Genomic DNA, 72,089 nt, shown 5'->3' on the forward strand with positions numbered 1-72,089 from the left:
CAATGGTGGCTATCTTCCACGACATGATTCATCAAATTATGAAAGTTTACATAGATGATGTGGTGGTAAAATCCGGAGCACGAGAAGATCATCTCGACCACCTCAGGCGTGTCTTCAACAGATGTAGAAAGTATCATTTAAAGATGTATCCTCTCAAATGCGCTTTTGGAGTCACTTCTGGAAAATTCTTAGGGTTCGTTGTTACAGACAAGGGGATACAAATTGATCCGGACAAGGTTGAAGCGATAACTACTATGAGGTCACCCACAAATGTAAAAGAGTTACAGACTTTTATAGGCAGAGTGTCTTACGTCCGGAGATTTATCCCTAGGCTGGCACAACTACTGTCTGTGTTCGCACCGCCATTGAAGAGAAATAGGAAATTCGAATGGGGATATGATCAAGAGCGAGCCTTTCAGAAGCTTAAAGAATGTCTAATCAACACACGGGTCCTACGCCCCCCTGTCAAAGGCGAACCCCTCTACCTATACACAACATTCACTAACATGGCGATCGGAGCACTGTTGGCTCAAGACCTCGGCAACGACCAGCTATGCCTGATTCACTATATCAACAGAGGGTTTAGGGATGCGGAGTTCAGATATTCGAAAGCAGCGCAAGCATGCTTGGCGCTCATATATTCCACACAAAAATTACGACCTTATATGCTCGCTCATGAAACCATAGTGGTAGCAACTGCTAATCCGATCGCTTATTTGGCAACAAAGCCAGTGTTATCCGGCAGGACTGCCCGCTGGCTACTGCAACTATCTGAATTTAAGCTAAAGTAATAGCGGTCTAAAGGAGTGCATGGACAAGCATTTTCATATTTATTGGCCTCATTCCCAGGTATGGATATGACGGAAATAAGTGATGAAATACCTGGAGAAGTTGCAGAAGTCGAGGAAGAAGAACGTTGGACAATTTTTTTTGACGGTTCATCATATGGCTCTTACGGAGGAGCGGGAATAGTATTTGAGATGCCCAAAAGAGAATTGTTATCATTCGCTTTCAAGTTGGACTTTGAACGTAGCAATAATATAGCAGAGTATGAAGCATTGATTCTTGGATACGAATGGCTGAAGAGCTCAATTTAGGGGCAATCGATATCAAGGGAGACTCGAAGCTAGTCATAAACCAAGTGTCGGGTGATTTCTAAGTAAAAGAGTTACACTTGGTACCATACCGAGCGGAAGCCCAAGAATTGATAGCACGGAGAGGAAGCATCGTCATTGAGCATACAGGAAGACCCACTAACAAACACGCGGACGCGTTAGCTACCTTAGCAACAAAGCTACAACTGAATGAAGCCGATGAAGGAACCGTAGTAGTTAAAAGAAGGGAATTACCCAGCACGTGGAAAGAAGATGCAGCGTTCGAATTGAAAGACGATTGGAGATCGACATATATCGAAGATTTAACTAGAGAAGCGTATGATCAGTTACTGCCCATTAAAGTGCTAAAACAATTTGTTGTAGTCCGAGGAGCGCTATACTTTCAAACATCCGGAGGTGCTTTAACACGGTGTGTGGGAAAGGTAGAAGCACAAGAAATATTGAATCACGTTCATGAAGAATCATGCAGACAGACAGGAGGAATCCCGTTATACTGCCGATTGCATAGGATGGGCGTATACTGGCCGAATATGGCAGTCCAAGCGGTAGTAGTCCAGGATGACTGTGAAGATTGTCAGGCGCCCCCACAACAAACATAAATGTGTGGTGTGGAAATAGAGGATTGGAGGAAACCTTACATAGATTTCCTCCAGCATAAACGCTTACCACTGAACAGACAAGATGCGTTAAAAATTCAAAGGAAATCCTGACGATTCTTTTTGAGTGAAGGAATCCTCTATAGAAAGAGTTTTGGGACAAGATATTGCGATGTTTATCACAAGAAGAGGCGGAGATAGTTATGTCTACGACTCACAATGCTGAACACCAAGGTATGAGAAAACTTTTCCTACAGTTGTATGAAGGGGGGTTTTACTGGCCTACGATGGAATTCGATACATCCGAGCATGTAAAGAAGTGCCAGCAATGTCAAAGCCACAGATCATTAATCCGCTCCCTGCATACCCTGCTGCATAGTATCATCACATCTTGGCCTTTCTATAGTTGGGGGCTTGATATTATTGGGCCAATAATCCCGACTTCATCCGGACGACATAAGTATATCATCACTGCGACCGAATATTCTTCCAAATGGGTTGAAGTCATTCCGCTCCTGGATTACTCAGGTGCCACGATCGCTGCATTCATCAAATAACATATCATATGTCGATTCGGCGCACCTATGATTATCCTCTCGGATAATGGTACTTCTTTTGTTAATCAAACAGTGAAAGAACTGTTGGATCAATATGGAATCAAGTTCCATACTTCGAATGTCTACTACCCTCAGGCAAATGGACAGGCAAAAGCGACTAATAAAACATTGCTAAGGATATTAAGCCGTACCGTACATGATCACCATAGGAGTTGGCAGGAGCAGCTACCCCTCGCACTTTGGGCATATCGCATTTCCAAGAGAAGTTCAACCGGCGCCTCTCCTTACTCCTTGGTGTATGGAGAAGACGCAACATTGCCAGCAGAGATTGCAATTCCTTCCGCACGAGTGGCCATGGCTAGCCTCACTACCCGGATCAGGTCAGTCGATTCGCTCACCTTGATACCCTAGAAGAACGACGAGCCAAAGCTGAGCGTTTCGCGGACAAGTATAGGGAAAGGACGGCGAGATATTATAACCAGAAAGTAAAGGAACGGACCTTCAGCATAAATGATGTAGTAATGAAGATCGCACCATATGTCCAGCGCAATGAAAAGGCAGGAAAATTTGCTGCAAATTGGCAAGGTCCCTACGTGATTAGCGAAGCTGCGAAAAGCGGATACTACTATCTCAAGCGGATGAATGGCTCACACATCAACACTCCTATCAATGGTAAATGGCTTAAAACTTATTACGCTTAAGTAACTAAATGTACGCCGGAAGGCTGAGAAATAATAAAACAATTATATTATGTTACACTTTGAGTCGCTCTAATTGCATAACTAAAGTCTCGCGTACGACCCAATGAAGTGCGCCAATAGTCCCAAAAAGGACTAGGCTCCGTGCATGGCTTAATGAAGTGCACCAATAGTCCCAGAACGGACTAGGCTCCGGGCATGGCTTAATGAAGTGCACCAATAGCCCCTAGAAGGGCTAGGTTTCGCGTACAACCCAATGAAGTGCGCCAATAGTCCCATAAAGGACTAAGCTTCGTGCATGGATTAATGAAGCGCACCAATAGTCCCAGAAAGGACTAGGCTCCGGGCATGGCTTAATGAAGTGCACCAATAGTGCCAGAAAGGACTAGGCTCAGTGAATGGCTTAATGAAGTGCACCAATAGTCCCAGAAAGGATTAGGCTCCGTGCATGGATTAAGGAAGTGCACCAATAGTCCCAGAAAAGACTAAGTCCTGTGTACGACACAACGAAGTACACCAATAATCCCAGAAAAGACTAGATTATGTGCACGGCTTAATGAAGTGCACCAATAGCCCCGAGTCTGGCTAAGGCCCTTACATGAATGATGAAGTGTATCAATAGCCCTAAGTATGGCTATATTTTGTGCATGACCAGTGAAGTACACTAAAACTTTAAAACCAACTAAGTTCTGCGCGAAAGGATGGATGATACCGTGAAAGATATCATAAGCACAATATAAGTGTAGGCTCCGACTAACCAAGTAATATATACATTTTATAGAAGGAGTACTCCTAAAGAAAGTTATGCGTGCATACAATACATAGAAAATAACATAAGTAACATATTCATCAACATCCGACATAATACACAGAACAGATAAAGTAATACACTTTGTGGCAAAATCCATTAAGTCAAAGAATCGAAGATAGGACTGAGTTCGCACGCCTCAATATGCCACGCGCAACAACCAAGTCGCTTTCTCTATGCTCCATCCGGACACGAGCATTAGCAAACGCCTCAGAAGCCTCATCCGAAGCCATCACGTTTTCTATTGAAGGGTTGATCTGACTAGAACTTAGCCGGTCCACATACAGATCCATTGCATGAAGGTATTTCATTTGGCTAACTTCAAATAACTCTTCACATTCACGAGCGAGTCGAGCATGTCCAGCAACAGTAGCTCGCAAAAATTGAACCTTTTGATTCTTAAGAGACAAACATAAAGCACTGACTGATTCTTCCATTATTATTAATCCTTTTTCGTTAACGAATACCTAGACTATATACAAAAAAAAAAAAAAAAAAAAAAAAAAAAAAGGAAGAACTTTTCAAGATGATTTAGTTATGAGCATGCGATAACGTGCAATTTCTTATTCTACATCTTGCATCATTACAAGCACTTCTTCACATTGAATAGTAGCCATAGTTAAGGAAGCCCGCATATCTCCTAGCACTTGGTTTATTTTATACAAAATCCTATCGGATGCATTGTTCTGGCGAGCCATGTTAGAGGTCTCATCTTGTTCCTCGAATGCTTTGCGCGCTTTTTCTTGCACAGTCAGCCTATGAGTCCATAAAGCTTTCACAGGATCAACAACCGTGCCAATTCCACCTGTTTATCCGAAGGATGCACCAGAGCGAGTATCATGCACAAAGATAATGCATAACCATGCATACGACGGCTTGGCGGAAGAGAAGCGGATACATAACAATCTGCGACAACCTGACCAATATCCACCATCATAAGGTTTACTTCTCGCAACAGCCGATCAACTTCATGGCGAGCGGAGATAACATCGTCTAGCGCATGCTGAATCCTGAAAGAAATTGGCCCGGACACCTGAGCTTTCCGAGCTGTTAAAAATACTTTGTATTGCTTTTCAAACTGGGCGCGCGCTTTAGTACGACTCGCCAATCTTCTCTCCCTAAGAAATTACATCCCGGCCTTCACGAGTCGTACGCAGTTTAACTCGGACCTTCTCCAATACGGGGATACTAACGTTGGCACAGAGACTAGAGATAACCCATAGTCGTGCAAATGTTCAGCCATATAGAGAATACTAGTATAAACAATGAACAAAGTACAGAAATAAAGACGTCACACTAGTACATATAGTCTATTTATAGGAAATATATACATCAAGGCATTTATTACTCCATAACTATTACCACAACTCCTACTTACCCCAAAAAAAGAAAAAATGAAAGAAAGGGTTATTATTATCAATTATTAATTATGGTAACATACTAAGTACCGTATGGCTATGGTCCTAATACTATGGTCCGCCTCTTAATGGACCTAATACTATGGTCCGCCTCAACACATCGAAAATGGGTAGTCAGGCGGTGCTCACGGCAATAACCACGATACTCTAGAAGGGTTATGTCAGGAAGACCGCCCTCACTTTGAATCTTCTTCACTAGATGATCCGCAGCGGATAGTTTTTCATGCCAACTCGAGTTCTCGATCTCAAAAGTATCCCGAGCAAGGCACATTACCCGGAAAAGGCGATTTAGATACTCCACTTCCATAACTAACCTCACACGATTAGCCATAGACAAAAAAAAGGGGGAGAAAGAAGAAGACTCCGGGAATATTCACTATGATTAACCAAAACAAATTCTCATATATATAATTAAAATATCACAATATCGAAGACAACGATTATTTTACAAATCCCAAAAAAAAAAAACTGGTAGTGATCTATCTAAGAACGCTCATCTATAAGCGAGCGGCAGTAGGAATTGTCTTCATCTAAGTCTTGCATCATCAATTGGGCCTCACCATACTGAGTAGTGGAATCGGTGTAAGCACTACGCACCTCTTCTAGCACTTGATGAATCTTGTGCATAACCTCACTGGAAGCACGGGCCTCTTGAGACATATCTAGTGTCTCCTTATGCTCTTCATAGGCTTTGCGGGCCTTATCTAGGGCAATCAATCGATGAGTTTGTAGCATCCCGACTTCATCCTTCATATCGGCAGGACGGATAAGAGCAGTTATAACACACAAAGTCAAAACACACCCACAGAGATTCGGACCCGCTTGTTGAGTAATAAATGAACAACAATCAACTATCGCTTGTTCAATATCAGTCGTCATAATTAACGCTTCTTGAAACAGCCACTCAGCTTTGTTCCGGGCAGCTATAATATCATCCAACGCGTGTTGTACAACCAGAGTCAGGCGCCAGGACGTCCGTGACCTCTGAGCCATTGAATATGTCTCATATTGATCATCATACTGCGCGCGGGTAGCCACCCTATTCGCCATTCTAACCTCTCTAAGCATCTCCACTTCAGCTTTTACCAACAATAAGCGAGTTAGCTCATGATCCTTCTCATAAGGGACAACCAGTATTGGCACAGGGGCCAAATCCAAAGTATAACCATGAACATGATGAGCCATCCTCTGCAAAATATAGCTAACAACTAGAAGGAAGATGAAATATTAAGAAAAGTATGAAAATACTAAGACAGTTCTACTTATCCCTATTTATAGAAACATGGAATAATACCACATTAATAACCATCCAATCATAATAATAAATGCAGATAAATCAAAATAGTAAATATGTTTTGCAAAAAAAAAAAAAAACCATCAAAGTTCTCAGCTCGATCAAATAAAAACAAGGAAATTATCGTTCAAAATATCACTATCAGAAGATATTCAAAGCAACCAACTTCGCCTTCTTCCTAGTTAAACGCCCGTTGACCTCCTCAGCAGCGTCCCGAGCGGTCTTCAAATCCTTGGTAGCTCGACCCACGTCCACCAATAGCTGGTCATATGCTTCCTTTTTAGCATTGACAACATCGAGTAGCTGCTTGTATTCCCACTCCAACTCCTCAATCTCGGGAGGTAACGTGGTCCGCGCGTTTTGGCTCGCCTTCGCCAGGTCCAATAGATCCTTCAGCCATTGAACGGGGAATCTAAGAACAGGAGATGTTTGGATGGTAGCGTCCCACTTCCTCAAGGTGACTGGATCAACTGGAGTTTCCTCCGCCAGGGAGAGACCCTCTGCTATGACGAGCAGATCCTCATTAGCCACGACCAAAGAATTGATAGGCATTTCCTCATGAACACACATGTGGCCAAACTTCTCCACTATGGGCCGATAGGTGTCCGCTTTAGACGAAGGGACCCAAAACCCATGTACCAACTCATAGATGTTATCCACAACAGCCTCCACCGCGGAAATAACACGAGGATATCAGAATTGAGGATCCTCTGGAGTAGCCATTAGCTCAACATCACCATTCACGCTACAAGAAACCTTAAGGGTCGGCTTGGAAGGTTTCTGTCGCTTGTCATTGGCACTCCTGGACCCGCTGCCTTTGACCTGTTGGTTCGAACCGCTCCCCTTACCATGAGCACCATCTCGTTTTCCCATATTCTAAAAAAAAAGGAGAGATAGAGGGAGAAAGATGGCCATAATCAAACTATTCTAACACATCAAGTAAATGAAACTCAAAATACATAATATATACCAGATCGGGAGAAGGGAGAGGATCAGTGGGAGAATGAACGGATCGGTGAGAAGAAGAAGAAGAACTTGACACAGCCGGCTCCGAATGATCTAATGAGAGATGAAAGCAAAAGAAAAGGGGGAAATAAAATAATTTTATCAGAAGAGTGTAATAAATGAAGATGTATATATAGATCACCAAATGCATTTAGTAATCACAACAGAAATATTTCCACTGGCATGTGTCGGTATTTGAAACTTAACAAATGAGAATATAGTACACTCACGGGATTTAGAAGGGGAAGAACTCTGATTCTGGGCGCTACCTTTAAGACCACTTCCCTCTTGGGAATAGTCATGCACAGAATGATCCGACTCAGACTCGTCATCTTCACCTAACATATCGGAAGAAGTATGAAGAGGATGATTGGGATCTTTAACTGGCTGCACAATCAAAGGATGAGTGGATTGAAGAATCATACGAGGAGATAGAATTTCAGGACCACTCTGACTAACGGATCGACCAAGTTTGCGTTCCACGTGCTCGATGAAGGTAATCGTGGACGATGACCCCATTTTTGGAGCCTGCGGGGAAAACGGAGGGGAAACATTAGCAGTGCGGATAGAAGGTAACCGCGGAACAGGTAGCACGCCAACATCTCGCTTCATCTTCTTAGCTAGCCGATCATCCCTCCACTCATTGAGGGGTAGGTTAATGTACTCTTCAAAGAAGAGTCCCCTAGGCTTGCATCCGATAGGCGGTTCTAAAAGAATATGGCAAAATAAAGAAGCTAAGCGTAGAAGCTGATTGAAAATAACAGAGAAAGAAAGGGAAGATACCTTAGCAGGAGGAGACGCGGTCGAAGGAATATTCAAGGGCTTTGTTGGTTGAACACGCCTTCTTTTCTTGGAGCCAGATGGAGGTAAAGCACTACCCTTCCCATCCTCTTGAGAAGGTTAGTCACCCGGAAGAGGATCCCAGCTGGTAACCAACGGACGAAGAGGACGACCCTTGTTGCTGGAAGATAGCTTATACTTCTTGGCGGTCTCGGCATTCAACTTCACACGACCTGATACGTGCATCTCTCGGAAATCCTCCTTGGTTAAAGCTAGAGGAGTGTATGGCTCCTAGATAAGCAGGTTCAGTATATTTCGGTTAGCACTATTTGGATACCCAAGCCACTCATTGGTGACGCTAACATGTCGACGGGACTGAGGTTGATAGAAGTCAAAATAGCATTGACGATCGCTGATCCGAAGACCGCTCTTAAAAACAAAGCGATTGAAACTCTTCCGAGTTTCCCTATCCTCTTCCACCGAGGAGGTAAGAGGAGGATCATAAGGCACTCCCTGATCAAAGCTTAGCTACCGAGCCACACGATTAGTTTTGTATGACTCGGAGGAAAACCTCCCACCATAGAAACCAAGAAGACATCCGATAATGTAGAAACAATGATATCAAAATCATCAGCGGAAGGCGTCTCTGCAGAAGTCATCATTGTTTGAGACTGAATAACAAAGTTGTAACGAAGAGAACCAGTAAGACCATCTTGATAGGTAACAAGGTTGAAATCAGCACCATTATCCATGTAATCCTTGAGCTTTTCCTTGGGCATGAAACCCTTCTTATGGTAAAGACCATCCGGGGGTGGGACTCGGGAACCTTCATAAGACGCTTAGAACCATCCTCTTGGACGACCTCCTCTTGACGTGAGAGAGCGAGAGGATTCAGATGTGAAGGCATGTATTTAGGAAAGCGCTCCCAAGCCCATGCTTGAATTAAATTGACAGGGAGGAAAGTCTCCACTTCATGGGATCCTTCCACACGACGAATGTCACGCACCAGCAAATCCAAATGATGATAGAGACCGCCCAAGAACATAGGAGCGAGCGGAAATGCCACGCCACAGGACATTAATACAGCTATAGGGATAAGCTTATTCTTAATAGTGTCGCGAGAACTGTGCTCGAATATGTCATGACATAGCCAAAAAATAAGAAAAGCTGCTAGCTCCGCTCTGTCCGTTTCCCCAAGGAAGACCCTTTCGAGGGCCTGAAAGCAAGGGAGCCCAATACTTAATCCAGCAAGATAAAGAGGCTCGACGTTGCCCGGACTTGGGTTTCTGGTCGCTTTTCACCTCCTTCACGTCGTCGGACTCTTCAACAGTAGATGGTTTTGGTCAAGCAGCTTTTATGGCTGATGCCATAAACTTTGAATAGGGTGAAACATTAGCGGGAGAATCACGAGAAGCAGACGCAGTAGCTTGACCCTTCCCCTTATCCACCGGTCCTTCTACCTTGCTCGGAGCCTCAGCCTTGATCTCTTCTAGTAGTTGGTACGTCATGGAATTCGCTTTAGCCTTAAATAAGCGATCACGAAGTTCCCTATCACTCTTGTTCAGAGACTTATTAAGGCAGCAGCTATCGAAAACCGTATCCCCATGAACGGGTAAGACAGTAAGTGCCACTACATCCTCTAAGATGGGGTCGCCTCGCCCCAAGAAAACAGAAATGTGTGTGGATTGATCCCTCAACGCGCACATAAACGAGTTATACTGTCGTGGTCCTGCTGGATACACCTAAACCTTGAAGCTTCTAAAGCTGCTTTTATACCTAAAGAACGAATAATCCTCGCGTTCTCCGGGTTGGAACAAATGTAATATGTCCATGTCTCCCAGTCAGCATGAGACTCAGAGGATGAACGCAGATTGATCGAAGGGAAAACATAATCACCCCGATGAACCGCCAGACGAGGCATATCTTCAAAGGAATGAATAATAGGGGACTCCGCTTGGGGACGGATAAGCTAGCCTTCGGATCCGGACGGAGAAAAAGGATGAGGATTTAGCATGCGCGCGACCCAGATATCGTCAGCCGGGAAAAGAACAATATCATCGTCTGCAGCGGGTGGTCGTATCTTAACCTTAAGTAGGGGACTATTCCTAAATTCTTCAAGTGTGTACGACTCTGGCCTAGGAGGCGAGTCGTGGATGGGTGATTCATTAGACATGATGAGCAAAAGAGAGAATGAGGAGAGAGAAAAAGGGATGGTGAAAAATGAGGATTCAAGAGCGAGGTCCCCTCTATTAATAGGGAGGTAAAAGAAGGAGCAGTTAATAGACAGACCAGTAATCGTAGCATTCCAAGGGTCGTGAACTTAAAACCGCCAATAACTCCCAATTGTAATCGGTGTATCAACGTGTGACTGTTGACATGATCTTCGACCAGTCAAACATTCAAGGGACTAATGTTGATACATGGAAATAACCAATCATAGATATATGACCCCTTAGCCCATAAAGGGTTCCCTTTATGGGAGGATGAACTAAGGGACTAGGACTAACCCACTAAGGTGAGATAGTTCTAGTCCATCCAAGGTTGCATAAAGGTTGGCTGGGCTTTGGTCCAAGAAGAAAGCCCTTTAGGGTTTAGTATTAACTTAACTTAAGGAAAGGGAAATGGTAGTTTAGTAATATGTTAATATTATGGGCATTTATCCATAAGAGGGTCATTATAAAAGGAAAAGAAGGCACACTTCTTGAGATCATCATTAATTCTCTGTTACTTCCCATAAACCCTTCTTCTCCTTGGGAGTACTTTCTGTGATTAGGGCTAGTTCCTCCTTCCCACGTTTTACCCATCAACAGTTTCCAAAATAAGAATTATTTTCAAAAAATAAATTGGCCTTTGCGTATATTCCAATTAACAGCTGGAGAGCGGGTTGAGGATCACTTTGAAATTCAACGTGGTGTCCACTCAGATTAATCACCTACTAGCTAAGGCGCACACGCGATGCGAATGCCGTCTTTTTCTTCAAAACGTTTCATTTTACTATTTATTGCTACAAAAAATGCACCATCATACCTGATCTTGACACTCAACATATTATATGCTTCAGCACTGACAGTTGAAGATGGAAACATCAAAAAATTACATTTGTAGACCGTACTAATACTTGCAGAATGTATGAACAGTTTCCACAGCATGATATATTTCTTCCATTTTCATCCATGTTTTCTATGTCCCACCTCTAACTTCCATAAGGGAGCAGAAGTGGATATCAAACAGAATCGTAATTACCTCTTGTATCAAAGACCTGTAAGATATTCCCAGTAGTTGTGTACACTATATTATCTCTCGTTCCGTATGTTCGTAATTTTCATCGCACCTATTGGCACAATAACCGCAACCTGTGAAGTAATTTAAAGAGTGTACTAACGACTGGTCTTTAGGTATCTCTTTGATAATCAACTGACAATCCAAAATATCTCCCTGTTATGCATCTTGATGAAAAACATGGACAAACCTATTATGTTTACTCAAGATTTATGTTAACTGATTCAACACATCTCTATCCAACACATCGTTAACTTTTTCATCCTCCATTCAATATTAATCTGCAGGTATCGCGGTCAACAAGCTCCATGTGCACGAAAAATACTACCAATTTTATGGTAAAGTTGGTCTTCTATACAAAAAGTATACCCTCCTATTGTACCATCAACAATATCCTTGTCAAAGTAAACCCCCATTAAAATAAACAAAAAACACATATTGTAAGATCTAATGTGGTTTCTATAATGTTTCCTCTTTCTCCCAGATCATCATATAACACCATAAGTTCTGAAGATGGATCGATAAATGGTAGAATTATCTTTCCATCGCTAAAACATATTCTTTGATTCACGATAGGAAATCTTTGCTTGAAAATTTGGACATGTTTTTGAGGCGCAAAATATTACTTTACAAATCCAACTTGGTAAGTAAGCCCCGTTGCACTATTATGGAATGAAGATCTTCCTACAACACTTATACATCGGCAACCTCTTTATGCCATGGTATCATTTTCTTGAGCAGTTCCTATACATAAAAAAAAAAAAATCAAGTCATCATTGAAAAATCGGGCGTCTAACAACCACACCCAATGTTTCGCTTAGCAATCTGTATAGACTAACTCCAATATACTTTTTTAAGAGAATCAACTAGAAATTCAGACTCAATCTTAAGAAAAGTATATCAAAGAGTTATATCTCAATATCCCAATTCAATCCTCAATCAAACAAATAGGAATTTGCGAGCCCGATTGAATTTAAGAAATAACTTGGATGGTATCAAAACTAATATCCAAGTGTCAATCAATTTAATCAGCAACCAAAGGTTGGATTCACAATTGATTGAACTTACGCACAACCTGTGATATTTCTATTATATAAACAAATATAATACGGAAAAGAAATAACACAGACACCAAAAGTTTTGTTAACGAGGAAACCGCAAATGCAGAAAAACCCCGGGACCTAGTCCCAGATTTGAACACCACACTCTATTAAGCCGCTACAGATACTAGCCTACTCCAAGTTTACTTCGGTATGGAATCTAGTTGAGCCCCAACCAATCTCACAGTGATCAAGGTACAGTTGAACTCCTTACGTCTCTGAATCCTAGCAGGACTCTACGCACTTGATTCCCTTAGCTGATCTCACCCACAACTAAGAGTTGATACGACCCAAAGTCGAAGACTTGATAAATCAATCTGTCTCACACAGAAAAGTATATTAAATAGATAAATATGTCTCCCACAGATATACCTATGAGTTTTGTCCCATCGTTTGATAAATCAAGGTGAACAGGAACCAATTGATATACCAGACTTATATTACCGAAGAACAACCTAGAAATATCAATCACTACACAATAATCTTAATCGTATGGTAGCGAAACAAGATATTTTGGAATCACAAATGATGAGACGAAGATGTTTGTGACTACTTTTTATCTTGCCTATCGGAGATTAAAGCTGGAGCAAATCTTAAAGAAGATAGTATTCAATCACGATATAAAACAGCAAGATCAGAATACGCAACTCCAGAGAAAATAGTTGGGTCTGGCTTCACAATCCCAATGAAGTCTTCAAGTCGCTAACCTACAGGGTTTTGGAAAAACCTAAGGTTAAAGGAGAATCGACTCTAGTCGCAACTAGTATCACACAGGAGGTGTGAGGATTAAGTTTCCCAGTTTTTAGAGTCCTCCTTTATATAGTCTTCAAATAAGGGTCTGCAATCAATGTTACCTTGGTAACAAAGCATTCAATATTCACCGCCAGATGAAAACCTGATTAGACTCAAGCTAATATCTTTCAAATGTTAGATCGAACTTAGCTTGTTACACACAAATGAAAAGTGAGTTCATTTAGATATGAGTATCCGTACCTAAACGTGTGCACCTTTGTTGGCTCAAAAATAGTTAACCGAAGTTATCCATATGAACACTTTCATATCAACCATATTCATCTTAACGATAACTAGTTCAAATGAATCAAATGAAACTAGTTCTAGAGTTGTTCAATTGTTTATATTCTCATAGAAGTATATGAGACACAATTGAAGAAAAATCGATTTTGATTCACTCGAATCAATTCATGAACAATATTTCCACGGTTTGCAAAAGATTGCATTCCGTATTGTATAAATTGTATTAGTTCATGAACAAACCGATTTTAGAACATAACCCACTCAAGTATGCAAACGGGTACGCATACCTAGGTGGACGGACTAAGTTTGGGTTCGCCAGTATGCGAACGGGTATGCATACCACCAAACTCAGTAAATTACCGGAACTTGAACCTCACGTCAGTACGCTTACTGGTATGCGTACTTAGTTCCCGGGCATCTACTCAACCAATCGTACGCATAAGGGTATGCATACCATGGTTCCCGGACTTTGAATAACTTGCAACAGTTAGCATACAAGTACGCATATTGTTCTATATCCAATCATGGTTATTTGTTTAAACTCCCATTTCAATTATTGAAAGATTCTCGAAAGACGATAATAACTGTCTCACACAAACTATTAGCTTCAAAGCAATTTTCAAGTGATCGAATGATCAATACGAAGCATTCCGAGTCTACATCAAATGACTGTCTCACACAAATCATGTAAGATGTTACCAGGTGAATTTCACATGATCATATTTTAACTTCCGTAAAGAATATAAGATGAACTTGGTTAAAGTGAAATCTTACCAACACATATTTCGAGAAATATGTAAGCGAGTTAAATTCAACTCGAAATATCAAATGTGTATAATTGAAGTCTATATTGCTATAAGACTTTTGTCTTAAATAGGAGATAGAGTAGATATACTTTTGAGTGATAGATGAGTTCAAGTCTCCACATACCTTTTGTTGATGAAGTTCCACAATCTCCCCTCAGTAGTTCTCTGTCTTCAATCGATGAACGCCGTGAAGTCTAAAGATCAACTACACTTTTTATCCTAATCCGAGACTTAGCTATAAGTAGACTAGAAATCAAGACTTATAGTTTTGGAAACTAAACTTGATAACAAGCTTGAGATAGCAACGCTTGCGAATTCGACCGAGCAGTGCTCTAACAATCTCCCCCTTTGTCTATTTTAGTGACAAAACTATCAATACATATGTAATACAAAATAAATAAACTTTGTATCTCTCAATCCAAATGCTTGATTTCCTTGGTTCTTCAACATTACTCGAAATCTTCATCACTTCTAAGTACTCCAGTGATTCTGAATGTGTTCAACTCAACATCATAGTTGTTGAAGATCCATAGCTATAGCAATGAGAAAACAGTAACTCTCAATCATTGTTATGAAGTGTCATAGTATTATTACACGACATCAAAGTCCAATTGTATCACAACTTTGACAACAATACTATGGTGATATGTATCACTCCCCCTTAGTCAATACTTCATCTCACATGAAAATCACTCCCCCTTACATAATGATCCGTAAACCATATGTATTTGTAGTGTGAAATACACATTAATTCTCCCCTTTTTTATCAATATAAATTGGCAAAGGTACGAAAACTAGTGGGATCCTAATAAAATTTCCATAGAGATACTTCATGGCCAAAAGAGAACATATCAACTTTGTTTCGATGATTTCACATAGTCTAAACTAGTGCATTCATCAAGGAGTTTATAAAGATACAAGAAAATTCCTACAATATTCCACCGCCGCACTCCCCACAAATGTTTGGCAATTAAGCAAAAGTTCAATTAAGAACTCCCCCCCCCCCCCCCCATAAAATGTCATTCCTGAATGAACAACAAGAGCGACCTTACTTTCACAAGAAAAGAAGGATTTCTTTGGACATTAACAAATCACATGAAACATGAATTTGTATCTAAAATACCCAATTAAATTAACCACAAGAGAACCCATGATTAATTTAATCGTAAATGCTCAACATAAGAGAACTTATGGAGCTGCACAGTACTTACACAAAGATTGGATCAAGGATAGACAAATACTGCGGAATATTCAAAGATTCATTCTATTTTTCATCAATATTTTCAGAGACACATGTAATAGACTTAATCTTTGTAGACGAAAGTTCATCCTATCTTCATCAATATTTGCATAATGACAAAATAGGCTTAACTTTTGTTGTCAAAAGTTCTTTCTATCTTTTATCAATATTTGCATAAAGACATATGATAGACTTAACTTTTGAGCATATAGTGGGACAATCATAGTTCACGGACGCAAACACACATATCCCATAACAAGTTGTAATATATAAAACCATAAAGATTAATACTGCAAAATCATCTTCCAAATAAACCTTAGAATTTAAATAAATAAATCTAAAAACATTGCAAGATGAAAATCGTTGGAAATACCTATGTGTACTCATAATAATGGCTATTCCAAACCCTAGTTGTCCTTCTTAAAACACAAGAAAATTCTCATAAGAAGTTTCCTAGACATTAAGGCCTCTAAAAAATTCTTTATCGTCCCCGAACTCCTTGTCGTCAACAGCCATAGGAACAAAAGGTTCATGAAGAAAGGAGTCAATTCAAACAAATATTCTAGACTGATGCCGAACTAGGGCCTTCTGGATTTCGAGAGTCCTAAAAACAATAGCCTTTATTTCCTGAATCTCCTTTCGTGTTTCCTTCAACTCTTCAAGAACCCCAGAAACTTCTATAGATTAGAAGGAACAACTCTTGGTTTTCTCACATTCATCATTTTTCTTTTCAAAGTTGAAGGTACATGAGATTTATCTTTTTCCTTTATGATCGATGGATTAACAATCATATTAACATCTTTTCCATCAGAAGACATAATGCTTGGCTTCACCATACCAGTATGAGATTGTGAGAGGAATTCACAAATCAGACTCAACATGCAATCTTGTGATAAAAAGAGTTTTCAGAGAAGGAAAAGGAATGTAGGGTTATGAAACTTTTATACACTAAAAGGATTCACGTACACACAACTCACAACCTTAAAGAAGGCAGAATTGTCGATTTTAACTCTCTTTTATTGATCAAACAGAGTAAAGTCCTTTCAATATCGATTAGATATGAAAAGATGGAAGAATTCAAAATCGGTGAAGACAAGACCAAAAAGAAGAAACAAAACATGATTTTTTTTTTCTTTTCCTCAAGCCTGAAGTGTGCAAACCCTTGTCTCTTTTGAAACAGGCACATGAGACAAGATACACAACCAACATAATTAAATTGTGTTGGGGTAAACAATAATCTGTCCACCATAACCTTCTTGAATGGAATTCTTAGAACCATGTTTCACAGATTGTTTAGACCGTATTCTTTTCTCTAGCGGACTAATTTTTTTCTTTGGAAATTAACTTCTTCGGGGAAGAGATGAGATTACCTACCTCAGACGACTTCAGAACAAGTTTGAGATTGTTTGCTAATCAATTTAATCTTCGTTGAAGTTTGTTGACATATCTTATCTTATGTTTGTACTTGAAACATTTGGATATCTCATGACCCTTGAGAGTACAATAAGAACATGTTAAAATGGAGGATGGTTCAGACGTCATAGCTGCGCAGGCTGCTAGACAAATGGTAGAACCTGAAAAATTAGAACCAGAATTTCCAGTAGACAAAGAGAAATCCAATTTATCCTCCAAGGTGGTTGAAGTTTCTCCCGGAAGAATATCGAGATTGATGTACGTATTGCTACATTTGCCAAAATCAATATTTTCACAGAGGAGTGCAACACTTGATTTTTTCGTCTTCATTAGAATCATAGTGATCAGACATTTCATCAAGAGTTGCAGCAAGACCTTTGTTTCCAGTGTATTTTCTACAATTTGGATACTCATTTGAAAAATGACCAAAACCTTAACACTTGAAGCACTGTAGCATATCCTCGTCATCAGTATCGTCAGTATCCCTGTTTGTAGGGGGAACACGATTATGAGGTTTAACTGATGACTTAGGTTTATCTCTAGTGAATTGTTTACTTCTCTTCTAAATAAGATCTCTAAACTGTCTTGTGATCAAAGAGACTGACTTGTCAAGATCTTCATCTGATGAATCAATCTCAGAAGGATCATCTTCAGAGATGCCAACACTTTTACTTTTATCAAGTAATTTGGTGTTCTTTTGTGCTTTGAAAGCAATATCCTTTCCAGATTTGGATACATGCTCATGATCAAAGATTTTTAACTTCCCAACGAGAGTATTTCTGGAAAGCGCATCAAGGTTATTTCCTTCAACGATGGCATGTTTCTTAGAATCGTATCTAGATGGCAATGATCTGAGAATTTTCATCACAATGTCCTTTTCAGGAATAGTCTTACCCAACGTAAAAGATGCATTAACAATTTCAGACACTTGGTGATTAAACTCATCAAATGAATCTTCATCTGCCATACGAAGGTTTTCCCAATCAGAATTTAGGTTTTGAAGCCTAGCTTTTTTTTCACATGTATTCCCTTCAAATACGGTTTCTAAGATATCCCAAGCATCTTTAGATCGAGTGCACGTAGTCACATAGTGTTGAAGATCTGGGGTAATGGCATGGATGATCGCATTCAATCCATCAGAATTTTTCTTTGCATCAAGAATCTCGACAGCATCATAATCACCGATATCCTTTGGAACAGTTACATCGCCTACTGTAACAATCGGAGGAAAATAGTCATTAACAACATAAAACCATGATTGAAAATCACGCGCTTGAAGAAACACACGCATAACAATTTTCCACCATAGGTAATTCGAGTCATCGAAGACTGGCGGTACGTTTATAGAGATAACACTTCTGTCCATAGAGTCAGATCGCTACAAACACAGACGTATAAGGTCTTAAACGCGTTTGCCTGCTCTGATACCAATTGAAAAAACGGGGGTCTAACAACCACACCCAATATTTCACTACAATATGTATGGACTAACTCCAATATACTTTTAAGAGAATTAACTAGACAGTCAGACTCAATCTTAAGAAAAGTATATCAAAAAGTTATATCTCAATTTCTCAATTCAATCCGCAATCAAACAAATAGGAATTTGCGATCCCGATTGAATATAAGAAATAACTTGGACGGTATCAAAATCCAATATCCAAGTGTCAATCAATTTAATCAACAACCAAAGGTTGGATGCACAAATGATTGAACTTACGCACAACCTGTGATATTTCTATTATATAAACAAATATAATGCGGAAAAGAAATAACACAGACACCAGAAGTTTTGTTAACGAGGAAACCGTTAATGCAGAAAAACCCCGGACCTAGTCCAGATTTGAACACCACACTGTATTAAGCCGCTACATACACTAGCCTACTCCAAGTTAACTTCGGACTGGAATGTAGTTGAGCCCTAACCAATCTCACACTGATCAAGGCACAGTTGTGCTCCTTACGTCTCTGAATCCCAGCAAAACTCTACGCACTTGATTCCTTTAGCTGATCTCACCTACAACAAAGAGTTGATACGACCCAAAGTCGAAGAATTGATAAAACCAATCTGTCTCACACAGAAAAGTCTATTGAATAGATAAATCTGTCTCCCACAGATATACCTATGAGTTTTGTCCCGTCTTTTGATAAATCAAGGTGAAGAGGAGCCAATTGATATACCAGACTTATATTCCGGAAGAACAACCTAGAAATATCAAATACCACACAATAATTTTAATCGTATGGTAGCGAAACAAGATATTGTGGAATCACAAACGATGAGACGAAGATGTTTGTGACTAATTTTTATCTTGCCTATTGGAGATAAATCTCGAGCAAATATTAGAGAAGATAGTACTCAATCACGATAGAAAACAACAAGATCAGAACGTACAACTACAGAGAAAATAGTTGGGTCTGGCTTCACAATCCCAATGAAGTCGTTAACCTACAGGGTTTTGGAAAAACCTAAGGTTAAAGGAGCATCGACTCTAGTAGAAAATAGTATCACACAGGAGGTGCGGGGATTAGGTTTCCCATTTGCTAGAGTTCTCCTTTATATAATCTTCAAATCAGGTTTTGCAATCAATGTTACCTTGGTAACAAAGCATTCAATATTCACTGTTAGATGAAAACCTGATTAGACTCAAGCTAATATCTTTCAACCGTACCTAAACGTGTGCACCTTTGTTGGCTCAACAATACTTAACCGAAATTAGCCATATGAACATTTTCATATCAACCATATTCATCTTAACCCTAACTAGTTCAAATGACTCAAATGAAACTAGTTCTAGAGTTGTTCAATTGTTTATATTCTCATAGAAGTATACAAGACACAATTGAAGCAAAATCGATTTTGATTCACTCGAATCAATTCATGAACATTATAGCCACAGTCTGCAAGAGATTGTATTCCTTATTATATAAGTGTATTAGTTCATGAACAAACCGATTTTAGAACATAACCCACTCAAGTATGCAAACATGTACGCATACCTAGGTGGTCGGACTAAGTTTGGGTTCGCAGTATGCGAACGGGTACGCATACCACCAAAATCAGTAAAGTACCAGAACTTGAACCTCACGCCAGTACGCGTACCGGTATGCGTACTTAGTTCCCGGACATCTACTCAACCAATCAGTACGCATACGGTTATGCATACCATGGTTCCCGGACTTTGAATAACTTGTAACAGTTATCATACAAGTACGCATACTGTTCTATATCCAATCATGGTTATTTGTTATAAACCCCAATTTCAATCATTGAAACATTCTCGGAAGACGACAATAGCTGTCTCACACAAACTATTAGCTTCAAAGCAATTTTCAAGTGATCGAATGATCAATACGAAACATCCCGAGTCTACATCAAATGACTGTCTCACACAAATCATGTAAGATTTTCACATGATCATCTTTTGACTTCCGACAAGAATATAAGATGAACTTGGTTAAAGCGAAATCTTACCAACACATATTTCAAGAAATATATAAGCGAGTTAAACTCAGCTCGAAATATCAAATGTGTATAATTGAAGTTTATATAGCTATACGACTTTTGTCTCAAATAAGAGATAGAGTAGATATACTTTTGAGTGATAGATGAGTTCAAGGCTCCACATACCTTTTGTTGATGAAGTTCCACAAGCTCCCCTTAGTAGTTCTTCGTCTTCAATCGATGAACGACGTGAAGTCTAAATCTCAACTACGCTTTCTATCTTAATCCGAGACTTAGCTATAAGTAGACTAGAAATCAAGACTTATAGTTTTGTCAACTAAACTTGACAACAAGCTTGAGATAGCAACGCTTGCGAGTTCGATCGAGCGGTGCTCTAACAATCATAATTAACCAAAAAGGGAAAACAACAAAAACAATCCATTTAAAATACTGTAAACATCCAAATTTAAGAAAATGAAAGAACCTTACGTACCGCATTCCTTGTATTTACTTTTTGTTGGACTTTCTCACTGATTATTTGGTTTCCACGAAGTGTTGTTTTAATTTGTGCTTGCAAAGGTTGTTTACCTTTTGCAAGCTAGCTAAGTCGGGACTTCAACAAGGGATTACGTTGGAAACTAATATTGAACTTTATTGTAGAGCCAATTAAAATTCCTTTCAACTTACTGCATATGCAATAACAAGAGACAAACAATAAATTGAACATCAAACATCTATATATAGAAGGTTCAATGCATTCCATAATTTTCTATATCCCCATAATATTTTGGTAATCCAATTGGTTCAAATCAAACTCATTGAGATGGCGTGTTTGCAGTTAAAATTGATGCAAGCATTTGTTTTATCACCATTTGTTAGTCTATTCCTAAAATACCCTCTAACGACAGTAAATCAGGTCTTAAGTTTTTCTGAAGCTTTATCTGAATACTGACTACTTTAATTGTATATGAAATTTTAAGTCAATTTCTTGCTTTAGTATTTGCTTTAGATAGACCAACCAGCAATCCCATTATATATTTTCATCCTAGGAAAAGTACCTAACAGTTTAGAATTCAGAGTGAAGATACAGGATATGAATTACTTGAAATTGTGGGAACACCTTCTGTTAATGGTATATCTCCCTTCATTCTGGAAGTAATTTTTTATATATACGAAAATGCTATTAAAATTCAACTATTTTAAAGTATTTGTACGATAATACATATGCCAGTTCGAGTGAGAATTTATACTGATGTCCCTGATTAGGCTCTTTAAATTGTTTCTTGTTCATGTACTATTGCATTGATTTTTTCGAGGAACAACTAGTTTTTGAAAAAACTAGTCGTTGGGTCATTCTTTGCTATAAAATGACCCTTCTCCAACAAAGAATTTTTGCAAAAACTCTCAAAACTCTCAAATTGTTGTAATAAAAAAGAAAAAAAAAGGCTTCCCGATATACCACCGAAGAATATGTTGCAATCATAAGAGCGTCGCTCACAGTGAGAAAGCATGACGAAGATCAAGGCATTAACGTGGGAGAAAGTGATGATTCTCAATGGAACCACGTATTTATGGTCTTTGTTGCCATAAATGGTAATGAAAATGGAAGGTCAATGAGCCAAATATAGGAAAGGTTCGAGGAAATCTACCTAGAAATGGAAGTTTCAAGGGTGCAATTAGAACGGGTGAAGGCGATGAGTCCCGATATGTCTTTTTTCGATAGAGTGAGTATGTGCAATAGACTTTCATCAAGTAAGTTTTGAGTAATATACTAACTTCGTCTTGATTTGTTTTTTAGGAAGCCTGGGCACTTTACCGATAAAAACTTATTCGTTGCAAAGAATTTGAGCATGAGAAATGCTATTGGATCACGAAAGAGTTTGTTGAGATTTTCAACAAAGCTCGTTATTTAGTTGTAATACTTTATGTTTTATTTTTTCATTTGGGTATAACTATTGAATGTACGCGACTTAATTATGTAATGGTAACATTATGAATTGACGAATGAAAAACTTGATGGAATACCTTTTAACGGATTGAAAAAGATCTTTTCCGGGCCTGTATTACGTATTACGGATGGGACGACAACATTTTCACAGTCGTAACCTGTAAAAAAACTCAGATTATTTTCAATATCTAACGGACTTGAATAAATCAAAATTTCTAACGAGGGTTGATTACAAGGTTTTCTAGACTAGCTTCAGGATAGGTTTCATCAGTCTTTCTTTAAAGTTTTCAAAAAAGTTCATCAAAATCATCCTTCTCCTTTTTTTAAATCAAAAAAAAAAAGAAAAAAAAGTTTTAATTCTCTTTCGTAGGGAAATAATAGAAGAGACAAAGAAGAAATGGAAACGACATGACATCTTATTAGTTGATCAAACCTATTACATAATATAGTTGTCCTTTATATACAATCAAAGGTAAAACCCTAATTATCTTGTTGGGACGCACACCTATGGGTCGTAGGCCCTACAAAACTCCCCCTTGTGCGGTCCAATATAACTTCATATGCAGTGCTTCACATTTAGTGCTTCAAATGTAGTTCTTCAAATGTCGTCCCCTCCTAGATGACTTGTGAGGAAATCAATTGCCGCATTAAAACTTTGACAAGGAAAAAACCCAGTGGGATAAAACCTTGGTACAACTCTTCACACTTTACATGTAGTTCATCACATGAAATACGATCTTCAAAGATCGACGAGTCTAAGTTAATTGCCTCGTTAAAACTTTGTCAAGGAAAAACCCAGTGGGACAAAACCTTAACTAAAGAAAAAGAGTACAAAATTAAGTGAAATTAAAACATAGTTGGATGCGTATACGTTTCCTCATTAATTAAAACCCTGACAAGGAAAACCCAGTGGGATAAAACCTTGACGAAGGGAAAAGAGTACAGCGTGACAGATGCAAGTAAGGGTGATCCGTTGCAGATGATCACTTTGCTCCGTTGAAGTTGACTAGTCGCTTCACAACTCCTGAGGAAGAAAATCCTTGTAGGATAGACAATAGTCTTAGCTGGGGAATTACATTCTCGGTGTTTGTTGTTGTCTCATTAAAAAACCTTGCCGAGTAACAAAACCCTGTGGGAAAAAGCAACCTCGGTGAAGGAAAATAGTTCAACACACCATTAGATGCTCCCCCTAATGTTAAACATTTTTAATTAGTCTAATGCAGTCAAAAGGAGTTTATCACACTTTACTTTAGTGACTTGAATGTTTATATGACCTTGTTTTTGATTCTGGAAGTTACGTTTCTTAACATACTATCGTGTTTCATTTCTTTGATTCAGATATTTTCAGTAATATCAACGCGATATTTATGCCTTCAATGTTCAATATACTTGATGTTTTTAGTGTTGTCTCGCTAAAAACCTTGTCGAGTAACAAAACCCTTTGGGAAAAACTATTCTCGATCGAAGGGAAAAAGAGTACAACATATCTTCAATTTCAAAGTAAAATATGTCGACATCATATCCTTGGATCCTCCCCCTGATGTCGTCATCTCCCCCTGATTACTTTCAGAGTTGTTCCAGACTGTTCCTTTAGTCATGTACTTTTCGAAACTGAATATCGGTGATGACCTAAAAAATAGTCTACCGTATCTCCCCCTGATTACTTTCGTTAATCAACAACCTTTGGATTGCAGTTCCTTTAACATTCCTTTTATGTCTTTGCAAGGATAAAAAAAAACTCATGTCAATGATTAATTTGAAGTACATGATTACGTTCACTGTACCTTTCCAATGACGTTGCATTGGCGCTGAGCTATATCTAGCTAACAAGTTCTCTGAGGATGTAAAATTCTATCGAGTACATTATTATACTAAGTACAACAATGCGTCTATTGTACTTAGATATGGGAATTTCATATCCCAACACATCTTCGTCATATTCCTTTGGACGAAATGGTTACTTACTTACATTTGAACCTCGACTAATCATGGGAGTGCTATCAGGATGCATGTCTTTGTTAAATTTCCTGACAACTTTAGACATATGCAAACTGGTGGAATAATATACCACAATCTCAGTATTCGGTCGAGCTTTCCCCAGATTTTTCATCTCAAATTTGGATTTCAAATAGCTTTTAAGGTCTCTTATTACATCAAGAGTACCCATCATGTCTGTACCATCGATATAGATAGCTACAATTCCAACTCAGGAACTTTCTTGTGAATACGCAAGTAAAAATACCTTGCTTGTTTATCCCCTCCAAATCAAATAGTCACTTAGACGAGTATACCACATCCGCCTGATTGCTTCAATCTATAAGTGAGCGTTCTATCTAACTGTAAACGCACTCTGTGGTTTAGAGTCACTTGATTTGGTCAACAAAAGGCTTATCATGTACTTTTGTAAATATCTGTTATCTCATGATTCTTTCAGAGATTAGTAAAAACCACATACATATGCTGCATTTCAAGTCCTTTTGAAATTACCAAGCTAACTAAGTAGTAGAACGCTATAACGTTTACTACAAGAGAACAATTCCAGGGCTTTGTGAGAAACCTCGCGCCACAAGGTTAGTTTTTATACTTTAAGACTCTTTTCTTCTCATTATGCTTTGTGACAAATTAATCATGTATGTCCAATAGGTTTTACACTTGGTTGGTTAGCACTACCACACCAACTACCTATATATTTGTCAAAGAACCAAGTTCTACCTGGATTGTATAGGCCAAATATGCTCTTCATTGACATTAGGCAACAAGGAGCTTGGTTCGATCTCATCTTGCTATATTTCCTTAAGCAAGTATATATAAAATTAATCATCAATATGCTCGCATGATCTTTCCATTGACTCGTGCGCATTCTCATAATCGACTTGGGATGTCATTGTTATCTGGAATCATTAAACTTCGGAGCGTCCTCCAGTTTGATTCATGGACATATTCAGAGACAATATTATAAATGATTTATGATTATATAAATAAGTTGTGCCTTACTCACCTACTTCCTTTCTAGTGAACATTGATCGAACCAAGTGGTCTCTCCAACTTCCTTTATGGAGCCACGGCCTCAACCACACTTACACTAAGTGTAGTTGCAACACATAAGTCTATGATGTATATCCCGTATTGAGGATTTGTAACTTTGCAGGTAGGTTTGCAGCTGGTATATGTGATCTCATCACTTTTGCAACATCAGTGTACATTCTGAAAATCGAATATTCTTTATCACTTCACATTTACATTTGTGGAGTACAAGAATCAATATGAGACACAGTGGGAACACACCACGACAATTCCTGTCGTTCCTTTAGAAAATACTTTTTCTTATCTCCCCCTAAGGACGGGAAGACTGTCTCATTAAAGTGATAACCCGCAAATCTAGCGGTAAGAGATCTCCTGCCAAAGATTTTAAAATGCGGATAATTGTTGGAAATTCTTGTCCAACATAATCACTTAATCATTTTGATGACCCATCATAGTACGATGTGGAGTCGTAAGGGCACATATATAGTGCAACCAAAAATGCGTAAGAACACAAAATGTCAGGATTATATCCAGTTACCAACTGGTACGCAAAGAATGGTTGACCTATTGTGGGTATAATACGAATAAGTGAAGTTGCGTGTAATATTGCATATTCCCCTGCAGTTAAAGGTAGGTTTGTATGCATAACCATTCCTTAGGCACTATATGTAACCTTTGATGATAGCCTTTGCGAGACCATAGGGTATAGGATGCTCTACATTGATCCTATTGAACATGCAATAACCATCAAGTCCTTTTGATGTATATTCTCTAGCATTTACAAGGGGTGGTGAGTCCTTACATGTATAATGTGTGCTAGTAGTTTTCCAAACGCAACATTACTTGGGAACTATAACTAGTCCAAAATGTCAAAAAAACAACGAGAGCCATAAGTCACTTTAATGGTCCGCATTCTGCATGGATATTTTTCTAAATATCACCTCGTTTTCTTTGTAATATGGATTGTTTACCATTTGCATCTTAGGATGGTCTCAATCCTGTTTTACTGAAGACTTTGTAAAATTGAGTTATTTGCTTTCTTACATAAAAACATAATGGGAAGGGGGTTGTGCATCTAGTACTTTAGAGAACACTTATTGAGAGATATATCTTCACTTCGCATTCTCTCAATCTTTTTCCCATTGTCTCGTCCACTCAAAAACAATGATGTACGTATGATTCCTTTCTAAACGAAACATTATGTCACAACCAAAGTGTCGTTATGGTTATGTCAAAGCCTATATGAGTCAATTCCCAACATTTCATCATTGGAGTCAATATGGATTCAATAATCCAAATACTATAGCGATTTACATTTCACTAGATTGACTCATTAGTTTCTCTAAAATTATTTCCTTCCACATATATTAGAGAGTATAAAAGATGCAATTACATTCTCACCACTGTGAGGTTCCACATGATATCCATTTACATGGGTTTCTTTGGAATTTAACAAGGTGATTAGCTCTCGGTACATATAGAGCTTTCGTGAATTTTAATCTTTGTTCCATCTTGGAAAAATTTTTTTAGCACTGCTTCGCTCGATGATCCAATAATCGTAGTCACATGCTAAGGAACTAGTTGAACAACTAGTGCATATTCCTTAAATTAGTGGGAGAAAGACTACTATAAGTTAGACATTGAGTCTTGAGAGATTTAATGAGTGATGTGGACTTATTACGTAACAAAAACAGGATTCAACTCAAGTTCTTTAGAGTGAATATATGTTACGTTTCAGGGGCGTGATATATTTTTCATCCAGATATGTCTCAAGTGCTTTAGAGAATTTATGTTTCGTGGGAATGATGTACTTTTCATTCCATAAGCGCAGACATTGGATTTAGTCTAATCAATTGGCCGGGCAAAGTTCTTTTTGTCATTAAAGTTGATATCTAAAGTATGATATTCCTATCGAAATTGGTTGTTATTGTGGTACCCGCATTACATTGCTTGTACCAATACAGGTAAGAGTATTCATTCCCAACTCTTTGGTGAGAGCTAGAATTACATCTTAGATTCATCCCATATTCAGTTGCTACCTGTACTTTGGTGTCATCACTACCGGAGGAAAAAAAAATTACATCTTTGTCTCATGATATATATGTCCCTTTTCACATGATTTTTATTATATGAGTCGATAAGTCTAACCCTCATTACTTCGGGGTTCTTTGCATTTTCAATTTTGCTACATTTAGCTTAATTTGAGAAATTTCTTTATCTCAACAAGCCAAGAGAATCTCACTATACATGTCAACCACTTACATTAGGTTTAATATATTACTAAAGATCATACATCTCTTGTTTGCATACTTTAACATATACTGGTGCATTAGTATTACAGATGAAATAATAATAAAAAAATAAAAAAAATCTGACTCATATCACTTTTTGTGAGTTCTTCCACAAAAATAGGGATGCATGTGTTTAGAAACACAAGGGCATATATAGTTCCATCTTTTAGACGGTGCATTGTCAAAATTGGTTTTATATAAGATACATTCATTTTCCGCTCCAACTAAACAAAAACGACACACAAGTACTTCTAAGCCAAAAACAAATAAAACAATCATATTCGAATAGAGTTGGTTCAACAAATTGGACGAAAGATATCATTTCCACTAGAGCCAGTATCATACTAAAAGAGAAAAAAAAATAGATTTTAGCAACCAATTTTCTTTATCACTGATGCTATTATGACTCATTATCATCTTACCAAAGTTATCAACATTTTATAAATAAAGAATCTTGCATTGATCGGGCATTTTACAAACAAAAATGTGGAAACTTTCTCAACCGCACAAAGCATACATTGTACAGAAAAAAAAAACAAATTCCAGTAAAGAAAATGCAAAAAAAAAATAAAAGAAACAAAAAAGACCCTAAAAACAATCACTACGTTACAAACATAAACAGATTTATACGTTACGGACACAATACTAGTAAATGTAAATAAAATTCCTACTACATTACAAATTCCAAACATGAACTGACACCACTTCATCAATTTTTGCATGGTACTAAAGACAAATTAGTATTCTATTTTTATTTTTCAAAAAATCAGACAAAATAACCAGAGAAGTTATATATAAAAAGAAAAATAATATAATAATTTTCTTTCACACAGTGAATACAATCATGGTGCAGTAGTTCTATGATACAATCAATCACTGATTAAAATATAATAATATATTTAAAATCAAAGCATTTAATAGAAAGTTAGTTTTTAAATAGCTATAATGAAACCATAGTCAAACAGTGCTTACACGCATGAAATAGATGGCACCAAATGATAAAAAATCAAAGCATAGCAGGTAGACACAGAAGCAATCAATCATACTGTATACATGAACGCACCTTATACCTTTTTTTTGTTACAGACAAAAAAATGAATTACAAAAATATATATGAAAGGCTTAGATATACCTTGATCTTTGTGCGGGTGATCGACTAATGAACCAATAAAAATTGAGCTTCTTTATTTTAACGATTTGATAAGAATTGTAGCATTTCCTTAACATGTGCCGATCAACAATAGCTTTTTATATTCACATAATGTATCGATTCTCCAGATTCAAAAACAGAGTGAACAAATACGGAGGTCCGCCGTCGTGATTGTTGATTTGGCGACAATGAACAGAACCAAGAATCAAAATTCAGGAGATCACCCTCGAACTGATTGGCAAAAGGAAAATTTAGCAGGAAGAGCTCGTGTATGATAACGTTTTGTAGGGAAATAATAGAAGAGACAAAGAAGAAAATGGAAACGACATGACATCTCATTAGTTGATCAAACCTATTACATAATATAGTTGTCCTTCATATACAATCAAAGGTAAAACCCTAATTATCTTGTTGGGCCGCACACCTATGGGTCGTAGGCCCTACAACATTCTCAAAAAATTAATTATTATATTAGTCTAATCCGTTGACTAACAGTGATTAATTTACTTAATAATCATAACTATCACTAATCAAATCGAGTGTATATTAGGTATATTAGGATAAGGGGTTATAAGAATTACTATTTCATAACACATCAAGCCCCAAAAACCCGTACACTTCTAAGCCCTAATAATAGGATTCTAAATTCAATATTTTGAAGTTTTGTAACTTCTATTTTATGCTCCTTTTCACTAAGGCAGACCTAGGTAGTTGCAAAAACTTATTAGAAGCCATACATACCTTTAGCATAGCTTCAGGACAAGTCATAAATTTTGAAAAGTCATGTCTCTTTTTTAGAAAAAAAATACACAGGAAACACATAGGCATTATTTGTATATTGATGAAGATAAAGAAAATAAATTTTAAAGATACACACTTAGGTGTACCTCTTTTCATAGATAGATCAAAACTGAAAACCTTTCACAAAATCATTGAAAAAATGGAACAAAAAATAAAAAATTGGCTTGGAAAGATATTGTCACAACCAAATAAGATTGTTTTAAACAAGTCAGTTCTTTCCAACATGCCTATTTTTAGCATGAGATACTTTGTTCTTCCTAAAAAGATAACAAAAAGAAGAAACGACATTCAAAGGGACTTTTGGTGGGGAAAAAACACTAATTCAAAGGGTATTTACATTAAATCTTTTGATTTCTTATGTAATCCAATTGACCAAGGGGGTTTAGGTTTTAAAGAATCAAACAAGGTCAACCAAGCTATGATCAGTAGAATAGCGTGGCGACTAGTTAGTAACCCTGATGATCTCTGGGCTCAAATCCTTAAAGGTAAATATTTTAAGAAATCAGGAGCTTTACACTCCAAAAAGAAATCTCAAGATTCTTGGATTTGGAAGTGTAATTTACAAAGAATAACTCACATAAAAAAGTATAGCATTTGGGAAGTAGGCAATGGTTTTCTCATAAACATTTGGATGATTTTTGGATGCCAGGTAGAAGGGAGACTTTGGCAGAATCTTCCCCTTCTAGAAACACAACTATAACACTTGTGTCTGAGCTCATAGACTCAAACAAAAATAAGTGGAATACTGATTTGTTACATTATTTATTTGATAACTCAACTGTGCAAGAGATCACAAACATTAGATTATATCATACACCAGAAGGTTCCCTGAAAAGAGACAAACTTAGGTGGACATTAACAAAGAATGGAGAATTCTCTGTTAAATCCCTCTACGCTAAACTCTCTAATCCTTTTATTTTAACTCCTTCCAAAACTAATTTTTTTTGGAAAGGACTGTGGACTATGGAGACTTCACAAATGATCAAATTGTTTATATTGAAATGCTTACAAGATGCATTACCAACAAAAAAAAAGGGAGATCCATAGAAAATAAGTGTGTTTTCTGTAATAGTGCTGTTGAAACTACTTACCATCTCTTTTTTGAATGTGCTTATGCCAAGGAGGTTTGGAATCTTCAGCCAATGGCTTTACAGGGAGTATCTCAATCTCAAAATTCTTACAATTTGCACAACACTTTCTTGCATAAATATAATGAATGGTTAGCAGGGGATATAAATTCTATTTCTATCGCTCTTGCTGCAACCAAATGTTGGTTTATTTGGAAAGAGAGATGCCTTAGAGTGTTTGAGAATAAATCTAGAACCCCTACTCAGCTTGCCTTAGACATAATAAGACACTATGACTATTGGCATCCAACACACTTGCATAACACAGCTCAAGTACATATCAGTCGTATCAAAACCACACCTTACTGGCATTTCCCAAGTAGGAATACTGTAAAGATAAACTGCGACGCTTCATGGATTTCAGAGCATACTAATGCTGGTTTTGGTCTTGTTTTTCGAAACTCATCAGGTACTTTTCGAGCAACAGAATGTGGATGGTGCAGGACCTTCTCATCTCAAGAGGCAGAAGTTGTAGCTCTGCTAAAGGCAATGCAATGGGCCAACATACACAATGTTCAAAATTTGGCGATAAAAGGGGATAACCAGGCAACCATAAAGTATTTACAAGGAAAGACAATCACTGTAAACTGGCAATGCTTAGCAATCTTGGAAGAGGTTAAACTATTAGCAGATAAATTAGTTTCTTTTAAAGGTTTTCAGTACGTAGATAGACGCGCAAACAAGGTGGCAGACTTGTTGGAAAAAGAAGGGCGAAGATCAACTAGCACAACTTCTTGGACTGATCAAGCTCCTAGCTTTTTAATTCCTGCAATTGCTTTTGACATAGTCAAAGCATATGAATTATGTAATTCTATTAATTCTACCAATGTATCTTGTTCTTCCAGGATTAATCCAACAAATTCAGTCATTGGACGAGCAACTCATCAAGAGTTAGTCTCTGAAAAACCTGAATTAGCAGATTAATGTTGGCTTAGTAATATAAATCTTATTTTCAAGAAAACCAAAAAAACTTCTACTTTATGCTTGCAAGTAAGAACTATTTTTGAATCTCTCTTCTTCGGCCTTTGCATGCATTAATTCAATAAACAGCTTCAGAGTGTCTTGAGATTCACTTTGGAATTTTATGCGGTGTCCACTCGGTTCAATTTCCCATTGACAGTACCTTCTAATTACTTGTTAAGGCAGAGAATCTAAACACTATCGCCATTTCACACCATGAGAATTAGAAACGCACGAGCTGGTCATTGGGACCGACTATTAAAAGGATCCAAAGGCTAGGGCTCTCTCGATGCAACATGAGTTCTATTTCTATAATATATTATTAGTTTATTACCCAAAAAGAAGAGAAGGACAAGAAAGTTTCAAACTTTCAATGACGGAAAGTTTTTTTTTTTTTTTTTTTTAGCATGGGAAAGATTAGATATGAAGATGAATTACATTGGTCTAACAAAAAAGTAAAAGAATGAACTCCATATAAGCTGCATCTGCATGAATAAGTGCTAAGCATGCTAACAACCACCCACCGCAACTACTCTGTTATTAACGAACCTAGAGTAAGCAGTAAGCTGACTTCATAAGAAACTTCCCGCATGACGACTTTGTCATTCGTTTTAGTTGCAAAACAAAGTGGAAAAGTAAAAAAAAACAAAGAAAAAAAGAAACATACGTTATTCTTACTTCAATTCTAAGCTTTGAAAAGTCAATCTCTAAGACATAAAGCACTCGTACAGTCGTACTTCCTTGGTGAGTAACTAATAGCGTAAGCTACACAGCCTACTCTGCGTAGCTAGCTTTATTGACTTACTGTTACAACAGATAATTTAGACCCCCCGATTAGTTTAGATTCGGATAGTAGACAAAGTAAATCAATTAGTAATTTGTCCGTTACTTGTGCTTTTGTTCATTAGCTGTTTTGCTACTAGAATGCACCCTTAACAGTACCAACTCATCTGCCATTATAACAAACAATTGAGATTTTAAGCAGGTGTTGATGCAGAATTTGTTGATATCGAACATACAATATAGAATCTCGATGACGTAACAATTTTACTAAAGGTTTTCGACAATGGAACACAAATTCCATGACATGGCAGCCCTTTGGTCTGCCGAGTCAGATTGTGAGAGCATGTATCATATGTAGACTAGAGGAGCCAGAAGGGAAACTCTTTTTAAGTTGTTAATACTTGTTTTAGAAAATAGCCTTTTGACTTATGCAAAGTGATTTCAGAAAAGAAACCGGCCATGTTTGAAAAATTAGGATGAATACCTACTACATCTGAATGATCTTTAAAATTGACCATGTTTCACAAATCACCAACAATATGTAACAATCTTGCGCATTTTTTCTGCGAACAGTTAAATGTGAACAGTCTAATTCCTATTCCCTGCAAGAATATATTGAATTGTATTAGGTGAACATGCCGGTGTCAACTGCCAAACATCTCAAACTTTCCCTCCCTATAAATATCTCTATCTCCAACTCATTTTCATCACCACAACCTATCTACCTATAATCACTCTTAATCTTTATAATAATCATACTAGAGCTTAGTTAAGCACTACTTCTAATGGCTTCTTCTTTTCCTTCCATGCTTGTAGTAATACTATCTCTTCTCCTTGTGTTCTTCTCTGGTAGTTCTCGTGCTCAACTTTCCACTACTTACTACTCCAAAACTTGTCCTAATGTCCTTACTAAAGTGAAAGCTTCCGTTCAGTCTGCAATATCAAAAGAAAAGCGAGCTGGCGCTGCTCTCCTTCGCTTACATTTCCATGACTGCTTTGTCAATGTGATTATCTAACATGTCTCTCTATGCATGCAATTTCAGCATCATCTTACATTAATATTTTGGTGTCTTTGCATGCATGGTCTTCACTTGCATATCTTATCCCTTGTCAATGATTTCAACATATAAAAACCATCATTCTTACCTGTGGTAATCCTAAGTCAATATTGATATCATATTTAATTAGGCTACCTAGGTAGAACTGTTTTTATCAAACGTAATTAAATAAGCACTGAATGTATAAAGTTAACAAATGTCTACAATTAGGCTGTGCCGCAGTAGTACTGATTAGACGAGCAAAGTTGAAAGCATAAAGCATTTACAAGAGTCAGAAAAGCATATTAGTTTAAGCATTTACAAGAGTTAGACGAGCTAATAATGTTGTAATAATTTTCTTGTAGGGATGTGATGGATCAGTATTACTTGACGACACTTCGAGTTTCACGGGTTAGAAAAACGCAGTCCCTAACAAGAATTCTGCCAGAGGATTTGATGTGGTCGATAATATTAAAACCGCGGTTGAGAAAGCTTGCCCTGGAGTTGTTTCATGTGCTGATATCTTGGCCATTGCAGCACGAGATTCCGTAGCCATTGTATGTAAAAATACAGAACTAACTGGTATTTACATTTCTTGCTGTTGCATACTATTTCTCAGTATATCAACGATTTCTTTTTAATATTGTTTTTGTAGCTTGGAGGTCGTAGTTGGAATGTAAAACTTGGAAGAAAAGATGCAACAACTGCTAGCCAGTCTGCTGCTAATAATGCAATTCCTCTACCAACTTCAAGCCTTAGTACTATTATATAGGACTTCTCGAAAGTGGGTCTATCCACTAAAGACATGATTGCTCTATCTGGTATGTATTTATCAGTAAATAAATAACTTTTCCCTACATATGCATATTCAGGGCGTCCACAGTGGTGCGAGTATAACCAAAGACCAAAGACTAAAAAAAAGATCAAATTTGGGTTTAGTCCGTCGTGTGGCGTAGCGGTTGCAGATTAAATTTGGTCGCGCGTTGATAAAGATTACGCCTGGGATCAGACGTTGGTAAAGATAACGCCCGACGTGGGGCGTTGGTATAGTATACGCTTCAAAAAACAAAAAAAAATAAAATAATAATGGGGCGGAGGTATAAAGCCTGCCCCATGCAAGTTTCAAAAGTTTTAAAGTTTTAAAGTTTGAAAATGGAGTGGGGCGTTAAGTATATAAACGCCTCATTTCGCACGTTAAGTTTATGAACGCCCCATCGGGCGTTATCTTTACCAGCACCCCATTCAGGCGAAGTTTATATGCACGCTTGTTCGTTGGACGTTAACTATACCAACGCGCGATGAATGGCGGAGATTATATCAACGCCCGATGTGTAGCGGAGATTATATTAACGTCCGACTATATTTGGATTTGGTCTTGATCGCCGACCAAATTTGGTCTGGATTTTACTCTTTGATCAAATTTTGATCGATGGTCCGTCCCACTACGCCAGCCCACTCGAGTAAAAATTTGGGTTTACTCGTCCATTGCAGTTGCTCTCAAAGAATTCTGAACCATGGTTTTTGGAGCCCAACGACGTCTTTAAGATCTTACCCCCGAGAGTCCGTGAGATTTTTGTACTCCCTCCATCCCACCATTAAGTGACCTATTTGGTTTTTTAATTTTTTCCCATCATTAAGTGACCTATATCACTAAACAAGGAGATATTTCTAAAATTATCCTTTTAATTGATTATAAGAAATATAAGAAATATGCATAATTTGATAGGCATGTTTATATTCGTTACGTAGGTGTTTTAAAATGCTTTTCAATGGTATAAAGTTTGCGAACATCCGTGGTGTAGTTTGAGAGATAAATCATTTCAAAATTTCATTAATTATTATCCATAAGGATATAATTGTAAAAAATGCTTAAAAATCTCTTTTTCCTTGCTTGCCTTAAAATTTGTGCAAACTTCAAGTAGGTCACTTAATAGTGGGACGGAGGGAGTATTTAAGATTATTTTCTTTCCTGGATACGATGATATTGATCTTACCCCATGCATGTAGGTGCACATACGATTGGGCAAGCAAGGTGTACAAATTTCCGAACAAGAATATACAATGAAACAAATATAGATAGTTCATTCGCAACAACAAGAAAAAAGAATTGTCCAAGCGCATCATCGGGTGATAATAACCTTGCACCTTTAGATGTTCAAACACCCATCGCATTCGACAACAACTATTTCAAAAATCTTGTTAACAAGAAAAGTCTGCTTCATTCCGATCAAGAACTATTCAATGGTGGATCTACCGATTCTCAAGTACGTATTTATAGTAACAACCCACATTTAAAGCTGATTTCGCCGCTGCCATGATTAAGATGGGTGATATCAGTCCACTTACCGGTTCTAATGGAGAGATCAGAAAGAACTGCAGAAAAGCCAATTTAACGACTACTAGATAGCTCTCCGTCTTTAACCATTTGGTTTCCGCGAGCTACTTTGTTTTTTCTTTCAAGCACCAATAATTGTTGATTGTGTTAGTTGATTTTGTGGTTTTTATGTTTAATTTCCCTCTAAGATGTATGGGTGTTGTGAAAAGCTTGTGCTTGCACTCACATTATAGTCATCTATATAAGGAATCAGATTGAATAAATTCTATTTTAATGTGTTTTCGGCTAATTTAGTATTTTAATACATTTTAGACATCCCTTATCCTTCTCTATTGGGTGGATGGAGAAAACCATAGGCCCCAAATAAACCCACTAGGCCCCAAACTAGCAAGGTTGTATTAGAGTAGGTGCTGATATTAGACTTTTAATCTATCAGTATCTATTTGTAACAGATTTATATCCGTCTGTATTGTGCTAATCTAAAGCCAGAAATTTTTTGTGAATGTTTAGATTCTGCATAAATTTTCACATAAATTTGAAAAACAAAAATTGATATGGTTCCAACTTCCAACGTTGAAAATGAAGTTGCCGAAAAAGTTAGGGGGGTCGGGTGTGAATATGAAGAACTGAACAAAGAAAATTACTTTCCAGAGAGTAGTGATGCATGTTGAATCATCTCAGAGCGTTACAAACCATCTTAATTTTACAAACCATGTTGAATCATCTCAGAGCATGTTGAATCATGTTGAATACATTTTAATCTGTCCTGTTTTCTGAATTCTGATTTATAGTGTTACAAACCATCTTAATTTTACCAGAAAACTAAAGTATCCTTTTCATTGATCTATTCTTGTGATTTTAACATATTCTCATTTTGATACTTAAGTCTATTTTGTACTATTAACGTATATTCACATCTCTCTGCTTGGTACCTAAATTGTATTTATAATATAAGTCTGTATTGTGATATTGAAACATAAGTCTATATTGTACGCTTAAAATGTATTCACATCTATTATATTCAATCCTATATTTCTTCTCTGTATAGTGTTTGTTTTGAAGCATTCTCTGTGTAATAAGTAATTACTTTGTATAATGTTTGTTTTGAAGCATTCTCTGTTTAATAAGCAACTGATCAGAATACTGGTTTGGCTGATATAACACCTTTAAAATCCCCTAGTTTTTCCTTCTCCTTCACTTGGATTTGTGATTTACTTTCTCTTAAAAGGTTCATATTCTTAGTCTAACCATTTCTTTTCTTATTCCTCAATAAGCCTTCTCTACTCTTAAAGCCCTATTAAACCTAAATATTCCATCTCTTCAAAAGCCCATTGAACCTATCTTCAAAATCTTTCTTAAACTTCCCTAACCTCAGACCGCAAAGCCCACCAAAAATATCTCACACAAATCTAGTTAGTCCTATTCACTATGAATATCCTTGCTTGGAATTGTCAAGGCATAAACCTACCATCCTCAATTCAACATTTAAAAGGACTAGTTAATATTCAAAAACCTAGCATCCTATTTCTATCTGAAACACTTGCTAACGATCAACACATAAGAAAATTAGCACAATCCCTTCAATTCAATAATTACTTCAATATCCCAAAAATTGGAAGACGAGGGGGAATTTGCTTAATGTGGGAAGATAATCTAAATATCCAAATATTACTTCAATCTCAAAATTACATCCACACAAAAGTTACACCATCGCCTTCGGAACAACCATGGTTCTTCATGGGTATCTATGGCCCTCCACATCCGGATATAAGGAAAAATCTTTGGCAAGAATTTCCAACAATCTTCAACAATATTGACCCGTCTACACCCTGGCTATTAATAGGAGATTTCAACGACGTCTTAAATCAATCAGAAAAAAAGGAGGAAGGCAAGTAACATTTGCTCAATCTCAACCTCTTCTCACCCTAATGGATCAGATAGGTTTTATAGATTTAGGATTCCGAGGAGACCCATACACTTGGACAAACAACCAAATATGGCAAGATAATATCCTAGAAAGATTAGATAGGGCTTTAGCAACTCATCTATGGAGGACAGCAAACCCACATGCAGCATTTACTCACCTTCCTAGAATAGCATCTGATCATGCCCCGATAATACTACAAAAGAAAGCAATAGACTGGCAAGGAACAAAAAATTACAAATTCGAACACCTCTGGCTCTCTCATCCCCAACTCAAACAGATAGTCGAATCGGCTTGGGAACAACAACAAGATAATGAACCTCTCTCAACCTACAGCTAAAGCTAATCACAACAGGACAAACTCTCCTAAAATGGAACAAGGAAACCTTTGGCCACCTACCAACTAAGATCAAGGAATCAACAGCCAAGATAAAGAACGCCCAACACCAATGTGCTTCCCAAACTGGATCAGATCTAGAACTTTGGCTGATTCAAGAAAAACAACTGAGAATAGAACATGAAGAATTATTACAATGTCATGCAACATATTGGCAACAAAGATCTAGAATTCAGTGGCTTCAATCGGGCGATCTTAACACAACTTTTTTCCATACTAAAGCTACCATTCACAGAGCTTGTAACAATATACAACAACTACAAGACTCACAAAACAACTGGATTAGCAAATAGGAAGACGTTATTCAACTCATCCTAGAACACTACTCTCAGCAATATACGGCTCCACCGACAGTAATAAATGAAGATCTATTCACAAACATCAGACCAAGATTGACTCCTAGACAATCAGACCAACTTACGAAGGAAGTAACTACAGCAGAAATCAAACAAACACTTTTCTCCATAAATTCTGAAAGTGCTCCAGGTCCAGATGGCTATACAAGTAAGTTTTTTAAAGTTTTCTGGGATACAACTCACCCTCAATTGATAGCGATGGTTAAAGCTTTCTTCAATAACCTTAATATGCACCCTCTCATGAATCACACAAACATAACACTAATACCTAAAGTCGACCACCCTTCAAAACCTTCACAATTCAGGCCAATAGGACTCTGCAAAGTCACATATAAATCATCTCAAAAATATTAGTCAACCGGATTAGACCTATTCTCCCCTTTTTAATAAGCCCTTTCCAAAGTGCTTTTGTTCTGCAAAGATCAATACACGACAATATAGCCATTGCTGGAGAACTCTTTCATAACATTAGAACCTCAAAACCCACCAAAGATCCAAAAATAGATCTCAAACTAGATATCCAAAAATCCTATGACAGCCTAGACTGGGGATTCATCAAAACTTCATTCACAAAACTTGGATTCCCATCAGCCTTTATAGCCTACATTATGATGTGCATCACAACAGTTACTTGCTCCATCAAAATTAATGGTACACCTCATGGATACATCACCCCAAGTAGAGGCATCAGACAACGAGACCCACTGTCGTCTTATATTTTTATCATCTGTGCTGAAATCCTATCCACAAACCTGGGAAACCTTCAAAACCAAAAATTAGTTCCAGGAATTAACATTTCACAAAAAGCACCTCCCATAATTCACCTAATGTATGCAGATGATCTTCTGATAACTTTTAAAGCGTCAACTCAAAGTAACCATCACCTTAAAACACTTATACATGCCTATAGCTCCTCTGCAGGGAAATTAATTAACACTGCCAAATCAGTAATCATCCACCATACTAATTTAGATCCATTCAAAAAAGTTATCTTCAACAATTCTTTAATATGCCGACCACATCAAAACCGCCAACCTATCTAGGCATACAGTTTAAACAAGGAAAAGCAGCAAATCACACCTTCGCTCCTCTCCTACAAAGATTGGCTAGAAAAGCAAAAGGATGGATGACAAAATGCCTAACCCCAGCAGGAAGACTCCTCCTCATCAAAACATCCCTAACCCCTACCAAAAATCATATAATGCAAACACAAAAACTTCCCAAAAATATACACAAACAAATAGATCGTATAACCAGGAATTTTTTCTGGGGACATGACTCAACGACAAAAAAACTACACCCTATAGGATGGGATAAAACAACAAAGCCATTAGCTGAAGGAGGATTAGGGATAAGGAAAAGCAGTGATCATAATACAACCCTTCTATTGAAAGGAATCTGGAATTCGCATGAACAACCTAATTCTATATGCGGAAGTATTTTCAGTGCAAAATACCTCAATGAACAACCAATTCTACAAGCAAGCATTACCATTCCTTCCTCTTCTAGTCCTCAATGGAGACAATTCGCATCAATTATCCCTACCATTCAAAACTTAATTTTCCATCATATTGGAAATGGATTATCAACTCCGATAGAGGCTAATTGGATTCCACACTCTACCAATTTCGATCCAACGCAATGCTACCCAGTCCAAATGGTAGCAGATATCATCGACCCAATATCCCACTCCTGGAATCATGAAAAATTGAACACCTTTCCCAACCCAACAATTCAGAAAATCATCAACATCCACCTACCCCAAAACAATACTCCAGATAAAATTATCTGGTCGCACTCAAAATCGGGAAGCTACACCCCATCTTCAGGATACAAATGTGTAACCCATGGTCAACCAACCCACACACCTCTACCACCTACCAAATTCTTATGGACCTTACCATGTCCACCAAAAATTCGGCTTTTCTTGTGTAAAGCCATTAATGAAGGATTAACGACCTTCTCTCTCTTACATCGAATCCATTTGACCAACTCAGACATATGCCCTAGATGAAATACTAATACGGAAGTAGCAGACCACCTTTTAATTCATTTTCCAACAGCGGCTTCTTCCTGGAACATATTATTCAACCAACTTCAAAATTCACCAAACACCAACCCCAACCCGAACTTCACTTTAAATCCTCAAACAACCATATCCCAAATCCTCCAGCATCCAACATCAACATTTATAATCTCCTCAGTCTGTTTCCTATTTTGGACCCTATGGTTATCCATAAATGATCTAATTTACCAACAAAAACAAACAACTTCAGAAGAAATCGTAGCCTGGACACAAAAACTACAACAAGAATTTTTTTGGGAACTACACGCTTCACCACCAATCATACCAGGAGATACACCAACATTCAACAACACAATAACAAACAAAAGAACATCAACAATATTGGTAGGTTGGTCCACTCCGAATATCAACTGGATTAAGATTAACACAGATGGAGCAGCCAGAGGACATCCGGGATTTGCAGGAGCTGGATTCATCTGTAGAGAATCTGATGCACGAACATTAATAGCTATGACTCAACCACTAGGAATTACGACAGCACTAACTGCAGAAACATGGGCCTTATTATTGGCTTCAAGAACAGCATCGGAGAAACAATGGACTAGAATCCTATTTGAAACAGACTCGGAAAACCTCATGAGGTTCATCACATCAACTACATCGCCACCTTGGCACATAGCAGGAATGATCGAAGAAATAAAAATGAGACTTAGGAAAATCCCGCAGGTCGCTATACAACACAACTACAGGGAAGGAAATCAAGCAGCGGACGAATTGACAAACCATGCAGCGGGTGGAAGCCAGACAGGAAATCTTTCAACCAAAATTTGGGACCAGGCAATCCCATCCTTTATCAATCACATTTTATTTCAAGACTCTGTGGGTACCACATACCCACGACAAGTTGTAAACTAAATTTATTATAATAAATTGTATGCTTCAAAAAAAAATCTCAAAGCGGAAACAGTCAGTCTGACACCTTCCCGTCTCACCAGTCATTTTATTTGAGAGATCAATATTCACTTTTATAATGTTTCTCGGGGTTGCTTCGGATTCTTTTCCCCCAACAAATTACTGGTGGTGGTTGCAGTGTCAACCTAGTTCGGATGGCAGCCATGCACAATAGTGAAAGCTACAATGCATCGACTAAATTGGAGGCAAGGGAGAATAAGCAGAAGAGAGACAAATTAAAAGTCTCTCGGCTCATTGTTCATCATCAGTAACTTAAGGGAAACTATCATGTTTTAGTTAAAGCCGTTTATAGTTCAGATGCAACTAATTAAACTTTGAGCTTGAGTTGATCAATGAGATCCAATGTACGTCCTGACTTAATTTGGTTTACATGCCATTTTTTATAGGTTTTTCTTAAATATAGCTCATGCTTTTATTAATTATAACCCACATAAAATAAATCATTAATCTAACCAAACGAATTCTTATAATTATTAACATAACCCATAAAATTATACATAATTTTTATATATAGACCAAAATATATTATCAAATCCCTAAATCAAACAAATAAAACAAAGTTAATTATATAATTTTCATAATTAAAGTTATGTAAGATCTATGGCATAATTGATGATTTTTAAGAATACTCAATGTAATCATGATTGGGAGGAAAGAATATCATCTTAGAATTATTTTATAGAATAATAGTGCTTATGGAGTTTTAGAAATTTAATTTTTTGGAAAAGAATCAAAACCTTAGTTGATTTCATATCGGTTTTCGATTGATATTGTTGTGGAGAATTTTTAAGAGAGTAATCCGAATATATAACCTCAATCCATATTGTTGTAATCATGATTTAGGAAAAATATCATGATTTTAGGAAAAATTAACATCATTTGAGAGAAAATGTGAAAAGTTGAGTTTAGTTTGTTTTGGGGAAAAAGTAAAAATTAAGGTTCATAATGGGAAATTTGCAAGAATAATGAGAGAACAACTAGAAATAAATTTAAGTATATTCAGTTTAGATCTAAAAACGAAAAAGTTAGGGTTTACATTTTGATTTTGGGGAAGAAGTAGAATTCTAAATAAAACAATTAAGATGTGTTTGGTAACTTTGATTTTTCATTTTAGCTTAAATTTTTTGGGCTATAGTTAATAAAAATGTGGGCCACATTTAAGAAAAGCCTTTTTATATAGCTTATTACCTTTTGCTAAGATATTACCCAACAACATTATTTTCCAAATGAAACTACAAATCTCCCAACTATCTATTTCCTGGTCGAGTACAAATTGTGCACTAGCTAACATAAACGAAGGAAAGAAAACTCGCTCTCTTCTCAAAAATTAGAGAAAACTCATCAACTTCTTCATCTTCCTTTGTTCAGATCTAGTCCTTTAGAGGCTAGATCTGAGCAAAGATTTCTTAGTTTTAGTTATTTTCGTTGTCGAATAATTTCTTCGCTATTAGAGCGATTTATATCTTCGCTATTTGGGCGATTTTATCTACACTTTTATAATGTTTTTTTTTACCAATTTGTTCGTGTTTGGTTTTCTTGATAAAAGTACATCTGCGATTCGACATGAGCGAAGATCAATTTCTTCTTCATCAGGAAAAATAGATCCAGGGTTCGGGTTAGTCGCTGCACATGAAGAATTTTGGGCATATTACTCCTCGGTCATAGGAGCATCTCTTTTCCAAGAAGATAAGCTATCAAAATGGTTGAATTATAATTTCGAATACCATTTGTTCTCCAATCTCATAGTACAGATTTGGGTGCTATCGTGGTAAATCGCCCTTTCTCTTCGCGATTTATTTACGTTTTGTATCTTTCTTTGTATTTGTTTCAAGTTATGATGTACTTGTTTCTCTTTAAAACCATCACGTAAACGTTTCTTGTGGAATGAAATACTTATGCTTTGATGATCAAAATAAAAATAAAAAAATAACATAAACGAAAATGTGCAAGTTTGGCGGAAAAAAAAAACCGATCAAAAAATGTACTTACAAATTTATCAATTTAATCCTTAATTACTCCCACTTCAATTTGTAACTCGTTGTTTAATGATTTTTTTTTTCTTTTATTCGAAAATAATAATCAAGCATTATCTTCTTTTTATTTATTTTTACAACGATTCTAAACAAACCGCTCAAAAAACAACAGTTTTTTTTTTAATTCGTGGATCCTAGTGGGCCCCGCCCCTCGGGACTTGAGTAGGAACATGCATTGCGTCTTGTATGTGTTGTTTCTTTCTCGACTTTTTGTTATTTTTAACAAGAGTGATAGATACACCGAAACGGTGCACACCTGCTAAGCTCCAGGGATTACGGGCCCACCATCCTATTAGAGCTCGGTGCAAACCGAAGTGGAAAACTTGGGTGCATCTAGCACAGTTGCATTTTTAATGCATCAATAATATTACTTTCTTATGATCCAGACCAATTTGCCAGACGAAAGGATGCGAGATGCGGAAATGCCAAAGAACTCATGAGCATCACGTTTTCTTATTAATATTATACTCATATCCTTACTTTAATTTACTCGGCCACTTTCCGCCCACCAGATAAAAGAAAACAGCCCAAAAGGTGCTAAATTTAATCATGCTGCATATTCGTCGTTCAATGCATTTTACTTCGACTCACTCGACAACTTGCATCATAACGAACAATTGTCTCCTTTTTCGCATTTACATTTCTTTTCCGCTAGAAAGAAATCAAGGATATTTTACTTTAAATTTCGGAAAATGGGTCATTTGTCCATATATTTTTAAATCACGGTTCAAATGGACGAGTAAAAAATAGTTTGGGTGAAATGATCAAAAAAAAATAACAAGGATGAAAATGGATTCATCCTAGCTTAAATTTAAAAAATAGCAAGGATGAAACCGGATACATCATGTCTAAATTAAAAATAAGAAAAAATATTTGAAAATGGGTACGATGAAACTGGTTACATCCTGTCTATTTTTACATTTTTGTCCATTTAAACAGTATCAAAATCTAACTGTCCATTTCACCCGAAAATTGTTGATTTTGGTGTTTTTAACCAATTTTGTGTTTAAATTCTATCTTGAATAACTAAATCCTGTGTGGCCAGGGGAATAAGGTAGGACAATTTTTTTCATCCTCCAACCCACTTGCGTTTCATTTCAAGATGGCTCAGAAAATCAGAAATATTAACAAAAGCCTGGATGAAATTTCGGGTGAAATGGCAAAATTTCACTTTCAAATGTCTACTTCGGATGGTAACACTTGTAATTATAATAACATGCAAGAAAACAGGCTGATTAATTCATCCGTTGTAGATATATCAAGTGTCCTAGGAAGAGATAATGATAAATCAAACATAATAAAGATGTTAACTACACCGAGCACACGATCCTCCTCATCCCTCTTAAATCCTAGCCAGCAAGAAAAATGTCCTGTCATATCCATAGTGGGTATGGGTGGACTAGGAAAAAGTACACTTGCTCAGTTGGTCTATAAAGATGAATCCATTATGAGAAACTTCGAGACCAGAGCTTGGGTCTGTGTATCTGATGATTTTGGTATCAAAAGAATCTTAACACACATAATTGAGTCAGTAACAAATAGCAAGTGTGATAATTTTTCAAATGTCACTGTCTTGATTGGAATACTTCAAAAAGAGTTGAGAAACAAGAAATATTTATTAGTACTGGATGATGTTTGGAGTGAAAATCCTTAAGACTGGGAAACACTTCAAGGTTTGCTAAGTGTTGGTGCTCAGGGGAGTAAAGTCTTAGTCACTACACGCAGCAACAAAGTTGCGTCTATTGTCGGAGGTGTTGTCCGGCCATACATGTTAGAAAACTTGCCTGATAGTGTTTGTTGGTCTATTATCAAGGCCAAAGCATTTTCTCTAGGTAAGAGACTCCAAACATGACATGCCTAGGAGAGAAAATTGCAAGAAAATGTGGTGGCTTACCATTAGCTGCAAATGTTCTCGGTAATGTTTTGCGCTTGCATAACACGGAAATTGAGTGGATGTCTGTACTTGTTCATGATAGTTTGAAGACGATAGATGCCAAAACTAAAATCATATCTATATTGAAATTAAGCTACGACAAATTACCCTCGCATTTAAAACTTTGTTTTTCTTATTGCTCCGTGTTCCCCAAAGATTGGAAGATTAAGAGAAAAACTTTGATTCGACTATGGATGGCTGTAGGGTTTCTTCATCCACCTCATGGTGGGAATCAAATGTCACCGGAAGATGTTGGCAATGATTATTTCCATTGTTTATTGGCCAATTCATTTTTGCAAGATGTCAGAAAGAATAAGTTAGGGGGTATAAAAGCATGCAAGATGCATGACTTAGTACATGATCTTGCCCAGAGTGTCAATGGTGTTCATGATATCAAGACTGTCAATTCCAGCAAAAGGGGATCTATATATGAAAGTCGTCGTTTGCAGTTACTTTTAGACGAACAAAATTCAGAAACGCTTTCAAAAATCTTAGAGAAAACAAAAAGATTGAGGTCCATTTTTTCCCTTGGTAATGATAATTTGGGTGAACATTTACTTTATGGCAAGAATCTGCGAGTAGTTTGTTTGCTTCGTCGGCATACTTCTCTTGCCATCCAATCTATGGTAATCAAGCTTAAGCATTTGAGGTACCTTGACCTCTCTGATTGTATTTTTGAAGAAGGGCATGATATATCCATCCATCAACTTTACAACTTGCAGACACTGGTGCTTCATGGATGTGAAAATGTTAGGAAGATCCTCGTAGGCATTGGGTCTCTGAAGATGTTTAAGCACCTTAATCTCTCGTGTTCGGATATTGTAGAGCTACCTGATGGTGTCGTTCAGCTTACTAATTTGCAGACATTAGATTTATATCGTTGCAGAAGTTTAGTAGAATTACCTCTGAATATTGGGTCTTTGAAATATCTAAGAGAGTTGAAACTTGGAGATTGTAGCAAGTTAGAAGCATTTCCTAGAGAAGTTGGAGCACTGACACGGCTAAGATGCCTGGATTTGTCGCATACAAAGATCAAAGTATTGCCCTGAGTCATGCATTAGAAACCTTTGCGATTTGGAAATAATCCAATTTGGAAACTGTGAGCTTCCCAAAGAAATTAGAAATTTACCCAAATTAAGGATTCTTAAGCATTGGAGGGAGAACGAAGATGAAATGCCTAGAGGCGTAGAAACTCTTACTTGCCTTGAAGTGCTAGAATCTTATGTGGTGAGGAACCGAGAAACCATCTCTAGTAGTGGTGACGCAGCTGATAGTGGGATTATAGAACTAGCCAATCTAAATTCTCTGCGAGAGTTAACAATTTGCTATCTGGAGTTTGTGAAAGGTGGTATTGACGCGGAGAGAGCAAAGTTAAAAGATAAGATAAACCTCCATGATTTATGTACTGGGGGTCCATTTTGGACGAGGACGATGAAATGGTGTTTGATGAAGTCATGGAGGGTCTCGAACCTAGTCCAAATCTGAGAGAGTTGACAGTAGATGAAATGGCATTTGATGAGGTGTTGGAGGGTCTTGAACCTTGCACTAGTTTGAGAGATTTGAGAATATTTGGTTTTCCAGGTTCAAAGTTTCCGAAATGGATGATTTCGTCCAATTGCCTTCCAAATATAGTGGAAATAAGGCTTTGGGGTTGCAATAGATGTGGGAAGCTACCAGCTCTTGGTCTGCTCCCATGTCTTGAGTTTTTTTACATTCGTTATATGGAGTCAGTGAAGTGTTTAGGTGAAGAATTTTATTACCAGCAAGAAGAAAAAGAAGAAGAAAGTGGCAGTGCTGCATATACTACCACAGTATCATTATTTCCTTCATTAATCGTGTTGCAGATCTGTCAAATGGAAAATTTAGAAGAATGGGTTGCTCCTCTTCCAAGTTATACTTCAATATTTCCTTCCCTTGAGAATCTAGTTATTGAGGGATGTCCAAAACTGAGAAGCACACCGAACTCATTTCCTTTTCCTAAGGAATTGATATTAGAAGACACCAACGACAAGACAGTAACCTCAATCTTTACTACTGGAAGACTTACCTCTCTCACATCCATTGTTATAAGAGATTCTCCAGACTTAACATGTATCCCACTTGGCGTACTTCTCCAGAACATTACTCCGAATCTTCAACAACTATATATCCATGGCTGCTCTAAGTTTCAAGGTTTTGTTGAAGATGATGATTATCTACATAACTACCACGACAAGGATGGTGCATGTCCCAAAATCAACTCCAACTCCAATAATACCAGCAATTCTCTCCGCTCATTATTTTTGAGTCATTGTCCTGTTTTAACATTACTTCCGGACTTACGGTCGTTCACTTCTCTCCGGAAATTAACCATCTTCAGGTGCACGAAATTGAAGAAGTCGGTACCTTATGATCTCGATCTCAAGACTCTTACCTCTCTTGAAGAATTGATATTAGATGCCACCGACACGAACAGGTCCCTTCTCTCTCTGTTTCTCCTCTTTGATCCATTGTCTTACGTTGGTTATACTTGGATTTTACTTCTTTTTGAAATAGCTTATTAGTTTTAGATGATTATTTGCTTGAAAATTTATCTTTCGATGACACTTTAATTGCAGATATGATGAGTATTGATGGTCTCCAAAATCATGTCAGTAGATTATTATGTGGCATGCACTTGTGTTTAGAATGTTAGTTACATCGCATGGAGACAACCAAGCTGGGTGATAGCGATAAAGAGGTAACTAATTTATACAAGATCCACTTACTATATTAAGATGTTTAATCAATTGTTCTTTTAAAGTTACTCTTTCGAACATATGATTTTATGTGAATATATGAATAACAGAACCAATTTTTGTTTTGAAAATACCCAAAGCAAAGTAGTAATGCATGGTGAATCATTTCAGGGAAGTAACAGTTAATCAGCCTTCCACTCGTCTAATCGCTTCGTTTACAGATGACAACGAGAGTCCGACCACTCCTGTAATGTTTTCTGGAGTTTGTTTCGGCTTCTATTGATTCTGCAAATGATTGGTGGTTGTGGTGCCAACCTAGTTGGGATGACATGACAGTCGCCACATTGTGGTGCTCACGGAGCTGAAGTCTTGTATTTTCTATGCTCATGGATGACATTTTTTTCTGTATTGATACTGGGCTTTACATCATATTCCATTGTCTCGATTTCAGAGAGGAATAGAGGATAATACGATAGTACTACAGTAATACTAGTAATAATGTGGGCGATGCGTGTTTAGACTTTAGAGCATAGTTTGCCGTATCGGGCCATATATTTCTGTATCATTAAGTGCTGACACATGATTTTTTTTAAGGTACTTGTATCTATTTGTATTGGGCAAAGCGTCGAAGCACAAATTGTATGTGTCTTTTGAGCTACTCTTTTTTTTCCTCCGTCGATAAAATTAAATAAAAAAGCAAAAACTGTACATGGGCTGGCTAGGCCACACCAGAAGCTAGCCGTGACTCGTGAGGCCACCTACTAATCTAGCCTAATTGAAGAGGTAGTATACCTCGTCAGGCCATTCTACATATAGAATAAAACCCGTCCTTCCCTCATAAAACTCAAAAATATCTTCGGCCAGCAAACACGCTTGCTTGGACAAAGCATCAGCTGAAAAATTAGCTTCTCTATAGCTATGAATATAACGAATATGATTGTAAAAATTCTTCGCCAGTCTCCACTTCGACATTAACTGCCATGGCATCTCACCCTTCTAAAAAGCTTGAATGTAACTCATCGAATCCGATTGAACACAAATATTCTTCACATTCCATCTCTTGGATAGCATCACACTATAGATTACAGCACACACTTCGCGCATAATAATTAGTTTGCCAACCAAGGCCAACACAAAGAACTCTGAACACTGCTGCATTGGCATCAAGAAAAGTAACACCAGGTGGAGACCAACTAACCTCTATTGGAGTAGAAACTTTGTACGACATATGCTGCACCTTGAAATAATTCAAGATGCGTAACTCTTCCATATTGTTATACATATGGCCCTTCATTCTGATTGAGTTATCACGAATTACTTGATAAACTATGCCTTTAAAACCAAGCCATTGCGCCGCAATATCTTCAAAAAAGACTTTATTACGCAACCTCCACAATTCCGTGACAATTGCCAGATTAGCAACCAGCCACAAATCTTTGATCATTCTGCTTCGTCCTTTTGCAGCCTTATATGAGGTCACCAAATCTTCATTTGGTTGCAGGTTAAAAATATTTGCCGCCCAAGCCCAAATTCTCTTAGCAAACCTGCAATGCCAAGTAATATGGCTAATAGATTCGTCACTCTTCCTACATAGGCGGCACATCGACGGCATGCTCCTACCAGTCTTCTTAATAACGTCATCATCACTCGTGCAACACTGCTTGGAACAAATCTTCCAATATTGTACACTCAAAGTAGGATGCACAACTGGCCTAGTAAACAAGACAACACTAGGCAAAACTTCAGGAGGCGTTCTAATAGCATCCTTTCCAGACTTAACTGAGAAAACACCTTTACTATCCAAATCCCAAAGTTTATAATCCGCACCACCAGCAATAACAGGCAAGTTTTCAACATCAATGTTACACCGAATCATCAAATCCCTTGTTTTTTGAGGAATGGCCCAGGAACCATCAACAATAATATCACTAACCTTAGCCTCAAAATCATTATGGCCTTTAGAAGTGATGTCAAGTTTCTTCGCAGTCGAATAATCGCCACACCAATTATCAAAAAATTGGGAGGTATTGTTGCCGTCACCAATAATTGATCGTGTATGTTTTTGCACAAAATTGTAAACCAATCTGATTCCAGGGAAAACAGTAGAACCCAATTTATGATCAATCAAATTGTCATTTCTTTTGAAGTACTTGGCCTTCAAAAATCTGGCCCAATCTTTTCAGAGTCACGGATAGTAATGCACTTCATAAGCATGGCCTTGTCGACATCCAACAATTTCTTAATGCCCATGCCACCTTCATGCTTCGGACACACAAAGAATCATAAAGAACCGTAAAATACTTACGTTTCTCAGCATCGCCAGACCAAAGAAAATTTCGAATGGCCCTCTCCACCTGCTTAATGATAGTACATGGCCATTTATATACAGCCATAGAATGAATAAAATAACTAGAAATCACCGATCTAATCAGAACAAGTCTAGCTTGAAAAGATAAAAGTTTACCCTTCCAACCGGTCAGCTTGTCCACAATCTTCTCCACCACTTGCCTAACTAACATGAATGTGGTGCACAATGCCAGGCTTCAATTGAATTCCCAAATATCTGTCCGGAAATAAAGCTCTTCCCATGCCCAAATAATTTGAGATAGCAATAGCTCGGGAGGATGTGCCACCTCCATAGTAAAATTTACTCTCGGCACGGTTAACACTTTGGCCAGAGGCCTTTTGATACATACTGAGCAAGATCATTAAATTTGGAAGACTATGAAGATTACCTCTGCAGAAAATAAGAATATCGTCCGCAAAAAGAAGGTGTGTAGGCCCAATGCCCTTATTTCTAACCATAGCATGCATACTTCATTTTGCAAACAATTTAGAGAGATTACGACTTAAAACATCTTCAATAAGCACAAAAATCAAAGGCGGAAAAGGATTACCTTGACGAAAACCTCTAGAGATACTAAAAAAACCTTCATGCTTTCATGTTCAATTTCAAACAGATTTGGGTCAATAATAACATCACCACCATTGAATTTATCTTTGTAATGATTGACAATGTAGTCCTTAATTTCATCCTGCAAAAACAATGTAGTGTTAGTAGAAATTTTTAGTTCCGAGATAGTGTTTTGGCTCCTCCTCATACGAATGCTATTGTGAAAAACTCGAGTATTTTGATCACCATCCTCCAACCAAGTTACTCTCGATTTCATCTTAAGCATCATCACTAACTCCGTTCTCACATCGTCAACAACTTTTCTAGCACCCGCAACCTTTATAAACTGGAACTCATCTGCCGGATCTTAATCAAGAAGATCATTCTCGATTTCCAATCTTAATTCAGCTTGTTTCAAACGAAATTGCACATCACCAAAGATCGTTTTATTCTATATCTTCAACGCCTCCTTCAACCTTTTCAATTTGCTAACAAAAACAAAAGGAGGCGCACCATCAAGCCTCATTTTACAATTATCCGCCACCAAATGCATAAAACCTGGATGGGATAACCACATATTTTGAATTCTAAAAGGCGCCCTAGACGGACTTGGATTTTCAAAAGAAAACCCAAAAAGAGGGGAATGTGTGACGACTCGTTTTCCCGTAGCCTACGTGATGTGTACATCTCAAAGGATCTGATACTAAGGAGTATCAATACCTCTGTTGAACTGATTAAGCTAAGCAATAAATGGTATCTAAGATCACAATAATAACAAAGAACATAAGAGTAATGTAAAAGCCTCTAAGTTATCATGAGACACAAGATGTAACGTGGTTCGACATTTGTCTACGTCCACGGGGTAATGAGTGATAGAATCGTATTAAGTATGTGGTGGTTACAAAGATCTTAAATGCTTCCCAAAGTAATAGAGAGAACTCAAGTTGAAGTAACTACTTAAGTTCTAAACATTAAAGAGGTATAAGCTTAAGACTAGATCTTCTCTCCTAGATATTGAATGAAGCTTGGTATTTATAGCCCCTTCTGCTCCTGGTATATATTTGCTGCCTCTGGGTCCATCGTCTGTTGATATACCTTCCGTACCAGTGGTACCTTCGTCCACCGCATGCTTTTCCAGTTGTATCTTGCCACCTCATCTGACCCACGTTCCTTTGGGAACTACCCAGCCTCAATGCGCGTTGTACCTTCGTTCACCGCTTGCTTCCGCCAATCGGGTTCTGACACGCTTCCTCTCTCCACGTGCTTTGACTCATGCGTGTAGATAAGAATCAGAGCATTTAATGCTGATTGGATGCGTCATCTACCCTTGTCCCTTTGCCAGCTGATCCTATGTAGACTATCCTTTTTCTTCCTTTATCTTGACCGTTCACATCCTTTCTCTTGGGATGATATAAAGCAGATCTGCGGAGGTATCCCTTGCTACTCAGGATCCTCTGTCTAGCGAAGGTTATACAATTTTAGACACGTATGCGGCCACTAAGATCGTGACACGTGCTCTGCAAAATATTGGTATTCACATTTTGCCCCTTTTCTTTCATCTTCTGCCGTTTGGTAGAAGTGGAAGGAAACTTCCGTTACGCCGCCAATTTTGCACGTACCGATTGGGTGGCCCTACATGTCCTTTCATGCAATAACTTCTCGTTGAATTTCGGGACATCCAAAAAAAATTTGGATTTTCCACAGCCGCCTATAAGAGGAGAACAAAGAGAAGGGAATTTCATTAACTCCCTTTCCTTCTTTTCTTCCGAACTTTCGCTCTCTATCACTTTCGCGGAGATGTTCTTCTGCTGTTAACTGCTCTTCCTCCTGTTTTCTTCTTCGATTCTCCTCATACATTGGCTTCACTGTGTCGATCGTACAAGTAAGTGATACTCACTTTCGATCATGATTTTCTTCTTGTAGTTATTGTTATACTTGCACGTGAGAATTTTCGCTCGTTCTTAACTGCTTGTGATGATTGGGAACTTGGGTTTTGTTCCAATTTGGCTTTTGATGTTAATTTTTCCATGATTGTTTCTTCGCCTGCCAGTTTGGTCGTCTGACCAAAGATTTTCTCTTTTGCATCATGATATGTTCGAACGGGTCTTTTTGGTTGGTTTATAAAACCCATGCCCAAAATTTCCCGTTTCTGCCCCTTTATTTGCCTTTTGGAGGTAACGTAATTTTTCTGCCGCCATTGTTGATGATGAAGTTTTTCCTGATGGTGTTAGGTATAATGAGGATTCCGAAGAAACCTACGCGTAAAGGGTCGAGGGTTTCTTCGTCGACTGATCCTTCTTCGCGGATGGATCATCCTGATGCTACGCCATCCCCTCCTCCTGAGGATACTGACGTGCCTGCGATTGCTGATATATCTACGGTTGTTGAGGAGGTCGCGGAGTCTGGGGCTGAAGAGTTTTATGTTGAAGATCTTCCTCCTCCTCCTCCTCCTAATTATGAGCTACATAGGCTTCAATTACGTGACAAAGGTGGCTACGGTCACTTGTCCGTTGCTGAGATTGCAAAGAACTTCCGTCTTCACAAGTTTGAGATCTTTTTTGTTAACGGACCTGATATCCTCACCGAGTCTCTCATTCGAGATTTTCCTAACGATGAGAACAACCTTTTGATTAGTGTTGGTCAGCTGGCCGCTGGTATGTTTCTTACTCTTTATAGTAGAAATGATTCTTTTTATTATGATGTCTTATCGATAAGGATGACCCGGCGAACAAGACTCAAGTTCGAGGAATCTATCAATATACTGGTAATTACTGGAGTGCCCTTCGTGAATGTTGGTACCGTAGTAGGGGCATGACCACCTTGGAGTCTTATGATCCCTTTGCTGAGGGGAGATCTAAGCGAGAAGACTATACTCCCGCCAACTTCAATACTACCTATGATGATGCTATTCAAAAGACTAACCTTCTTCCTTGGAGCGTTGGCCCTCGTCGCATCCATGTTACTTCTAGGAAGATTAGGGAAGGTAACAGCCTTCGTTTGATGGAGAAAATTGACAAGACCGGTTTGACTACGATCTCATACTCCGCTAGGCTGTCTCTGCCAAAGTCTGACCGCATTCGTCTTGATCATGATGAACGATGGGCTCGTACTCCCCTTCGTGTGGTTGGTCCTTGGTCCTATGGTTTTACCACTGCGGACCCTTCGGTTCCTCGCTCAGCTCGTTCTCTGCCTGAGAAGTATGATGGTTATCAGCCTTGGGTTTTCAATCCTGCTGCTTCTCACGAGGTACCCTTGTTGTAGCGCCTTTGTCCTGCTTAGATAGCTTCGTCTGCTATGGTATCTTTGCTAACTTTAGCGTCTTTATTTCGATGGCTTCCAGTCTTACCCTGCTTCTTCTGCTGGGACTGCTCAAGGCTCTGCTGGTAATTCCGTAGCCACCATGACTAGGAAGAGGAAGGCTTCGTCTGGTACACCTGCGGAGGTAAGGATCATACCTTTGTGTTTATATATTCCTTAGTACCTTGCCCCTGATTCTTAGCTGTTGCATGTGTTTATTTGCAGTATTCTCGGAGGAAGGGAAAGCTGAAGATCGTGGTTGATCTTGATGCCTTGGACGATGACCCTAAGGCCGCCGTTGAGGAACCTGTTGACGAAGATATGGAGGATATCGAGGATACTGGCTTTAGTCCTCACTTGGATGACATTGAAGAGGATTTTGCCAAGGATAACCCTATCCCAGTCCAAGTTGCTTCCGTTGAGGGTGATAACCTCCCTGCTGGTGCCGGTCCTCAGTTGATCGAGCCTATTAGTATTCAAGCGCATGTGCCTACGTTGTCATTGAAGATGCCTTCGCTTTCTGCTCCCTGCAAGGCTTTTCCCACCGTTTCTGATACTGCTGGAGATGTTGTTGTAGCTTCAAAGAGCCTTCCTTCATCTCCCGCTACTTCCCTCCAATATAGCGGTTCATTTGCTAAGGATGTTGCCCCTTCAGCGAGGGCCGGTAGCTCAGATTCTCAGCAGAAGAAGCAGGTTGTGATTTCACTAGCCAGCTTCTCCTTCGATGCTGCTCCTGCTTCACTAGGGATTGCTTGGTCTGTTTCTACTGCCCCTGCTAGCAAAGTTGTTGGAGTTCCACCTTCGTCTTCAGACTGGGCCATACTGGGAAATCTTCCTTCTGCTGGTGATATGAATTTGGGAGGCTCTCAGGCTATTCCTTCTGTTCCTAGATCTTCCACCATGCCATCCCTCCGTCGTGGTGAGGGTTCAGCTGTCGTGCCCCTTGCTCGCGTGCAAACAAATGAGGGAGTAGTTGCTGAGTCTATCCAAGGTCGAATGTCGGAGAGCTTGAGCTTAGGTAGCTCTAATGATGCTATTCTTGAGGCCATCCTTCGTAATTCCAAGGTTACCTTTGTTGTTGGAGTTGACCATCATCATCTTGGTAGTTCTTTTGAGATATCTTCGCAGTTGGATGTCTTGTCTGCTCAGTACCGTGCTGCCAAAGACTTGTTCTTTGATCCTGATTGTCTTCGCTCTATTTAAAGCTTTGGTGAGATCCGTCGGGGTAACATTCAAGAAATGGAAGCTTTTATGTATACCTATGCCAGTTTTCTCCCTCGTCTCTCAGCATTCTCAGTAAGTGATTCCTACTTTGTCGCCTTTCTTCTCGATTTACTCCCTCGCTTGCTCTCATACTGCTTTGTTTGCAGCTCTGCAAGCAAATCGATGTTAGTTATACCTTGTTTAAGGTATATAGGGCTAAGTGTACTCATATGAGTGCCCTGCTAGAGCGTGCTCGTCAAGATTATTCCCTTGCTATTGCTCAGCAACCTTCGTCTAGTGATGCTGCTTCAATTGCTAGGATATCTTCGTTGGAGGGTGACCTGAGGAAGACGCAGAGGTCTCTGGAAGCTTACTTATTGGATCTTGAGAGATCTAATAACGCTGCTAAGGTTGCCGATGAGGGTCGTAAAGCTGCTGATTCTTCCTTAGCCACTGAGTCCTCCAAATCTATTGGTTAGTTTTTTCCTTCTCCTTAGCTTGTATCTTTACTTTGTGGTTGCATGGTTCTTAGACAACCTTCGTCTGCCATCCAGTAGTTCTAGTGAACTTAGATATATCCAAGATCAAGTGGCTAAGCTAACCTCCGACGTATGGTATTACCAAAAGAAGTCTGATAGGTTGATGAATGTGACAATTCATAATGAGGCCCAACTTTCTCTTGAGTCTGCCCATAATGCTGATTTAGTGAAGCAGATGGTTGCGCTTCGTAAGGAGTGTGACGAAGCTCTTAGATGGAAATAAGGTATTATTTTAAAGAAAAAGGAGGATATCGCCTTAGTTGAGAGACGTCTCTCTGCTCAAGAAGTTATTCGTAAGAAATATCATGCTGATTTTGAAGATGCTTGCGCTTCTTTAGCCAAGGTCATTGCAGAGCGTAATGTATTGACCTCCGAGGTCTTCTCCCTTAAGAACAAGCTTGTCGACGCCGGCTCCGTGCCTTCTTCTATGTCTCATGCATCCTTAGTAAAAAGATTTGAAGAGTTAGAGAATGTGTACCGAGCTTTATCTTCTGAGAATGCGTCGCTCCGCATAGATGTTGAAGATCTTCGGACTGAAAGGGATACCCTTTTGGATGATCTTGATACGGCTGAGGTGGACCTTGCTGAAGCTCAGCATAATTTATAAGAGTCTCATATCCATGCCGGAGGTAGCTTAGAATGACTATTCCCTTCGTAATATTCCTCCTATCTTTAGTTGCTTTGCATTGTCTCTAATATCCTTCGTATTCGTAGGTCTCCAAGATCAGTTGGTGGGTGCAAATGCTAAGATCTGCAACCTCGAGGGTCAGATATCCCAGTTGGAAATATCTCGCCAGTTTGATGCTGCTGCTAAATTTAAGGCTGAGGCTCTTCAGCGAGCTAACGATCAACTTAGTGCTCAGCTTATGGAGCTTCATCAGAAGTCGGCTTCTGATATGTCAGCTCAGGATTCTGAGATGGAGGCGCGGCTTAAGCATTCTGCCATCGATTATATCAACAATGCTTTTGCGGAGGCTGAGATCCAAGCGGAGGGTGTCGCCTTTCCTCGTATTCCTTATCCTTGATTGTGTTATGCTGACTTCGTTTTTAACCGAACTCCTTTGTTGTATTATGCCCCCAGCTGAGGGGCCTTCTTTGTCTCCTTTCTTTTGAAACAATGCTCTGTTATTTGTAACTGTCGGACCTTTGTCACCTGCAACTTTTGGGGTGCGTTAGTCTTCTTTTGGTAACTCTATTATGGTACCTTTAAATTCATATATATATATGTAGACGTATTGTGTCTAATTATTTGCACGTTCGATTCATCACTAGGTGCTAAGGTATTTTTATCTTTTCAACCTTTGGTGGAACATTCATCGTCCTATGTTAGTATCCTTTGGCCAGAAGGTACCGTGGTGGCGGGGGTTCTTACGTGAGGAATATTTTTCCTGTAACCCTACGCGTTCAGCGTGATTGTTGCTTTACTTCGACAAGGTATCTCTCTTTATGGGATATATTGCTTATTATTTTCCTTTTGGAGGGATTTTTTTGCCCTTAGGATCCGAGATTGACATATGTGCAGTTATGTCGTGCCTTGTCTTATCGTCAATTTTGACGGAGGGTGTCTATTCTAACCCACTTTGTTTTAATCAACATACACTTTCTCTTGGCAAAAGTTTCTTTCATTGATTAGTTAGGTTTATAATACCTTTAATCAGGGATTGAACATGGTGGGTTTCCGCCCCTTCCCTTCTTCTCCTGAGTGATAACGATTCTCTTACGGGTAATATTACTTTAGGTACATTGCGTTCCAAGGGTGTTGTAATACCTCCCCTTTGAGGTTCCTTAGGTAGTATGAACCTTTCCCAGCAATGTCATGTATGATGTAGGGTCTGTCCCACGTTGGAGCTAGGTTTTCCCATTTCTTCTTCCTTTGGTATGGTGGTGTTTGACGTACCACATATTCTTCTACCACAAAGTTTCTAGGGATTACCCGCTTGTTGTATTCACGATCTATCCTTTGCTGATAATTCACCATCCTTTGCAAAGCTACTTCCAGCCTTTCTTCGAGGTCGTCGAGCTTTTCCAGCATGAGGTCAGTTGTTAGGTTCTTTTCCCACGCTTCTGTTTTTGTCGTTGGCGGTATTATCTCCGTTGGAATGACTGCTTCGGCTCCGTAGGTTAGTAAGAACAGAGATTTTCCCGTGGCTGCCCTTCTTGTAGTGCGGTAGGCCCATAGGACATTGTGTAGTTGTTTGCACTATCTCTTCTTGTATGCCCCAGCTTCTTCTTTAATTTCACCGCTATCGCCTTGTTAGTGGCCTCCGCTTGTCCATTGCTCTTAGGGTATATCAGAGTGGACTTGTTTTTCTGAATGTTAAAGGCATTAAAGAGCATATCTATGTTTTTTCCCTCCAATTGTTTGCCATTGTCAGAGACTATGGCTGCTGGTATTCTGAACCTGCAGATGATTTGCTCGAACAAGAACTTGAAGACATCCGTGTCCCTAATTATTTCCAAATCCATTGCTTCCGCCCATTTGGTGAAGTAATCCGTAGCTACAATAAGATATCTTCTTTTTGACGACTCTTCTATCAAAGGTCCAACGATATCAACACCCCATTTGGCGAATGGCCAAGGGCTGATGACTGAGTTAAGCTTCGTTGCTGGCATTCTGATTTTTCTTGCGTAGCACTGGAATCTTTCACAACGCCTTTCTACATTCTTCCATCTTCATCCATGCTCAGCCAATAGTATCATTGCATTTTAGCTTTGATTGCTAGTGACCTTCTTCCGTTATGATTGCCGGCCTCTCCGCTGTGTATATCATGCAATATCCTTTTACCTTCGGTTTGTGAGAGGCATCGCATCAAAGGTCCAAGAAATGACCTTCTATACAATACCCCGTCTCGCAGGCTGTACATTGCTGCTTTTGACGTGAGTTTTCGTGCCTCCTTGACATCTGCTGGTAAAGTACCTTTGTCGAGGTATTGGTGAATTGGAATTCTCCAATCATCCTCAGCTTCATCTTCATTTTTTTTATCTGACATGGGTTTATCTTCGTCAGACTCCTCGGCTTCATTGTCTGGTTCCTCCATTCTTTCATCTTCTTTTTCTTTTTCTGCTTCCCTCATATCCCTAGTTTGGACAGTTAAGGTACCTTCGGTAGCGGAGGTTAATCTATATATCGAAGGTTCTTAAATTCTCCCAATTTGGATTGAGGTAGTATTTTTGTCCTTCAGCATTGATAATATGAATGCTAAGGCATCTGCGTGTCTGTTGTCTTTTCGGCAGACGTGCCTAAACACGACGTTGTTGATCTTCGCCGCATGCTCCTGTGCCAGCTTTAGGTACGAAGATAGTATTGGATCCAAAGTTTGATACATGAGTTCTATTTGTCTAATGGCTGATAAGCACGCAAGTGCAACACTTTTATACCCTCATTTACACTAGCTAGGTCTCGTTAGCTAGCTAATAATATTGTTTTGGGTCATTTACAGGAGTTACAAGAAAAACCGTTTTCCCGAAGAATAAATGGCTTAATTGGAGGAAAAATGACGTTTGCGACAAAAATGAGCAAAGTCATTGGCTGCAAAATAACCTTATGTGGTTGGCCTGGTATTCCTATATATCAGCACCACTGGAGGCTCAATCCATCTCATGCATGTTATGAAAAACAAGAGTTGTCTTTGCTTGTTCAAATTAGCCCAACCCACTGGTGGCTAAGGAGGTGGACGTGGCATCATTTTCATCACATCTTGTTCGATCAAAACAAGAAGAAGACGCTCTCATTTCTCCTAGGCGAGGTGTGTTCATAGAATCATAATATGACAGAAAAGGGATCTGAGCAGAAATGGTATTTGTGAATTCTCCAACCAGCTGCCATCTTCTTCTTCCTCGTTTGTCGTTCTCTCTTCGCCGATGGAACCTGAATTCTTATCACGAAACAACAGAAGCAGCACCAGTACTTGATTTAGGGCATCAACTGTTCAAGATTTATCTCCAATAAATAAAGAAGTGAAAGAAGAGGATTGAGAACCAGTTGGGTATGAAGATGAACTAGCGACAAAGAGAAGCCAAGTCCGGATCGTGAGCTAATTACTGAATCCAATTTGAACTGAAAATGGGGTACCTGTTCTTAAGAATTGGAGGGCAGTTAACAGTGAAGAATGGTTGGGGTAGTATGGTTGTTTACCAAGGAATGAGAGTGCAGTCAGTGGTGATTTATACGATGGGTTTCGACCTAATTTTGGTGTTGGCTAATGGTGGATGTTGCAGCAGTTCTAAAGATGTAAATGGATCTGTGGGTTCTTGTTTAGAAGCAGTGGTTTTGATTGAGTTTTGCGCCGTGGAATCGACTGAATTTGTATCTCAATTTGATGTACTCCGATGAGTATTATCAACAACAGATCAGTGGGTTTTTTCATGGGGTTTGAATGGCTGATTGCTTCGATGTTGGGCTCGATCTGTGCTGTTGTGGGGTTGAGATTCAAACCAATTATTTTTATTTCGTGTCAATATCAGCGTCTGCAATGGGTTCTGCCCAGATATGGTTTGGATTAAATGACGATTGACAGTATCTATGGAATTGGGGCTAGCTGAAGTCCTTAGATAAATGATAAGAAGTAATTGTTTCTGGTGTTGGTTCGATTGTGAACTGAAGTTCAGGGAGAAAAGATCGGAGTTGGGTACTGTTGCCGGAGTCTGATAATGGCATGTACTTGAAGGTGATGTGCTGTGGCTAGATATGAGAGCTGGTGCTGGTGGCCAGACTTTGGAAGGGCCTGAATGTAGGAAGTGGAGGCTGTGAATGGACTGGGCTTTGTTGCTGCCTCCAACACAAGATGAGACCTAAAGTGTTATTTAAGCCAGCAACGAGGATAAAAAATGGGGGCGGTCTACAGGGAGTAACTAGGTTTAAGCTTTCTTACCTTGGCTATGCTTATCTTGTTATTACCTTTGTCAATTTCTATGGCCTTTGAGAAAGCTATGTGTAGCTAAATCCATTATCAGGGTGAAAGGATGAACTTGTAGGCTTGTTTATTTGTGTTCAAAAACAAGAGTTCTCAACTGCAAAAGCTTAATGATAATTGTTTCTGTTTCTCTTCAATGCTTATTTTCTATTTAATTTCTCATATTCTATGCCATGTATAGTCTATTGTTAGGTTAATAGAAATTATCATTTGAGCCTTGTTACTAATTGATTTATGAAAATTCTTAGACTAATCATGCCTTGTATGAATAGTTCTTGGGATTTCTACATTAGGCTTAGAACAAACATAACTTTTGATAATTTTGTCGATAAATCTTAAACGTCACATCTTCCATGTACTAGCTAGGTTTGCTATTATACATGAGTTAAATGAGACCTTTGTGGTAGAATATAAGAAGCATTAGCCTACAATGGATTCCCGTAACCTTGACACGTTTATATCCTTGATAACATCCTTCAATTATTTGCTTTAGTTCTTTTCTTTGTTTATTTAGTTCGTATAAAAATTCAGAATTATTCATATTGAAACATCTTTGACTTGAAAGTAGTGAGTATCGATCATAATTGTGATTGACACTCCTCGTTGGAACGATCCCTATTTTCCACTATCCTCATATAGTGCACCGTATAGTTGCGGTTAATAAAAATCGGTTTTCCGATTCATCAAGTTTTTGGCGCCGCTGCCGGGGAGTGACTGTAAAGTACTCTCTGATTGATATCATTGATTCTCTAGTCGTAGTTTAGTTTTTATTTTCTGTACATAGTTTATTTTCGTTGTTCTTTTAGATTTCTTTTAGTTTCTTTTTACGTAGATTGTTTGATTATCTTTAGGTACCTTAGTTTGAAGAGTGCGGTTGGAATCTCTCCAAAACAGGCAGAAAAGTAAGTTTTTCGCGAAGCTCTGCAAGGTGAGTTTAGACTGGATTCTGCATTTTGATAGCATATGCAAGATCTACCAAGTAGTTGGGATAGAGAAAAATTATTCGTCTTGTTAAAGTAACTTTTTATACATGACAAGAACAGATGATGAAAGTACGAACCCTCCGGTTAAAAGTTTGAGAGACTATATGTACCCAACTAGAGTTTCTCAACTCTCATGTATTGTTTTTCCTACCACCACAGCAACCTATGAATTAGAGCAAGCACCATTCAAGCACTTCCTAAATTCTACGGTAAGGAGAATGAAAATCCTTACTGCCACATTAGAGATTTTGAAGAATTGTGTGGTACGATGAAATTTAAGGACTTAGATGATGATTATCTGAGACTTAGGTTGTTCCCTTTTTCTTTAAAGGATAAGGCAAAATCATGGTTGAATGCATTAGCTCCTTCATAAATTAGTACTTGGGATGGCATGATTAATCTGTTCTTGTACAAATTCTTTCCTAGGCATAGAACTACTGCCATTCGTCAAAAACCGTATAGTTTTTCGCAACAAGAAGGAGAATCTCTTATTGATTATTTAGAGAGGTTCGATGATCTCCTGCTACATTGTCCACACCATGGATTTGATACTCCTAGGCTCACACTGATCCTTTATGAGGGACTAGATTTCAGAACATTCACTATGATAGAATCATTTTGTGGTGGTAATTTCCCTGATAAGAATGCCGAAGAAGGTTATAAGTTTTTGCATGAAGTAACCGAAAAATCCCAAGAGTGGGAGGCTAGAGAACCCATAATGATCTGTAACAAAGGGGCTTACAGAGTTGACGATGAGTTCAAATCTGAGGCCAAGTTTTCTGTTTTGACACGAAGACTTGAGTCGTTAGAAAGAAATGTTAATATTAAGCTTGTTGAGTTTGTTACACATACATCTTCTATTCATAGTGATTGTACTAACCAAAGAATTTCTAGTTTGGAAGAAAGTCTGAGTTTGTTTATGCAGGCTACTCAAAGATCTATGGAATGATTACAGCAACAACTAAATCATCTTGCCAGCCAACTGAATGAGCAAGATAAGGGTCAAGTCCCGAGGCAAATACAACCCCACCATAAAGGTTCTTTTTAGGAAAGCACATCTGGCGTTAAGCCGACTCATCATGACCATGCCTTCTCTACCCTAAGAAGTGGACGAGTCATAGATAACCATGTCAGTGGTTCCAAGGAGAGAGAGCAAGGTAGGAACCTTCCTACCATTACACAGGTTACTCCTTCAACACAAAAAGAAACCAATGAAACCGAGAAAGGTAAATCTGAAATTCCTTATGTTCCTCGTGCTCCTTTTCCTCAAGCATCACTACCTCGTAAGAAAAGATCTAGTCCTAATGACATCTTAGAAGTATTTAAACAGGTTAATGTTAACATTCCTCTCTTAGATGCCATTAAACAAATTCCTTCTTATGCCAAGTTTCTAAGAGATATGTGCACTGTGAAACGAAAATTGAATGTACATAAGAATGCTTTCCTTACTGAACAGGTAAGCTCGATTATTACATAGAGAACTCCACCCAAATTTAAAGATCCGGGTTGTCCTACGATTGCTTGCACTATTGGAGAACACAGGATTGAACATGCATTGTTAGATTTAGGGGCCAGTGTGAATCTCTTGCCATACTCTGTGTATGCGCAATTAGAGCTTGGTAATTTAAAACCCACTAATGTTACCCTCCAATTGGCTGATAGGTCCACAAAAATTCCTAGAAGAGTGGAAGAGGATGTTCTATTTGTCTAATGACTGATAAGCACGCAAGTGCAACACTTTTATACCCGCATTTACACTAGCTAGGTATCGTTAGCTAGCTAATAATATTGTTTTAGGTCATTTACAGGAATTACAAGAAAAACCGTTTGCCCGAAGAATAAATGGCTTAATTGGAGGAAAAATGACGTTTGCGACAAAAATGACCAAAGTCATTGGCTGCAAAATAACCTTATGTGGTTGGCCTGGTATTCCTATATATCAGCACCACTGGAAGCTCAAGCCATCTCATTCATGTCATGAAAAACAAGAGTTGTCTTTGATTGTTCAAATTATCCCAACCCACTGGTGGCTAAGGAGGTGGACTTGGCATCATTTTCATCACATCTTGTTCGATCAAAACAAGAAGAAGACGCTCTCATTTCTCCTAGGCGAGGTGTGTTCATAGAATCATAATATGACAGAAAAGGGATCTGAGCAGAAATGGTATTTGTGAATTCTCCAACCAGCTTCCATCTTCTTCTTCCTCGTTTTTCGTTCTCTCTTCGCCGATGGAACCTGAATTCTTATCACCAAACAACAGAAGCAGCACCAGTACTTGATTTAGGGCATCAACTGTTCAAGATTTATCTCCAATAAATAAAGCAGTGAAAGAAGAGGATTGAGAACCAGTTGGGTATGAAGATGAACTAGCGACAAAGAGAAGCCAAGTCGGGATCGTGAGCTAATTACTGAATCCAATTTGAACTGAAAATGGGGTACCTGTTCTTAAGAATTGGAGGGCAGTTAACAGTGAAGAATGGTTGGGGTAGTATGGTTGTTTACTAAGGAATGAGAGTGCAGTCAGTGGTGATTTATACGATGGGTTTCGACCTAATTTTGGTGTTGGATAATGGTGGATGTTGCAGCAGTTCTAAAGATGTAAATGGATCTGTGGGTTCTTGTTTAGAAGCAGTGGTTTTGATTGAGTTTTGCGCCGTGGAATCGACTGAATTTGTATCTCAATTTGATGTAATCCGATGAGTATTATCAACAACAGATTAGTGGGGTTTTTCATGAGGTTTGAATGGCTGATTGCTTCGATGTTGGGCTCGATCTGAGTTGTTGTGGGGTTGAGATTCAAACCAATTATTTTTATTTCGTGTCAATATCAGCGTCTGCAATGGGTTCTGCCCAGATATGGTTTGGATTAAATGACGATTGACAGTATCGATGGAATTGGGGCTAGCTGAAGTCCTGAGATAAATGATAAGAAGTAATTGTTGCTGGTGTTGGTTCGATTGTGAACTGAAGTTCAGGGAGAAAAGATCGGAGTTGGGTACTGTTGTCGGAGTCTGCTAATGGCCTGTACTTGAAGGTGATGTGTTGTGGCTAGATATGAGAGCTGGTGCTGGTGGCCAGACTTTGGAAGGGCCTGAATGTAGGAAGTGGAGGCTGTGAATGAACTGGGATTTGTTGATGCCTCCAACACAATAGGAGACCTAAAGTGTTATTTAAGCCAGCAACGAGGATAAGAAAGGGGGGCGGTCTACAGGGAGTAACTAGGTTTAAGCTTTCTTACCTTGGCTATGCTTATCTTGTTATTACCTTTGTCAATTTCTATGGCTTTTGAGAAAGCTATGTGTAGATAAATCCATTATCAGGGTGAAAGGATGAACTTGTAGGCTTGTTTATTTGTGTTCAAAAACAAGAGTTCTCAACTGCAAAAGCTTAATGATAATTGTTTCTGTTTCTCTTCAATGCTTATTTTCTATTTAATTTCTCATATTCTATGCCATGTATAGTCTATTGTTAGGTTAATAGAAATTATCATTTGAGCCTTGTTACTAATTGATTTATGAACATTCTTAGACTAATCATGCCTTGTATGAATAGTTCTTGGGATTTCTACATTAGGCTTAGAACAAACATAACTTTTGATAATTTTGTCGATAAATCTTAAACATCACATCTTCCATGTACTAGCTAGGTTTGCTATTATACATGAGTTAAATGAGACCTTTGTGGTAGAATATAAGAAGCATTAGCCTACAATGGATTCCCGTAACCTTGACACGTTTATATCCTTGATAACATCCTTCAATTATTTGCTTTAGTTCTTTTCTTTGTTTATTTAGTTCGTATAAAAATTCAGAATTATTCATATTGAAACATCTTTGACTTGAAAGTAGTGAGTATCGATCATAATTGTGATTGACACTCCTCGTTGGAACGATCCATATTTGCCACTATCCTCATATAGTGCACCGTATACTTGCGGTTAATAAAAGTCGGTTTTCCGATTCATCAATGACCAGTTGCGAGTCACTAGTTAAACGAACATCTGACAAGCCCAACTTCTGTGCCAATCGTAGGCCATGTATGACTGCCTCATACTCCATGATGTTAATGGTGTATTGCTCGAAATCTAACCTGAATGCATAGATGAGCGGTCTCCAGTAGGGGTCGTTATCTCGATCCCTATGCCTGCTCCTTCTCCGTTTGAGGAGCCGTCTACGAATATTTTCCACCTTCGTGTGTTCTGCGGTTCCAATAGGTCTTCCGGTTCCGGCTTTTCTTCCTCCATTCCTGGAATGTCGTCTATCTCCGCTTCATCGTTTAGAGGTAAGTCCGCCAAGAAGTCTGCCAAGATTTGTGATTCCTCTGCTTTCCTAGTTTCGAAGATTATATGGAACTGTTTGATCATGGCATTCCATTTTGCCACTCTTCCGATCTTCTCCGTGCTGTCAAGGATTTGGCTTATCTGAGCTTTTGTGAAAACTCTGATGGTGTGCGCATCGAAATATATCCTTAGCTTTTTTTGTTGCTACTACTAAGGCATATATGAGTTGCTCCACCTTGGTGTAGTTACGCTCCGCCGAACTGAGTGTCTTGCTAAAATAGTATATGGGCTTTTCTCCTTTCCCTTGGTATCTTACCAATACTGTGCTTACAGCGTAGCTCGTTGCTGCTAGGTATAGGGTGAGTATCTCACCTGGCTCCGGCTTTTGCAGGATAGGTACTGATGCTAAGTATTCCTTGATCTTGTGAAGAGCTTGCTCACATTCTTTGGTCCATGTAAACCTGCTTCCTTTCCTTAGCGTATCGAAGAACGCTTTGCACTTATCTGACGACCTGGATATGAATCTTCCCATGGAATCTAAAATTCCGTTTAGCTTTTGTACTCCTTTTAGCGTTTGCGGGGATGGAATCTCCATTATTGCTCTGACCCTTTCAGGATCTACTTCGATTTCTCGTTTGGTGACCAAGTAGCCTAAGAATTTTCCTGAGGTAACTCCGAACGTACATTTGTCCGGGTTTACCTTCATGTGAAATTTTCTCATAGCTTCAAATATCCCCCTTAGGTCTGAGAGATGGTTTTTTGCTTCTTTCCTTTTGACAAGCATGTCGTCTACGTAGACCTCCAGTATCTTTCCTATCCATGGCTTGAAGATTTTGTCTACTAATCGTTGGTATGTTGCCCCCGCGTTTTTTAGTCCAAAAGGCATCCTTGTATAGCAATACAAGCCTCGTGGGGTAAAGAACGCAGTGTGCTCCTGATCTTCTTCTTCAAGGGCTATTTGGTTATAGCCTGAGTATCCATCCATGAAGGATAATCTTTGATGACCATCTGTTGCATTGAACAGTTCGTCAATATTTGGCAGTGGGTAACTATCTTTGGGGCACGCTTTGTTAAGATTGTTGAAATCAATGCAAATGTGTACGCCTCCGTTCTTTTTTGGAATGATGACCATATTGGATATCCACGTGGGATATTTGACTTCTCGTATAAATCCTGCTTTAAGTAACTTTTGCAATTCCTTTTCTACCCCTTCATGGTAGATGTCCGCCACCTTACGTATGCGTTGCTTGAATGGTGGTATCTCCGGTTTGAGCCTAAGGTGGTGTGAGACCAAGTTCGGATCAATTCCTGACATGTCTTCCATTGACCATGCAAAGAAATATGTGTATTCCTTTAGTAACTTTTGTATCTGCACTTCCTCTTCATCTTCAAGAAACGTTCCGATGCTTAACATCTTTGGTTCTGCCTCCGTTCCGATGTTGATTTTCTTTGTTGGTTCAATTGGCAAGGAGATGTGAGGAGTGCTTTTCTGTAATTTTTATTTGGTGGAGACGTCTGCACCTGGATTGGTGGCGGTGTTTGTTTCTGGTGCGGAGGCGTCCTTGTGTGCGGAGGGTGATGCGTTCTGCACTTCCTTAGTATTTGCTTTACGCCTCTTTCTTTCATGCTGCTGAGCAGCAGCTCTTTCTTCGTTGAGTCGGATTTCTGCTAAATTGCATAGCCTCGCATCTTGCTGGTCACCTTTGATCTCCATTTCTCCCAAAGGTGTGGGGAAGCGTAGGTACTGATGATACGTTGAAGTTGTTCCTCGTAATCTATGGACCCATAGTCTTCCCATGATCACATTGTAGCGCGAAGGTGCTTCTACCACGCAGAAGCTTGTGCTGGTTACTAAGGGTACTGCGTGTACCTGCAAAACAATTTCTCCTTTTGGTCTAGAGACTGCTCCGTTAAACCCATATATCGTGCAAGTGGAAGAATCCATCTGCTCTGTTGTTAGTCCCATACGTAGGTATGGTTCGTAAAATAACACATTTAACGAACTGCCTCCGTCGACGAGGACCTTCATAACATTCCATCCATGTATTGGGAGGGTGATTACCAGTGGATCGTTGTGCATTTACACTTCTTGGTTGACATCTTTTGTTGAAAAGGTTAATGGTGTAGCCATCCAGTCCTCCCAAGTGCTAGAAGGTGGTTCGCTTAGCTTGAATACTTTGTGGGCTTCGAACTTCTTTCTGTTTCGAGCTAATTCGAGGATTATCTTCGAGCATCTCTTCTTGAACTCCGTTGGAGAAGGTGATCATGTTAATGTATTTCCCATCCTGGGGTAGTTCAACCTTTTTCTTTGGGATGTCCTCCGTCTCTGTTGGCTGCAGTTGTACGTACTCCATGAATTTAACTTCATCAATGAATCTTTGAATCACATTGCGGAGGTGGTAGCATGAATCAGTGGTATGCCGATAGTATGCCGATAGTATTGGTGGTATGCCGATAGTATTGGTGGTATGCGCAGTACTCCTTAGATTCCTTCGTTTTGTCAGGCTGCTTCCCCTTAGTATTAGGGTAAGGAAATCCCGGCTTTGCTCCCTCCTTGCTGAGGATGTGAGAAAAAGTTGTGTTCAGCTTCGTGTACACTTAATCTGCAAATTCTTCTCTTCCTTTGCCTCTTTTTCCATCTCCGTGTTTGGATCGCTTGTCTCGAGAGCTGGCTCTGCCCCCTGCTTCGTTGTGTCGCTTAGGTATCTCCGGAATTGGTTCCAGAGAGTTGGTCCTTTGCGGAGCTGCTACTGTCTTTGTTTGTGCCCTGGGGTTGTCCTTCTGGATTTCTTCGAGTCTGATGTATCGGTCTTGGACAACTCTGAGCTCGCCTTCAGAATTTAAGGCTTTGTTGTGGAGCTCCACGAAGATGGCTGAGATTCTGTCAAGTTCGTACTTATAGCATTTTATGTTAATTTCTGGATTGACTTTCCCAATATCTTGGCATGTCTTTTGCCATCTGTCTGTGTACTGCATCAGTGTTTCGCGGGGTCCGATGGCTAAAGCAAATAGCCTATATAACCCATCCTTTGTTGATTTGTTATACATGTACGTCTCCAAAAACACCGTGAACAATTGCTCGAATGAGTCAATTGAGTTTGCTGGTAAGTTGTCATACCATGCTAGTGTTGATCCTGTTAAGCTTGCTGGGAAGTATCTGCTAAGTACTACCTCATTTTTCTCCCAATGGGCAAGAACACGAGTGTAATACCGTAAGTGTGCTGCGGGATCGTAGGTACCATTGTATGCTTGGAATGTAGGTACCGGGCATTTCGGAGGTCAAAATGCGAAAGGATAGCGGAGACATAGTTGCTTCCTGTAGTACCTCTTCCAATCGCGCGCCTGCGTGACCAGTTTTTAAGCCTTGGATCTCCTTCCTCATTTTCTCCATTTATTCTATGACCATGTTCATATTTTGAGCATCTTTAGAAAATGCTTCGTCATAGTAGCTTTGGGAGGGCTAATGTTGAATCTGTCTCGTCTGGATCATGATGTGCTTTATTTTCTCCTCTAGGTTGAGTCTCCTTTGGTGGGTTGGTATCACCCTTCGTCTTCCTGAGATAGCTCTGTTGTCACGCCTCCGTTGCGGGGGGTGAGTTTGGGAACCTTCGATCTGTGTGTTTAACATACCTTTGAGGTTCTGATTCTCCTGAGCCATGTTGTGCATGGCATCTTCGTTTTACTTGTTACGGAGTAACAAAGCTTCTATTTGTGCCGCCATTTGATCTTCATTGTGGGCTCCACCTCCCTGAGGAGTGTTGTCGTCTGGATTTTCGGAGTTTTCCACTCCTTCTTCTATAATTGGCGCGTCTGGATCTATCTGAATTGGAGTTAGGTTTCCCAACCCTCGTCCCCTAGGGGCTAAGGTTCTGGACAACCCTGTGTTGGTCACAGGTGGCTTTGTCGTAGTTGCATGCTCCGGTAACGGCATGTCGTAGATTGGTTGAGCTCATGATGTTTGCCCCATCCCTTCAGCAGGAATAGGTGATTTGTTAGCAACTGTTCTTCTTGCTATTTCACTTTGGCCGTCCTCCGTTTCATTTCTTTGGTTTGCTTGAGATGGCTTTTGGGATCTCCCTCTTGTGATAGTTGGTCGTGAGTTTGTTGGTGCATCAGTTGGTTTCTGCATACCTTTGGTTCTTGGTAACCTGCGGTGACAGAAAAGACGAAAAATTTCAGCTACTTGGGTGCCTTCATTAAAAGTAGCAATTAATGCTCTAACACAGAAGACTGTTAAGCAGCTTTTTCAGAAAAGGACTGAAATAAAGCTTTTGAAAGACGGGTATTAAATGCTTATGACACCCTTGGGAAAAACAACCTTAAAACGTCGAAAACCAATGAAAAAGGGGTGTCAGATCTTGCGAAAAACAGGGCTATTAAATGCGTTAAAAGATCTTTTATCCTTAAAATCTTACTGAGATTCCTCTGTCAGTCAAAGTAACTCAGATATGAAACGTGGTGTGTTGTTTTAGTAAAAAAACAAATATTTTGGCGTTTTATGAGTGTGTTTTTTGAAAGTTTTTTGTGGATCAGTAGTGTGGCACGGTTTTAGAGGCTATGAACTCCAAAAACATACACAAGAAATGGATGAATGAATCACTAGAGAGTGAAATTCACCGCTGAAACACAGACCCCTTCGTTTCAGAAGATATATAAGCAAAATATAAACTGTGTCTAAACTCCGGTGCGTGAGAAAAACACGTTGGGTGCCAAACTGTGACTACTCGTTTTCCCGTAGCCTACGTGATGTGTACAGCTCAAAGGATCTGATACTAAGGAGTATCGATACTTCTGTTGAACTGATTAAGCTAAGCAATAAATGGTATCTAAGATCACAATAATAACAAAGAACATAAGAGTAATGTAAAAGCCTCTAAGTTATCATGAGACACAAGATGTAACGTGGTTCGACATTTGTCTACGTCCACGGTGTAATGAGTGATAGAATTGTATTAAGTATGTGGTGGTTACAAATATCTTAAATGCTTCCCAAAGTAATAGAGAGAACTCAAGTTGAGGTAACTACTTAAGTTCTAAACATTAAAGAGGTATAAGCTTAAGACTAGATCTTCTCTCCTAGATATTGAATTCCCTTAATTTGTTGGTGAAGCTTGGTATTTATAGCCCCTTCTGCTCATGCTATATCTTTGCTGCCTCTGGGTCCATCGTCTGCTAATATACCTTCCGTACCAGTGGTACCTTCGTCCACCGCATGCTTCTCCAGTTGTATCTCGCCACCTCAGCTGACCCATGTTCCTTTGGGAACTACCCATCCTCAGTGCGCGTTGTACCTTCATTCACCGCTTGCTTCCGCCAATCGGGTTCTGACACGCTTCCTCTCTCCACGTGCTTTCACTCATGTGTGTAGATAAGAATCAGAGCATTTAATGCTGATTGGATGCGTCATCTACCTCTGTCCCTTTGCCAGCTGACCCTATGTAGACTATCATTTATCTTGACCGTTCACGTCCTTTCTCTTGGGATGATATAAAGCAGATCTGGGGAGGTATCCCTTGCTACTCAGGCTCCTCTGTCTAGCGAAGGCTATACAGTTTTAGATACGTATGCGTCCACTAAG

The 72,089-nt window shown here is 38.7% G+C and overlaps 2 protein-coding genes and 1 pseudogene across 2 annotated transcripts; all 3 read left to right on the forward strand.

The window, feature by feature from the left end:
- The first annotated feature begins 2,295 nt into the window (after positions 1-2,295).
- On the forward strand, positions 2,296-2,969 carry LOC113312488 (uncharacterized protein K02A2.6-like). Its single transcript, XM_026561238.1, has 2 exons — positions 2,296-2,648; positions 2,774-2,969. Exons 1-2 carry the CDS (start codon positions 2,296-2,298, stop codon positions 2,967-2,969), a joined length of 549 nt encoding a protein of 182 aa, XP_026417023.1.
- Positions 2,970-33,407: 30,438 nt separating this feature from the next.
- LOC113313343 lies at positions 33,408-36,227 on the forward strand (annotated as a pseudogene).
- Positions 36,228-44,855: 8,628 nt separating this feature from the next.
- LOC113312489 (putative disease resistance protein RGA3) lies at positions 44,856-46,735 on the forward strand. Its single transcript, XM_026561239.1, has 2 exons — positions 44,856-45,393; positions 45,891-46,735. Exons 1-2 carry the CDS (start codon positions 44,856-44,858, stop codon positions 46,733-46,735), a joined length of 1,383 nt encoding a protein of 460 aa, XP_026417024.1.
- The last annotated feature ends 25,354 nt before the right edge of the window (positions 46,736-72,089 follow it).

The sequence above is a fragment of the Papaver somniferum genome, chromosome 9 (assembly GCF_003573695.1).
Source record: "Papaver somniferum cultivar HN1 chromosome 9, ASM357369v1, whole genome shotgun sequence".
NCBI classification, from domain to species: Eukaryota; Viridiplantae; Streptophyta; class Magnoliopsida; order Ranunculales; family Papaveraceae; genus Papaver; species Papaver somniferum.

Coding starts and splice junctions, on each gene's coding strand:
- LOC113312489 (XM_026561239.1), top strand. CDS start 44,856: ATGGCTCAGAAAATCAGAAATATTAACAAAAGCCTGGATGAAATTTCG. Junction 45,394..45,890: donor AGTACTGGATGATGTTTGGA/GTGAAAATCCTT, acceptor GGATGGCTGTAG/GGTTTCTTCATCCACCTCAT.
- LOC113312488 (XM_026561238.1), top strand. CDS start 2,296: ATGATTATCCTCTCGGATAATGGTACTTCTTTTGTTAATCAAACAGTG. Junction 2,649..2,773: donor AGCCTCACTACCCGGATCAG/GTCAGTCGATTC, acceptor ACGGACCTTCAG/CATAAATGATGTAGTAATGA.